Source organism: Triticum aestivum, chromosome 4A (assembly GCF_018294505.1).
Source record: "Triticum aestivum cultivar Chinese Spring chromosome 4A, IWGSC CS RefSeq v2.1, whole genome shotgun sequence".
Taxonomy (NCBI): Eukaryota; Viridiplantae; Streptophyta; class Magnoliopsida; order Poales; family Poaceae; genus Triticum; species Triticum aestivum.
Window position 1 is genome coordinate 697,523,033 of NC_057803.1, and position 72,089 is coordinate 697,595,121.

The 72,089-nt window shown below is 45.1% G+C and overlaps 2 pseudogenes; both read right to left on the reverse strand.

Annotated features, from left to right (window-relative positions):
- Nucleotides 1-22,074: 22,074 nt before the first annotated feature.
- LOC123083206 (probable RNA-dependent RNA polymerase SHL2) lies at nucleotides 22,075-26,020 on the reverse strand (annotated as a pseudogene).
- Nucleotides 26,021-47,709: 21,689 nt separating this feature from the next.
- LOC123084310 (probable RNA-dependent RNA polymerase SHL2) lies at nucleotides 47,710-51,632 on the reverse strand (annotated as a pseudogene).
- Between the last annotated feature and the right edge of the window lie 20,457 nt (nucleotides 51,633-72,089).

A 72,089-nucleotide genomic window follows, 5' to 3' on the forward strand; every position in this document is an offset into this window, starting at 1 on the left:
TGGAGGAGAATTGTGACGTCCGGATACTTAGGCTACAGTAATCTCACGATAATGATGCCATGTCATCATGGTTACTATTTTTAATCTTGCGGTGTATCACGTCCCTTTCGAATTCTAACTTAAAATAAAGTTAAACGATAAAAGTTTTCTAAAGTCAAATCTAAAATGTTCAAAGTGTAGCAAATAAATCATATATGATCAGGGTGGTGAACCCAAAATTTTATAAAATGCTTAGATGCACTAAATGATAGAAACAATAGCTAAATTATTTATTTAATCGTCACTTAAATGATTAAATTATTGAAAACTACTTTTAATAAATAAAAGGATAATTGTGGCAGTAATATAATTACTACCACTAATTTAGGTGCTAGAATTATATTTCATAAAACAAAAATAGTGTGAATTAAAACCGTAAAAGAAAAATGTTATAAACAGTTAAACAAAAAAAAGAAATAGAAGATCCCCCCCCCCCGCTGGACCATGGCCCAGCAGGCCATCGGGCCGCCAGGCCGGCCCAGCCGGCGCCCCACTCCCCTCCTCCATATCCCCCACCCCGATCGAACCCTAGGGCAACCACCCCCCCATTCCCCCCATCGATACAGATCTGGATCGGGATCATCCCCGTGGCCCCGCACGAACCCCCCACTCCTCCCGCACGAAACCCCCCCCCCACTCATCCCCTTCGCTCCTCCCACTCCTCCTCGATCTGGATCGGGGATCCGCCCCCGACGATTGCGCCTCGCGCCCCGACATCGGTGCCCGTCCCCGATGCCGCCTCACTCCGTCATCGGCCTCCTTCTCGCCGTGATGCCAACGCCGCGTTGCCGCCGACCCAGGCGACCCCGACGCCCGCCTCGCCGACCCATCACCGAACGCCATTGCCGCCGTCCTCTTCGTCGCCGGTGCCGCGTCGTCGAGCCCCCCCCGAGCCCACTTAGCACCTCTACAGGCTCATGGTGAGCCCCTCTGCCGATTCCCCGCCTCTCCCCTTCGAGTTCCTCGCCTTAGGAGCCCCGCCCGAGTTAGGCCACCATGGCCGGAGCTTCGCTTCGTGCGTGCCTTGGCCGCGCTCCCACGCGCCTCTGGCCCCTCCCCGCGCCCGCTCACCGCACTCCCTCACCGCGCCCCGCGGCCCCCCTGTCGCCGCCCTGCGCCCACGCCGGCGCCGTCCCTTGGCCGCTGCCGCTGCTCCAGTCGAAGCGGCGCCCCTGCCGAGCCCGCTCCTCCCTCCGTCCGCCCCTGTTCCGTGCGCCGTCGCAATCCCCGTCCTTCGCCCGGTTGGCGCCCGGCGAGCCCCGCCGTGGTCACCAACCCCCCTGCTCCGGCGATCTGCCGGCTCCGCCCGCCCCTGTGGTGCGCCCGAAAGAGCGGGTGCTGGGCACCGTTGCGCCCGCGCCCGTTCGGGCGACAACCGCGCGGCCATGCGCCCGAAAACCGCAAGGCCCCCTGGGGCCAATGACATGGGGGCCCAGGCCCTAGAACGAAAAAAAAGAAGAAGAAGAAAGATTTAATAAAATAAATAAATAAATAAATAAATAAAATAATTAAAATATTAATTAGTTAATTTAATTAAAGAATTAATTAACTTAATTGATCCTGATTAGATTAACCTAATCACCTAGTTAGTTAATTAATCTATTAGGTTAGTTAACAGTCAATGACAGCTGGGACCCACACGTCAGCGACCCAGTCAACACCTCTGTTGACTGCCGACGTCATGCTGACGTCATGATGACGTCAGCATGCACTGTTCTGGATAATGTTAAATTAAATTAATTAAATAAATTCTAAAAATGATTTAAAACTTTAGAAAATCATATAAAATAATCCGTAACTCGGATGAAAATACTTTGTACATGAAAGTTGCTCAGAACGACGAGACGAATCCGGATACGCGGCCCGTTCGTCCGCCACACACCCCTAACCTATCGAACTCGCAACTTTCCCCCTCCGGCTCCTCTGCCCGGAAACACGGAAACACCGGGAATACTTTCCCGGATGTTTTCCCCCCTTCACCGGTATCACCTACTACCGCGTTAGGGCACACCGAACACCGCGTATTGCCTTGATATATTTTGTGATGCTTTGTTTGCTCTGTATTCATTATTTCTTCCCCCTCTTCTCTCCGGTAGACTACGAGACCGACGCTGCTGCTGACCAGTTCGACTACGGAGTTGACGACCCCTCTCTCTTGCCAGAGCAACCAGGCAAGCCCCCCCCTTGATCACCAGATATCGCCTATTCTCCTCTATACTGCTTGCATTAGAGTAGTGTAGCATGTTACTGCTTTCGTTAATCCTATTCTGATGCATAGCCTGACATTGTCGCTACATCTGTTGATACCTTACCTGCAATCCTAAATGCTTAGTATAGGGTGCTAGTTTATCATCATTGGCCCTACATTCTTGTCAGTCTGCCTTGCTATACTATCGGGCCGTGATCACTTGGGAGGTGATCACGGGTATATACTATACATACATACATACTATACAGATGGTGACTAAAGTCGGGTCAGCTCATTGAGTACCCGCAAGTGATTCTGACGAGGGGGCTGAAAGGACAGGTGGCTCCATCCCGGTAGAGGTGGGCCTGGGTTCCCGACGGCCCTCGACTGTTACTTTGTGGCGGAGCGACAGGGCAGGTTGAGACCACCTAGGAGACAGGTGGGCCTGGCCCTGTTCGGCGTTCGCGGATACTTAACACGCTTAACGAGATCTTGGTATTTGATCTGAGTCGGCTACGAGCCTATACGCACTAACCATCTACGTGGGAGTAGTTATGGGTATCCCGACGTCGTGGTATCAGCCGAAGCACTTCAGACGTCAGCGACGGAGCGGCGCGCGCCGAATTGGACTGGAACGCCACTAGGCTAGGTCTGCTTTCGGCCGCCGTACGCAACGTGCAGGTGTGCTATGGGCGATGGGCCCAGACCCCTGTGCGCTTAGGTTTAGACCGGCGTGCTGGCCTCTCTGTTTTGCCTAGGTGGGGCTGCGACGTGTTGATCTTCCGCGGCCGGGCATGACCCAGGAAAGTGTGTCCGGCCAAATGGGATCGAGCGTGTTGGGTTATGTGGTGCACCCCTGCAGGGAAGTTAATCTATTCGAATAGCCGTGATCTTCGGTAACAGGACGACTTGGAGTTGTACCTTGACCTTATGACAACTAGAACCGGATACTTAATAAAACACACCCTTCCAAGTGCCAGATACAACCCGGTGGTCGCTCTCCTCAGGGATATGAGGAGGGGATCGCCGGGTAGGATTATGCTACTGGAGATGTTACTTGGAGATGCTACTTGGAGATGCTACTTGGAGGACTTCAATCTACTCTCTTCTACTTGATGCAAGACGGTGGCTGCGAGAAGCGTAGTCTTCGACAGGATTAGCTATCCCCCTCTTATTCTGGCATTCTGCAGTTCAGTCCACTGATATGGCCTCCTTACACATATACCCATGCATATGTAGTGTAGTTCCTTGCTTGCGAGTACTTTGGATGAGTACTCACGGTTGCTTTTCTCCCTCTTTTCCCCTTTTCCCTTCTACCTGGTTGTCGCAACCAGATGCTGGAGCCCTGGAGCCAGACGCCACCGTCGATGACGACCCCTACTACACCGGAGGTGCCTACTACTACGTGCAGCCCGCTGACGACGTCCAGGAGTAGTTAGGAGGATCCCAGGCAGGAGGCCTGCGCCTCTTTCGATCTATATCCCAGTTTGTGCTAGCCTTCTTAAGGCAAACGTGTTTAACTTATGTCTGTACTCAGATATTGTTGCTTCCGCTGACTCGTCTATGATCGAGCACTTGTATTCGAGCCCTCGAGGCCCATGGCTTGTATTATGATGCTTGTATGACTTATTTATGTTTTAGAGTTGTGTTGTGATATCTTCCCGTGAGTCCCTGATCTTGATCGTACACGTTTGCGTGCATGATTAGTGTACGATTGAATCGGGGGCGTCACATACGTGATGTGACGTACTACGGGAGGGTAATTGATATCGTCGAGCTAAACTACTCCGGACAGTTTTCAGTGGTGTTGTTTAAATGTGAATGGGTTAATGTGTTCTCAGAAACAGGAATGAAAAAAGACAAGTACGGTTACACACTTGTCAACTTCTCACATCTAATACACAAAGGAGAAAAGATTGAGCATGAGCCTTTTATTTTCCCTAACCAGGCGAATCAAGTGTTCTATGTGGAAGATGAATTGAATCCAGGTTGGTCTGTGGTAATGAAGTTGCCAAAGCCTAGAGATTTATATGACTTAGGCAACTTGGAATGGGAAGCGCAGACAGAAAATGAGCCATTCCATGTTTCACAGCTTGGAGAGAGTTTGAAAATAAAGAACAATGAAGAACATTGGGTTAGAACAGACGTTGAGGGGACAATAGTGGATGCTAATAATGCTTCGAGCAACGAAGAATAAGTGAGGTTAGTAGCAATATGTTCTTGTGTTTCCGTATTCAATTTGCAAGATGTGTTTTTACCTCTAATATAATTTGTTGTTCAATCTTTCTGTTCTTCAATTATGTTTTGTGCATTCTTTCTTTTATGTTGGGTTGACACTTTCATATCAAATATGAAATTTAGTGATAAAAGTAGCACAAAATGTCTCTTCTATTTTCTTGTTCGCGTTTTGAATTATTTTGTCTGCATGCTACAGGTTCAGACTGCAATGCTACATGGAGGCATGGAGGGGGTGGTGGGCTGTGTGCTTTGTGTTAGTACAAAACAGCCTACTCTTTTCTGCTTGCTGGCTTTCTGCTGACTACTTGACCAACTTGCTTGGTGATATACTGCTGTGTGAGACCATGTGTTGGTCAAAACATAGTATACTCTTATATTCATGCTTGGTAATTCGGTCAGCTGCGACACCACATGCTTGTTTGGAACATCATTTTGTACTTTGGTCAACAACAGTTCAGAATTGAGATACACGCAGCTTCTTTGAAACTTTATTTTTGTATACATTGGTTAACAGTTCAGAATTGGCATACTCTTGCAGTGTTCAAAAATCTTGTTTTGCGATCACATGTTGCCATTTTTTTTAAAGTCTGAATCTATCCTGAAGCAGTATATATGTTTTAGTTTCTCTACATATAATTCTCTTGCTCATGATTAGATTAGATGATTAAAAGACTAGACTCTCATGTGCAAGATGAAAGTTCAATGTTGATTGAAGTCTTTTTCTCCGAAGGCTGAAGGCAGATTCTGTACCAAGTAGAAAGTTCAGTGTTCTACCAACGACACTCAGCTTTCTCATGATTTTTGCTCTTTGAACCCAGCTATCAAAATGCATTCAAATTTAGGTTTTCATTATTCCAATTACACGAAATAGTATCTATTGAATATGTCTCCCTATCTGGACGAATTAGCACGAATTCTGGATCAGGGTGGTCCAACTAATAAAAAAGTCACAGATATAACATGTCAACATACAATATAACTTTGATCGAAAACCGCTTCCCAAATACAACACGTCAACATACTTTTATACTTTATAATAAAAATACGGATCAATAAATCTTCAAAGCATATTAAATTAATTAAGTCCAAAATTACTTAAAAGTAGCTAGCACACCTTTTAATTTTAACAAATTTTGGTAGCAGAAAACATTTTTTTCCAATACCCAAAAGAGCTGCACATCTTTTATATTAAGATAAGAGAAAAAATATTTAAAGATTACGAACACACACAGTACAAAGCACAAAACTTTGAGTTTGCACTCTCATCCAGTCTTAGAAAATAGGGTCATACGTACCCACGTAAAGGGAAATAATCTTTTTTAGAATTTTGTACATTGAAATATCTTTTTTAGAAGAACTTATAGGAAAAAGTCAGCTGCTATAGTTTGAGTCCTACCTTCTCTGGGCTTTGGTAGGTGGGCTACGCCAATTGTTTTATCCTAATATATCCCACCAGTAATCAAACACGCATCCTCTAAACTTCAATACGTAGCTAACATGTGAATGGCACAAGCCCATAACTATTACCTCAGAGGCCACGTGCTACGACGGGATCGACCTAATAATTGATCGCATGCATCTTGCAACAAGTCTTCTCATGACAAGAAAGAAAAATTTAATCCAATATTATTACGTGTGTAACATTTACCTACGTAGATCACCTATGTGTTACAAACTTGTAACACAACATTGCATATCATGTATGTGTTACAATCTTGTAACACTCTCTCAACCGGCTTAAATAATGTGTTACAACACTGTAACACATTCGACATATGTGGAATATGTGTTACAACGTCGTAACACTTCCCACAGAACGTGTTACAACTTAGGTGTGGACACAAATTTTGTCTAACCGGGATTTCACCCAGTAACACATGTTTTCTTGTGTTATCGGGATGTGTTACCAAAGCTAATTCCTGTAGTAGTGTAGGAAAGAACAGTTCAGTAGCACCATGATGACAATGTCGGTAATTCTGGTTATCAACAATAAAATCTCATTTGGTGGCTATGATCTATAACGTGGTGGGGGCTAAGTCATGGGATTGTCAAGTTGGCAAGGCAAGTGGGACTGCTAAGCAGCACATGGGACTCATGCTGAATTAAGTGTCACTAGTGAGACGAAATCAATTGTCTCTTGGAATTAGAAGGTAGAGGTGGGAAAAAAAATAGTGGTCGAAGGAATAAGTCATGACAAAAGCAAAGAGAATGTTTCTCTCATCTAACGCATCTTCTGGAGTCTTACTCTTGTGTACCAATATTTTTCTTTTGAAGAAATAACCAACACTCCATTTTGGTGCTCAACAGTGTTATGTGACCTATCAACTCTCGTCCTCCAAAAACATGAACCATTTCTACTCTTTCATGATGCCCTAATTCAACCAAGCCGTCTAATTTATAGGGCCTCTAAGATCATCAACATAACATTTTGCCTAACGAATGATTCACTATAAACATGGGTGGTGCTAATAATGCATGCAAATAATGGCTGCATATGACAAACTACTTTGTAATATGTGCATGGATTGGCAGAAACACGTGATCATGCTCGTTGCTGCTAATTCAAACAAAGGAATATACAAGGGGAAACCAGCTCATTGCCGACCCATCAAAATCTTGCCAGCCACTTCAAACAACTACTCCCTCTGTCCCATAATGTAAGACGTATTTTGACATTAGTGTAGAATCAAAAAACGTCTTACATTATGGGACAGAAGGAGTATAACACAAGGTCACACCAGCTCCAAAGTAAAACAAGGAACATACATACCAATCTTGTGAATAACTTCATGCCAGGCTACAGTTTGAAGTGTGGCAGACGAGTCAAACACCTTGTAGTCACAAAGGGCATTGTTGGCCTGGTGTTCCGCTTTCTTCGCCATTCATGGCTGGATGCTAGGCAAGTTGAGTTCCTGACATAGCTGCTTGAATGCTGGATTTCTGTCAAGGTTCTTTGAAGTCTGGAGTGGAGTGTACGCTCTGGTTGTGATCCCAAGCTGGCAGCTGGTCTGGGTGCGGGGGCGGTGCGAATTTCTACATCACCCTTGCAGCGACCGCGTTGTGAGTGGCTGGTGACGACCATACATGGTGCTTTAGGTCTCAGATCTTTTATATCCCATGCTGTTCAAACTAGGTCCATGTTAGTGGAATGGTTCGTTTCCTTTTTTTTTTTGCAGCGCTGTTGAATGTTGATGGTGGTTTGTAATATTTACCATTCGAGCATATTAGCATTTCCTTCTTAATGAAAATGTCATGCTTCAACAAAAATTTGTGCTACATTTGGATCGCAATAAGCTTCATCAAAGCTAACACCTTGACTTTCTGTACAAGAGCACCACATCAGTAATCAGACAAGCTAGTAATTAAAGCTTCATCTTCTGCAAGCTTCTATTCTGAATTCTGTCTTCAAAAATTACAAAAAAATATCTTCTTAATTCTTACGATCAGAGTACAAATATACGAGGCTAATATTCATTGGCAAGTTGTGTGAAACTCTGGTCTGCTGCTGAAAGAAAACAATGTTGCAATTCAGATTACCTTTTGTGGCTACATGAATGTAAGACTTGTCATTTTTTGAAGAGTGTCCCCCAAATAGAGTAAGAATGCAATCTTAGGAGCATCTTTCTGAACGTAACCATCCTATATACAACTGTGTATTCCACTAAAGCAAAAGAGTTCTTTTCTGAAAGATGAAGGATCCCAGCAAGAAAGCTGAAAAGTAAATGAGAGAAGATCCATAGCAAGAAACGTAAATACGTGATCAAACAGTATATATCAACAAGTTCCAGGTTGGAAGACAAGTCCAACAAATCTTTTCTTGTTCAGCATACAGGATTAACACCCAACCAAACTAACGGAGTACAATATAATTTGATATATTTTTGTATGTGATTACATGGACGCCATACTTACTGGCTAGCTAAATCATAAAAGCACCAGTTGAGAGGGCATGTGCAAGACTAGGCAAAACTCCATGACGAGCAAAGATGAAATGGTTCACTCACTGACAGCATACACCAAACTGGGGAGCACCCAGAAGCTCTCCAACTGCTTGCTTTTCCATCCGAGAATATATGTAATGGGGTGGGAACTCGTAGGCACGAACTGACCAAGCCCTACCTCAATCCAAGGTTCGTCGGAATTTTTGGACCCACTCGGAACGTAAATGCAGTTACTCTTCCCGCCCCATCGTTCAGGGTTCATGCAAGAAAATGTAGAACTCCTGGTATCCAGGCTAATAAAGAGAGCCCAATTTTCCAACTTATCCAACTTCATCCACTTAGCGGGTTCTGTTAAGTCGAGGCGGTAGGCTTGAAAGCAGAATTCGTGAACACGTATGCAGAGGTCAACCATGAGAAGCATGTCACCACAGACCACCAACCATGGTTTGACCATGTCCTGTCCGCACACTACAACTGGCACTTCCGACATGCCAAGCTGAGGTGCCAAAGAAATGATATTGAGCTTCTGAAGGGAGTCCATGGCAAACATCTTACCTTTGAAGGGCACAATTTGATGAATGCGGCGTTCAGCAATAAGAGGGTGTTCTGTCCAGGAGTTTGCTCCAAGTTGCCACTGGAACATAGAATTTCTCGAGAAAAGGAGGAGGTACGAGTTGGGCGAACTTAGCGGAGCTGTAAAGATGCCGTAGTAGATTTCAGAGTTGTCACTGTGTTGGAATTTGGGGGGCTTCATGATAGTACCAGTGTACACATCAACAAGGAAGCATTGCTCAAAACTGTAGAAGATAGCATACCCGTATGAGCAGCCCAAATAGCGCATATGGTATGGAGTCTGTCGGAGTGCTGAACAACGAAGGGATAAGTTTGTCTTCGCAGGATCATGAAGCTGCCATTTGGTGTTGGATAAGGGGTAGTACGACGTATCGGCGTCCCCTATATGCCGATGAGCATTATGAAGATCTGTGTTGACAAAGAGAGGTGGGAAGGAGAAGTGATATATGGGCAGGAAAGAAGAAACTGTGGCACGCCAAGAGCGGCAGGTGCTAGTAACAGCAAGGAAGTCATGGAATGAGCTAAGGAGGACAACGATTAGGTGAAGCAGGCTGTCCGTAACATCTGCCCAAACTTGTCGTTCAGATGAGTCTGAGACGTTTGAGCCGAAGGTGTGGCAAATTTTCTTAGACGGCTTCTCTATGACGGCCACTTCTCTGCCATACAGAAAAATCAAGAAAGATAGATCAGAATCAAGAAATCAAATATCACAGGGACATAACTAGTAAATGGTTAGAAATGCTAAAGGGAAAACCAAGAAGCTCATCTCACTGAGCATCAGTTTTTCTTTTCAGACAAGATGTATATCAAGTTATCAACATGCCACATTTCAATCACAATAAGGTACAGCAAAATAACCAACATGTTCATGTTCAGCACAACAGTATAATATAGGCATATTTCCAAATCATGCAGCAGGGGGTGATTCATACTTTGAGAGCACCAGTATCCTTAAATCAATTATAGCATACCAAGTGACGACAGTATCATATTCACAAATAAAATTTTCGGTTTTGCTAAAGCACATCTGCCCTAAGTATTGCAGCTCTAAGTCCTTTTTCTCATCCTTTTTATGCAATCTTTTCATATCATAAATTTATTTTGGGTCAATCCCTGCTTTTGCACTTATTTTTTGGGTAACTAGCTATCCTAATCCCCAGGTGTTATGCGACTGAGAACACAAACCATCATGCCAAAATTCTTTTGGGTTAGATAGATTAACACTAGGCCCATAGTTACACAATTTCATGGCCGCATCCGCATGTTGTTGCAACCTGATCAAACCAGCACGGCGCATGTTCTTGCAGGATTGATCCACCTCACCACAACCATTAGACAAACTTGCATCACGAAGAGAAGAAAACAGGGTTAAGGTTATACAGACCTAGGGGCGAGAGCGGCAGGTGCCGGCGGCGGCGACAGCTCGGTCTCCGGTGGCTCCGGGCTTCCGACCCAGAACCCGGCAACCAAGTCCGTATCGGATGCGTCGGCGACGAAGGGGCGGAAAAGGAATTGGCGGCGCGGAGATGATCGATGGATTATTTGGGTGGAACGAACGTGCTGCCCGGCTTTATATTTGGCTGGAACGGACGTGCTCGGCCCGGCCCATCCCAGCCCAGTTTACCCGGAGATGATCTTTTTAGAGATTTCAATGCGGACTACATACGGATGTATATATATGCATTTTAGATTGTATACTTACTTATTTTGCTCTGTATGTAGTCCATATTGAAATATTTAAATGACTTATATTTAGAAACAAACGGAGTACCAGAGTACTCCCTTCGTCCGAAAATACTTGTCATCAAAATAAATAAAAAAGAGATGTATCTGGAACTAAAATACGTCTAGATACATCTCCTTTTATCCATTTTGATGACAAGTATTTTCGGACGGACAGTGAAGCCCAAAAGATATTTTTCTCCTAGGAAATTTGTTCTGACCCCCCTATAAAAAGGAATTTGTTCTGAGGATTAGTGCAAATTTTGTGTAAAATTATCTGAAAAAAGATGGAGTGGCGATTTCCTTTTCTTGTTTATTATTACATAAAGATGTCTGTGGCAGCCACACCCTTTAATTAAGAACATGTAGTCTTGGAAAATTGATGCAAACCACATAGTTCCACGGATCTTGCTCGACATACAGCTTCTCCATCATAAGGAAATTTCAACAACAGCGGATCAGATTGATGTATAACAATTAGTGAACTTACTAAGCCAAAAAAAACACAATTTATTAAACAGTAGTCTTTACAAGAATATGTATGTCAGCAATGCTACATCACAATCACAATAGTAAGCTATATCAAACAACCAACAACCAGCATAAGAGAAGTTTAAAAAAAAAACAGCATAAGAGTACACTAGTAAAGCTTCCCTTCCGAGCTCTATCCTTGAACCAATGTTCACGGCAGCGATAACTTGGCCAAAGCCGCTCTCTCACTCGTGATGCACCCGTGGCGACGATGGATTATATATTCAGCACGTATGAAGTAGCATTTCATTTTTATAGAAACAGCTGCAGTTACACGTTTGCCCCGTAAGTTGCCGGGTCTCCAAGCGTGTCAACAGCATGCACAAGAAAGCCTGACGTTAGTCCAGAAAATGGACGGTGCACAGCATTTGCTCATTGATGAAAACAAAAACTACTCCATTCGTTCCATAATGTAAGATGTTTTTTTGACACTACGTCTTACATTTTGGGACTGAGGGAGTAATATGCAAATGTCAACAAAACGGAAAAAATAGTCCCTCTGTGCAACTGTAAATTCTCATGGAAAAAAAGAGAGACCATTTCATAGAGAGCGATATTATTTTTCCAGAGTGCCAGTAAAAAAAATACAAGGGTCCAATTGTTGCTGCTGGGAATGCGGAAAAGCGATGGCGACAACACTTGTGTGACTTGGATGGTAGTGCTGCGTGCACCCGGTCTCGAGCACTGGGGCGAAAGCCTAGGTCAGATCCGAGTGGTTATAACCGACAATGGTGATGTTTTCTTACGTCGTTGCCTTCTTGGAGGCATTGCTCGGATATGCTCGGACTGATACTTCAGGGTGAAAACTAAAGATTCTAGCCTTTGTGGTTGGATCCAGTGACGGCGACGCTTGAGTGTCGCTCCCTTCTTGAAGGCATTGCGGTTGAAGATCCTCGTCATCAATGTGGTGTCAATGGTTTGTGCGGATATGGTCTCAGTTGTAGTTTGTCGATCACTGACCTGATTGTTTTGGGGCTTTCTTTTATCTTTTTTCCTCGCCTACGCATAGTTTTTGGTCTTATGACTTTGCTAGCTGCTCGTTTGTTTCTACGTGTGTGTTGGGTTGGCTGTGTGTATCATAGTTACGCAAAGGCCGGGTGAGTGCTCATTGTGTTATGTATCCTCTTGAGGCTCCACTTTGAGCCAATAAAATTCCCCCTTTGTTGAAAAGTAAAACAAATACAGGTATAGTTTACTAGCAAAAGGTTTTCTTTTCAGGACCACTAAACTTGTCTTCTGGTGCGCCTGAAAAAAGTGGAGTCTTTACTGTACGTAGTGCGTACAAATTGGCTAGTGGCTAGTGATGAATGCTCGAATTTTAGAGAGGCTTCTACTAGTTCTCGACGTGATGGAACAAGAGAAGCATCGAACTTTATATGGCGTAGTGCAGCGCCACCAAAGGTTCAGGCATTTGCGTGGAGACTGGCTACTGATTCATTAGCAAATTGGACTAACAAAGTAAAAAGGAACTTGGAAGTTCTAGGAACATGCCCTGTATGTGGGATGGAGGACGAAGACTCGTTTCATGTTTTTTGCACTTGTAATCATGCCGTCATCTTATGGAAGGCTATGGCAAAGGAATGGGTACTGCCTGAGCGATTAAGCATGAAGAAGAACAAGTTAATATCATGATGCTCTTCTGGCGAATCTGGTATGTGCATAATGGAATAGTGCACACAAAACAACCACCACCCATTGAAGTTTCTGTGCGCGTCCTTGCCAGTTACCTGTCCTTCTTAATCTCCCTTCACGTGTGTTCAAATGTTGATCTAGTGAAAGGGAAGATAGCAACTAGAAATATTCAGAGACCGGTTCAGGTCACATGCAGTATTGAACAAGAGGTCTGCTCTTGGGCTGCACCAACTATTGGCAGAGCCAAACTCAACTCGGACGCTTCGGTCCTGAGTGCTACTGCAGGAGCCGGACTGATCCTAAGGGACCATGAGGGAGAAATAGTTTTCAGTGCTTGCAGATTCTTATATGCATGCGATGATGTTTTCGAAGCGGAGCTACTTGCAATAAGGGAAGGAATTTCTTTGGCCCTACAATGGAGTAGCTCACCAATAGACCTTGAGTCCGATCATTTAGAGGCTGTCAACATGATCAAGGGAGGTACCAACAACATATCTAAAAATGCGATCATTATTAGAGATATCATTAGTAGTATGGGGGAGAGGAATTTTCGCATTGCTCATACTAGTAATATGGTTAGTCATGCCTTGGCAAATTTTGGTAGGATGCTAACGCCGAACTATGGTTTGGCTAGGCTCTGGTCCAGAACAAGTTTTGGCACTTGTGGGACAAGATGTAATTTCTCATTTCGTAGTAATGAAAGAGTTTATTCTGCAAAAAAGAAATACTTGCCTTCTGATACAAGCTGCTAAAATACGGACGTGGAGTATATGAGCTCGAACCCAAATGAGCTTGGATGAACAGTAAAAAAATGAAAATAAATTCAAAAAATTCTGAAACTTTTTTTTGGTAAACTTTGAAAAATATTATAAGTGCTTGCAAATTTTCATCATGAGATCACATGCATGGAAGGCGTGACAAAAAAAACAAAATCGATGCTCTGAAAATGCTACTTTCGAAAGCATTTTGAAGCATCTGAGCTCATATGTTCTTTGTGCACCAGATACTAACTTTCAACATATGCAAAAACCAGCCTCTTCAATGCATCCGTCATCGGCCACTTCCTTCCTTTCACCAAACATCACGCACTCATAGGCCCACTCAGAAATGTTGTAATCGTTCAGGGCCCTCTTCAACTCCACGCTCCCCTTTACAGCTGAGCTAAAGGAGCATGATAGCGTAGTTGTACATGTCTGACCTTGACATTAATCATTGTGTTCTTGCTCCGTTCTGGCACGAGATAGCGTCTCATGGCTCGGACAGAGGTGAGTGTGTTGGTATGGTTCCTAATCAGTAGCTTTGCATGTCCAAAGTCAGCAATCTTGACTATCCCTGAACTGTCGATGAGTATTTTCCCCTGTTTGATGTCGCAGTGGATTATTGGGTTTTGTATCTCTTCATGCAGGTACTGCAGCCCCCTTGCGACATCTAATGCAATCGTAACGCTCTTTCCCTAGCTAGGCGGTACATCTGAGTTAAAGAGGAGGCTTGCAAGGGATCCTTTCGGTATATACTCGTACACAAGCAGACGGCACGTATTCTCAATACAGAAACCAAGCAAGCACAGCAGGTGTCGGTGGTGTGTTCTTGCTATTGCACGCACCTCCCGATGAAATTCTCTCACCCCTTCCTCAGCCATCTTCTCGGGCCTCTTCACAACAATCTCCTTTTTACGTTGGCAAGGATACCCTTGACTACCATACCAAAAGCACCCCTACCAAGCACTTCGGCAAATCCAATTGTAGCCACATCTAGATCTCGAAAAGAATAGGATTGCATGCCGAGGTTGTCCCCATCAACCTTGTAGTCATCCAGTTTGGGCGCCCTTGTGTAACTCAAAGATCATTTATGTTCATAGATAAGAAGCACAGATCATGAGATCACAACCAGTGAGAATACGACCATGATACACAAACTTATCATCCACAGTATAGTGGTGATATATTTTATTTAAACAAGGCAAAAGGCTTTCTGTTTTCAGAGAGTGAGAATTGACCGATTAACTAACGGAAAAACAGGGCTAAAAGCCTAAAATGGACGCAACCCTACCCCATGACATGGGCACCACCGGCTGACCTGACCACTGACATGGAGACCATGAAGCTACAAAGAAGAAAAGAACATCTGTTGAGGAGTTGCAAGTGTCACCGTCATCTCCGGTTGGCATGCCGAGCAAGCAACTCCGGCTTAACCATAAAGCAGCACCAATGAGGCCATCCGGCTGACAGCAGCACCAAGGCCATGTCAACCCATGCTAATAGATGACCACAGGCAGCAAACCCATGTGTAGGGTATCGATCTGCTCGGCATTAAATCACATGAGAGATTATTGTTGTTGAAGGGAAAACATTCTCCATTCCTAACATAAAGTGGTTTCATTACGTGCTGAAGGGTGCCGAGTCCTTCACGATCCTACTCTCAAATAACTCGAAGGTAGATGAAGGAAAATTAAAGTATGCAATAACAAACCAAGGGCTTCTTTGAATAACGTAGCACTAATTGTCTTGAGCAACTAAGTTGATTGGTGGTCTGTTGTTCAAAGATGCCTTGGTCTGCTGTTGCATACCTTGTTTTCTCTTCATCTATCTCAGGAAATTTGAGAGCAGGACAGTGAAGAACTTCATACCTTGTTTTCTCTTCATCTACCTTCTTTTCTCTTCATCTAACGTAGCACCAATATGACTTCAGGAATGAAAACAATAATTAACAATACGCGGTGCTCACATTAGTGCTTAGTGGTGCTATTCAGCGACATGCATGCGTTGTGAAAAGCGACCGTTGCTGCCAGCACCAGCTAGAGGCAGGATGGAAGAGAAGGGCGCCATGTCTGCAAGGACCACGGCATGCCTTCTCCTCATCACCAATCTCAGGACTCCCTGATCTCTCTCCATTGAGCAGCACGGGATAAGCTCGGTCAGATTACAAATCACTATGGCTGGTAGCCCGGTGTCACCAACTCACCATGGCTTCTCCAGATCGGATGCTTAGTTTGTATGGATTGGAAAGATCAGACTGTAGGTGTTACATGGCCTGGTGGAGAAGTTGGGCACATCGGTGGGTAAACGAAGTGAGGAAGACAACCGGATCCGATTGAAGTTGTAGCCAGCGAGGGCTGCGACCATGGGGTTGCCTTTCCAATGTCCATGTGGTCCCTTGGGTGACCATGAAGATCAACGCCCCGGGGTTGACTGGGTCGAAGTAGAAGGGACAGTCCAATGTTGAGGTGGCCGAGGGCATCGATCCCACCCACAGTTTTGTGGCGGCTGGGTTGGCCTGACTTCCACTGGAAGAATCGGCGGGGAATCTATGGATGGGCCACGGCGCTCGGGCGCATTTGATGGCACACACGTCCGCCGCTAGGACTCGTCGTCGTCCTTTCTGTAGGATGCGGAGAAGGGGCCGCGACCCGCGGAGCACGTATCCAGCATGACACTGTGTGGTCGAGGAACACGAAACCAGCATGGAGCCATCACCAGATCAACGACGGTGCCACACGGCGGGTGAGGAGAGAAGCCTCCGCCTGCTGCGGTGCAAGGAGGATTTGTTGGTGCTCATGACGGACTAGAACGCGACCACTGGAGAGATGCCACGGCCAGGCCTGCGAGGGAAAGAAGAGATATTGTCCCTGGTGATCCGGTAGATAGGAAGATAATATGGACAACAATTGATAAAAGAGAACCCCTACCACGCACTTCGGCAAATCCAATTGTAGCCACATCTAGATCTCGAAAAGAATAGGATTGCATGCCGAGGCTGTCCCCATCAACCTTGTAGTCATCCAGTTGGGGCGCCCTTGTGTAACTCAAAGAACATTTATGTTCATAGATAAGAAGCACAGATCATGAGATTACAACCAGTGAGAATACGACCATGATACACAAACTTACCATCCACAGTATAGTGGTGATCTATTTTATTTAAACAAGGCAAAATGCTTTCTATTTTCGGAGAATGGACCGATTAACTAACGGAAAAACAGGGCTAAAAGCCTAAAATGGACGCAACCCAACCCCATGACTTGGGCACCACCGGCTGACCTGACCACTGGCATGGATACCATGAAGCTACAAAGAAGAAAAGAACATCTGTTGAGGAGTTGCAAGTGTCATCGTCATCTCTGGTTGGCACGCCGAGCAAGCAACTCCAGCTTAACCGTAAAGCAGCACCAATGAGGCCATCCGGCTGACAGCAGCACCAAGGCCATGTCAATCCATGCTAATAGATGACCACATGCAGCAAACCCATGTGTAGGGTGTCAATCTACTCGGCATTGAATCACATGAGACATTATTGTTGTTGAAGGGAAAACATTCTCAATTCCTAACATAAAGTGGTTTCATTACGTGTTGAAGGGCGCCGATCCTACTCTCAAATAACTTGAAGGTAGATGAAGGAAACTGAAAGGATGCAACAACAAACCAAGGGCTTCTTTGAATAACGTACCACTAATTGTCTTGAGCAGCTAAGTTGATTGGTGGTTTGTTGTTCAAAGATGCCTTGGTCCGCTGTTGCATACCTTGTTTTCTCTTCATCTACCTCAGGAAATTTGAGAGCAGGATAGTGAAGAACTTGAAGCCTGGCAAGTCTCTTCTTTCATTGCAGCAAAATCCTCTTGTGGTAGAAATGTGGATTATTTTCTTATGTTCTGAAGAGAGTCCCGACAGACTGAAATTCAATTTTTCCATCTTAGCTGTTTGTTGCTCGATATTTATGTCATGTTATGTTTGTCACACATTTTTTTTAATGTACTAAAGGGCATTAGCACCAAACTCATGGTCATGGTGTCATCCTATGACGCCACTCCCATTAGCGCCGACTCCCTGGCTGTGTATGAGGCAGACCGCGTGGCGCTGTTTGCGGAGGAGTGTGCCCATGAGGCATACTTGCAGAACACATTCAGGCGAACCCGTAGCTCCTCGCCGAGAACCGCTCGATCTTTGAGTCCGTCGAGGATGAGCGGAAGGCCAAAGTAATCCTCCATGTGATGGTCCGCCTCTGTGCCTAGCGCAACAGAAGTTTTTTTAGGAGCTAGCCAAGAAAGAAGCACGTCCTGAGGAGAGCGATGAGCCGGTGTCATCGAGTTCGCCGACCGTGCGTGCTGACGCGCTAGCTCCTCCAATTGGGGGGGGGGGGAGATCTCCACCTTCCCTGACCCCACGATGACCAACTTCACCGACTACCGCTCGGAGTAGAGTTCCATCCCCGGAGTAGTCAAGATAGATAGTTTGGCATTGATGTAGGGATGTAATTATGTAGTTGGTGTCAACTCTGATGACAAATTCTGACGCTTTTGCTTATATGAATCATGAACCCTTATGTTGCTTATGTTCCGTGCATGTGTTTTTCTAACACCGTGTTGACTGTTAACATTTTGTTATTCTTCCTTCTGTAGATCAAGTGGTCTATGGTGTACTAAGGTAGATATCTAGGAGTCTACAATTCATGGCAAGCATGCATGAACAAGTGAATCATTACAAAGGCAATTGCTACAAATAGTTTAATACTAGGGTGGAGACATAGGATGATTACTCCCAGTATTTGATCAAAGAGAAGAGGAATCACGAAGTAGTCAAGGGTGCAGGTCAGATCAGATTTAGTTGGAAGAACTTGACAATCTTCGTACAGTTCCTCCTAATTGTGGCATTGCTTGTTATGATGCTTTGTGTGGACCATGTAACATAAATTTGTCACATTGGGATTTAGTGAGTACTTGCGACTTGTTATGATACTTGCATGGACATATATGATGCTTCTGTGAGCTTGATGGAGTGTTTGTGAATTGTCTATGACGTGGTACTGTGTGTGGTATAGTTTCTATATATACATATTTTGTCGCAGGACTAATAGAAAACAAATGTAAAAAACCAACTGATAGAAGCTTTCCCGGGTACTACATTCGGTAGAGATACTTTGTCGAGAACAAAGCTTGGCAAATGTGCCACACCATTATGATCTGGTTACTCACTGGAGGCTTTGCCGAATTGGTAATTGAGGATCCTGACAAAGCGAGTGCGTAGGGGTTTCGCTGTGGGTGAGTTTGCCGAGTATAAGCTCTACAAATTGCAAAACATGGCAATGTGTGTTTGCTGAGTCCCAGACAGTTGGTGCTCTGCATACCGGCATGGACACTTGTCGCCTCATGCTTTCTTGCTTCGCTGAGTTCGGCTCTCCGGCTCTCGGCAAATACATGTGCCATGTGGCAACGGCAACCGCAGTTCGGTCTGTCAAGTGCCTTTTTTTTCTGCCGAGTACCCACTTAGATTTCGGTAACGAGTTTGGCAAGTCCCCATGGGTTGGTTCTTGGCAAAATATCCTTTGATTGAAGGGTTTAGGCCGAGAACCCATAGCCGATATCTTTACTCAGAAAACTATATGCTGAGTGTTGCAGGCACTTAGGAAATATGGATATTGCGGTAGTGACTCTAGTTTGTCCTGTATTGGACAAGGTACTTTCTGGGATCAATGAGAACCTTGGCATGTTTTTGAATGCCCATTTTTTCTTCTACTAGTCTATAAAGCAGGGCCACGAGGCATTTTTCCTTTACGAAAAACCTCTCTCTCAATGTCCTTGGAGCAAGCAAGCAAGTCGGGGGTGTGGTGTTTTATCTTATCTAGGGTTTCGTTTTATTATTGTTGTGTTGGGTTGAACTATGAACTATCTATATAAGTTGTAGTGGTACTATGTATGTCGTGCTTGGGACCCGTTTATCTATCTTAGTTGTAATGTGGTACTATCTAGCTCATGCAATGCTACTACTTATGCTACTATATTGTGATGTGTTCTATCTGGGTTTTTCCTATCTAGTTGATATTGGTCAGTTTGATATATAGCGTGCTTGATGTTCTATCTAGTTGATCTATGTGTTTAATAAAAAGAGTAGATTCCAATATGGACATGCAAGTGTATGGGTACCCAATTTTTTTTGCAAAAAAAATATTCATATCTTGATGTGCTGCATGTGTGGGGTGCAATAGGGTCACAATAGCTAGTAGGTGTAGGGTGCAAATTTTTGTGCAACCATGGACATGCAACTAATTTAGTTCATGCAAATAATTATTGCATTAACTGAAATGCCCAAAAGAAATATTTCTATGCTCCTAAAAATATCGATTCGAATTTTACCTCTGGCCATTATTTTTAGAGCAAAACATGAACATTTTATTGGACCTATTTGAAGCGAATTTTAACTTGATCGTTTCCAAAAATGATTTCTGAGGCTTTCACATATCCCCATTTAATTTGGGTTCATGGAACCATAGACATGCATAAAAAGAATCACAAAATAATAGCGGCAAGCAACAAATATGTAAAGAAAAACAAAAAAGTAAAATACATACGGCCCAACATTTATTCGACAGAAAAATTTGGCTAAAGAAAAAACAAGTAAAGAAGTATATGTTTGTTAAAAGTTTATTTGCCGAAGCAACATTTTATTTTGAGGTTTCAGTCGAAGCATTTTTTTTAAACATGGGTGCCTCTATGCTATAAAACTGGGCTGGTGCCCCTACGCAGGTGGGGTTGTGTCCATTTGGGCCTGGTTATTTTCTCATGGCCTAACATCTATTTGGCAGCAAGATTTGTTTTTCTGAATTTGGGGGTTGTGCACTCTGTTAACTGAAGAACAAGAACAGAGCATGAACGCTGAATATTTCTGCTTCGATTCAGTTACAAGAACTTGGCATGGCGCACATATCGAATCATATGCCCTGACAAACCTAAATGCCCCCTCTAATGACGGGTGAATAGCAAGTAAAACATAAACAGAGCACTGACAGAACAATAAAACCCCCTGCCATGATATTTGCTTGCTTCTGCAAATTGATCATCTCCATTTGATTTTTCTTGATCTTCTTCAGTTCCTCGGTCAGTTCAGACTCCAAGTGCGGTTCAGCATTGCGCGCATACCTCGCCATCGGCACGACTCTGCCCGCCCCTCTGCCCGAGCTCCCGAAATTCTCCATCTGCGGCACCCCGCCCCAATTGAGCTCCCAGGTTGCGGCCCCTCTTGAATCAATGTAGCCCTCGAACTAAATCCTCTCAACATAATCATCCATCCACTCGAAATGTGTGCATTTCTTCAGGATCTGAAAACAACAACATGAACCCTAAATACAAAATTCGAGGGGAAAAACAAAATGTGGAGAAATCAGAGCAAATGGCAGTGAAAGAACGGGCTAAGAACTGAGATCTAACCTTGCCATCCCTTCCTGCCATTGTTTTGCTCAAGCACTTCACAAATTACGGCCCAAGATTTCCATTCTCATAAGTCCTACTGACCCACCGTTTCAGAGGCTCTGGGCGTGGGCAGTCAGGGCACCTTGTGAGCGGCACTGAACCATATTGACTCCATTTTGATTGCGTGGCGGAGGAGGTGGACATCTGCACTAGGTCACCGGAGAGGGTCCGTCGGAGAAGAGGAAGAGTGGGGAAAGGGGAAAAGCAATGGGCAGCGGCGGGCGGACGGGCACGGGCGGAATCTCTTCTAGCTGCGAAGAGGTGGGTCTCGCGCTTACTGGACAAGTGGTGGGTCCCGCGCTTATGTGGATAAGTTGTGGGTCCAGCCCATAACAGCTAATGAGGGCATCAGTTCAGTTTAAGGTCCATGTCGTGTGTGGGCTGTTTACTCGCTCAAAAGTGTCGCCCCCAAGCCATTCTGTCGAACAACGTCGCACTCCATTCAATTCCCACGAAAGATGTCGCACAGGGGATGGTACTTTCTGGGATCAATGATAACCTTGGCATGTTCTTGAATGCCCGTTTTTTCTTCTACTAGTCTATAAAGCAGGGCCACGAGGCATTTTTCCTTTACGAAAAACCTCTCTCTCAATGTGTCTCGGTAATCATCAATAAATGTGAAAAAAAGGACAATCAAGAAATACAGATTTGTTATAATACTAGCAAACACAAATGATAAGAAAAGAAACGCAAAATGAAGGGAAATAATCATCACTGAGAAGTTCGATGCTTCCCTAGCGACACTGACATGCAGTGACCACGACCCTTTCCTGTTTTCTCAAGAATACATGGCGCTGATTCAAAGTCGTACATATATGGATACAGTCATTAATTGTCACATGCTGCACTAGTATCACACAGAAACAACCGGCCATCACAACCCAAACATAGATATATAGGGCAGAAAGAAGAGAATGCTGGTAGGTACAAACATTTTCGGACTAATAAGTTCAGTACAAAAAACGACAATTGACCCAGAATGGTGACAAACTGAGCAATACTAGGCATACTAAGATAAAATGGCAGAGTAGTCTTGCTGCAATCTTGCATCAAGGTCGGTCCTCATATTCTCTCAGAAATGTAGGCCGCCAGCCTTCCAGCTGGCCTTCGTCCTCCAACTTCCATTTCTCCATGGCACCTTAGCATTATCCGCACCAAGTAATCGACCGTGATCCATGCAAAGCTAAGCCTCACCGGCATTCCTTCTTCATCATCTGGATCCAATAAGGCCCTTGACTTCTCAGTCCATTTGGGGTGATACGTTACCTGGTACCACGCAGAGGCCTTCATTTCGTAGAACAGATTCTTCACATCGTCATCGGAGATCTCAACCTCATCTGATGTAAGGCTTTCAAAGACAGACCGATACTCCTTCTGGAACGCATTGTACGCATTCTTGACCCTGTCCTTTACATCCACTAGCTTTCTGCTGTTGTTCCTGGGAAGGGACCAGATGTGCCCTGTCACAAGTTCAGCTTCGGTGCGAACGCCGTATTGATTAAGCAGTGAGTTCAGCTGCCTATCATATGAGCACTTGCACTGCCATGCACTCGCAAGGAAATCTGATGCACCGGCAACTTCTAGATCATTGTCATAAGGCAGATCATGTAGGGTCCAAGCTTCGTCAGAATCCCAATTACCACTGGAATCTTCTTGGATTGAGCGATAAAGTCTTCCAAGAATCTTCTCGGATTTATATGATTTTGAATCTTCCTTTAACAGAAAGTCAGGGTAGATTTTTGGTCGAAGATACGATGGCATCGCCACAAATTTGCCTGTTTTGGGGAAGTCTACAGCAGTTGCTGCTAGTTCAGCTAAGTGAATGCACTTCTCATCCATAGCTCCAAAATCACTAAGATCAGCATGAACAACATGAGCATTGGAGATCATACCAAGATTGTCACTCACCATGTTCTCCAAGAAGAAACCAACTGTGTCCTGTTAGAAATATGATATGTTAATTTACTAATGCAACGAATAACTACAAAAAGTATTCCACAAAACAAGGAAGCCATATGCAGAAACTAGACGAAATTCAGATGCAAGTCATGTGAGAACGATTGCCAAGATGCTGATAAACTTTTGCTGAGCTTATACTTTGATCAGACTCCTAAAACTATATTTGAACAGGCATGTGGTTAAGGTTGACATTAATCAAACCATGAATTGAACATGCATGGTACGAGTTTGGGACATGCAGCATGGATAACGGCACAGCAAATAACAAATATTAAGAGCAATGAAGATATCATATAACACACATATCTAAGGGGAAAATGTCATGGGTTTCACTACTTACATGTTGAGATACTTCACGTGGTAGTAATTTCACTTCCGGTGGGGAGTAATCCATCGGTTTCCAGCTCTTTTTTCTCGGAGGTATAAGTTTGTCATCCCATGTGACGAAGTATATATCACCATCAAGATCACTCCCTGATGCTTCATCTGGATGTGGCCTCTCGCCATTTTGTGGAAAGACCAAACAATCAACCATGTGGCGCAGCTCAGGCACATCGACTGCTTCGAGTATCCGGACGTCCCCTGGATGATAGCATGGGTTCTTTGCAACTACTACAGTGCCAACAATGATCTTTGTACCATGCTTGACCAAACATGGATCGAGCAACGGAGCCGAGGCACGGATGAAGCACTGTCCATATTTGAGGATCCCAAGCTCGTCGAGGCAGCCAATCAACCACCTGCCTTTTGGCACGAAGATCCTTGTTTTCTCCAGAAGATCATGAAGTTGTGCAGATCTGATGGCCAAGAGCATGGCCCGCAAGTGTGGCTCAGTTCCGGGGCCAAAGCCGGCACTCAGCATTAGTGCCGCCGTGTTTGCATTCTCAGGACTACATGATCTCCTTGTTATCTCAAAGGCTGCGTCACTGTCAGTCAAAATCTTTTCAAGATTACCCACCATGCTCTTCTGCATCCGCCAAAAGACGGCATCGGAGACGCCCAGCGACGAGAGAAGCACTATTATTTGGCGGTTCAAGAACCCTGGCTGGAACCTTGTCCAGGCAAGCACCTCTATCACCTTATGATCAGAGTCGAATTTCTTCATGCTCGGCCTTCACTATCTCGCTGCCACACTGCTATCACGCCCTTGTAGCCACCAAACCTGATCTGGTAAGCAGATGGTGGAGTGTCGGCCGTGAGCTGCAGCCTCTTGGTGACCTCCATTGCAAGTTCCGGCGCAATCTTGCCGATTCCGTCCGAGAAAGTGTAGCCATTTCGCTCAATGTCCTCGAGATTCTCGTTCACCTCATGCGGCTGAACCGTGACAGTGGCATATGATGATGAGAAGCACTGCCCCATCCGAGCGGCGTGCTTGGCTACGTTTCTGCACGTGAACCGTCCCATCCACTGCCTGATGCTCTCCACCGTCGTGTTGCCGTCCTCGGCGAAGAACCACGCAGATCTATCCCTGAGCTGGTTCGGCGAGAAGGCGAGCAGGGAGTACTTTCTTCCACACATGTGGAACCCTGATGTCATGAACGTCCTGACCCTCATGTGCACAGTGGTCTTCTGCTTAAATGAGTGTGACATCAACTCCTGGAGGATCGGCGCCGCGTAAAAGTTTAGTGTGTTGTTGTTGAGTGACTGCATCGCCTCGTCCATGAATGTTACTCTCAGGAACCGATCGGCCACATGATGGTAATGCCGTAGCAGTCGGTTGGAAAGCTCTTCTTCTGGTGGCAAGCAGTAGGCCCTGCTGGGTGTGATCACCAGACGCCGCACCTCAACAGTGTGATTGTGACTCATGTCCTTCCCACACCGGAGAAGTTTAGGGCTAACTCTGTCTAGGGCTTTCGTTAGCCTCTGGCATGCATCGAACACTGGCAGCTTATCCCCCCAGAAGTCCTTCAACGCGGCCACAGTGTCATGGTCGTCTCTTTCCCTCAGCAAGCCGAGGAAATCCGGCGTGAGCTGGTGCTGGTTAATGATCCCCTTGTGCACCAATGCATTCACGAGGAACAAAACCGGGAACGTGAGCCCCTCGGCCTTCTGTACGCAGAAGAAGAGTTGCTGCTGCTGCATTGGCTCCTGCATGACTGGAAGCTCGACACGTACATTGAGCCTCGGCACTGAGTACCATGAACGGAAGTCCATGATCGCCATCCCTTGCTGCTCCAGGTACGCTAGTGCGCGGTCCATTTTCATCAATCTACGTGGCGAGATCTTGATCATGTACACCCAGCACCGCCCGATAGCGCCGCTCAGCGTGAAATCACTGGTCCGTATCCACGGGTCATCGTCGTCCGGCATGTCAAACGGCACCGCCGCATGGATGTCATCGCCGTCTGCCGTGCGGTAGTTCACCAGGGGCGAGGCCAACAGCCGGATGAGCAGCGCGCAGTCGCTCCGGTACACCCGTACCTGTACCTCGGCGACGTCACGCACGGGGAACTCGAGCTTTACGTCGCAGCGCATGACGACGGAGGCCTTGCCGTGGTTGTACTGTGACGGGGGATGTATGAACGCCGTGTCACGGGCGAAGACCAGCCGGCAGCATGCGTCGAACGGGTCGACCGAGAACTCGAGCCCCTGAGAAGGTCCTTCCCAGGCGGCGAGGAAGGTGTCCGGCGCCGGGAGTGCGCCAACCTCCAGGCGTGCGTCGGGGAAGCGGAACGGGTTGATGCTGCCGCGACAGGACGCGGCGGCGGCGACGATGCGTAGCGGCCTCCCGTGCAGCAGAAGCTCGGATCTCGCCGCCGCGTCGGTCGCGCGGCGCACAGCCTGCGAGTGCGCAAAGTGGACGAACGCGTGCGGGGGCGCTCGGAGGTAGGGCGGCAACGGCGCATAACGGAGCACCGACGTTGCAGGAAGGAGGAAGTCGGGGTAGGAGACCGGCGGGGTCCAGGAGCTCTTGACGCGGCATCGCCAGACCTGGCCGATACCCATGTACTCCAGGAAGCCGGCGATGCTACGCGCCGAGACGCTGCGGTCAAAGCCTCCGACGCTCACTTGGGTCGTCACCGGCGGGTCGCGCGATCCCATGGCCATGGCGCGGTGGTGTGTGTCTTGTGTGTTTGGCGTTGGGCGATGTAACCCCCTCCTCCCTCCCTTGGGATGTCTTTTTCTACTCCTCGGTAACGACGCGTTGCATGCAGCCTATGAACAGAAGACCGGAGATCGAGAGCTTTCTCAGTTTTGAGTTTTGACTAATCACTAGTTGTGACGTGTACACACCAGTAATTACTAGTGTGAACTTGTGATTGTTTGACGATATTTTGTACGTGTACACAATACACGCTTTGGTGAAGAAAGAAGATAAAAAAAATAAAAACAGAAGTGGAAATAAGATCAAAGAAAACCGGCTGCATGCATTCACTACGGGTTAAAAGGTCGAGGGTTCTATGCTAAAAAAAGAAAAGTGCTAGACTAGACTTTGTTGCTCGGATTTTTTTTGTAATTCTTACAGACCTTTCGGTGATGGGCGTTTAATGGGAGGAGATATTCCCATTGACTACGAAGACGTATGTGACTATTTCGTCAATCTCAAGATAATGTGCCGGCCGGCTCAGTCTCTCAGAGGTGCTCATAGGGGTAGGGTGTACAATCGTATGTTGTAGAGTGAGTGTATGCTTGTGTATGTGAGCGATTTTGATTGTACTGTGTTCAAAACAAAAGTCGAGGATTTCGACCTTTGTCGATGTCCTTTTTGTGGGCACTCGACAAATAGTCGTTGCACAAGTACCGTCGATAAAACATTCAGCAAGCAATGAAAACTCGATAACCTAGGGCTTTTTTTCTGGAGAAACTTACTATCCATTTGCAATATGTCTTGCAATGTTACCGATAGCGATGCACCGATTACAAGTATGACTAACTTAGAGAGATGCCTCGGAAGAAAAATTAGAAAGAGATGGTCGCGGTGAAGATGGCTATGGAGATGAGATGAGATTGGCCGCGACTAGGGTTTGTGGCTGGCTTCTGGTTCTTTCTTTCGACGAATTCTCTCCTGTGTTGCAAATTAGTCGTGGCTCCTTTTATGAAGTGCCAATGGTTGGACGCCCTAGTGCCGACATCGAGCGGTACGACTGCTGGTACAAGAGGGCGTGCTCGTACACGTGCGCCGTCTTCTACTCTATTTACCTTCATGCACATCCTTTTGCCTTGCATTTACTCCCACATTTTGGTTCTTTTATGTGATGATATTCTTTCATGTTTGGGCTCATTTCCTCTGGGAACACATTAAGGAAATAGAATTCATAATTTCTTGCATTCATTAGTCATTAGTAGGCATATCAGAGTGTTTCTCTTGGGAAATCCATGATTATTCGGTTTAAACAATAGTTCGATGAGTGCAAAAAAATCACTCATCAGACACACCTCCTCAGACAACACTAGACGCACCATCAGGACATGTATCAAACGTGGGATATGTTATTCCAACTGAGGAACAATGCCGCTGCCACACAGTCCCAACCAGGAGGCTGAACCTAACACGAACGAGAGCGGGATCCCACTCACTATCACGGAACAGAGGTCCTCTGGATCTTCACGACCCAAAGTCCATCGGATCCGACATGGACTGACCTTGACACCGACGAGAGGAGGAGGTAACCTAATTGCATGCGAGGATTTTCTTGAGGAGGAGGAGGATAGTCTTTGCGCTAACGTCCGGCCTTTATCAGGTACCTCGTGAAAAACCCATGGCAAAGCAAAGGCACTGGCAAAGACATCATATTATGCTCGGCAAATAGAACGTACTCGGAAACACCACCAGAGTAAAAGCCTATGCCGACGGCCCTTTCTATGCCAATAGCTTTTGTCAGGGTCGTCGGCATACCTCGATCTATGCCGACGGCAAGTGCAAAGCCGTAGGCATAGAAAGACCGTCGGCATATCTCGGACTATGTCGTCGGTAGCCATCGTATAGATAAGTCGACGGCATATACCTCGCACTATGTCGACGCCCGCCATCAGGACATAGGTGGCCCCCGCGACCCGAACACAAACGGCAGGCTGACGCCGGCAACTCTATGCCGACAACCCTGACATATCTTGCGCTGGGCCCTCTTACATATCTGGAACTGTGGTGGCAGGTGCAAACTGTTAGACATAAGCCACACGTGTCATGCCACTAAATGATGCTTATGCTAACCCGTAGCCATGCGGAAATCCAATTAGGCTCCCGGGAGAACGTGCTCCTGCACGCGAAAAATAGTTTTTGAAATGTAAAAAAAAAATCCCAACAATTTTTTATCTATACCTCTATCTATATCTATATCTATACCTGCTAATAAAGCAACGTGCGTTTCTCCAATTTTTTTATCTGTTCACCTTTGAAAGTTTTTTTTCTCTCTATCCGAGGTGGTACTAAACTTTTATGCGTCTATCTGCTAGAAAAGAAAAAAGATTTGTCCAGAATTCTGTAATTGGGCCGCGCACGCTCCGGCCCAATGAAGCCAGTGCACTTATTATTGCCCACGTAGTTGGGAAGCCAGTGCACTTATTATTGCCCACGTAGTTGGGAATAGACCTGGCCATACCTCGGGCCGGGCCTAGCCGGGCCCGACGCAAAAAACCCAGGCCCGAGCCCGGCCCGGCCCGACCAACGGGCCTGTTTTTTGGGCCCGAGCCCGGCCCAAACACCTAAAAGCCCGTCGGGCTTCGGGCCGGCCCGGCCCAACCTTCAGGAAAGCACAAAAACGATGGGCCCGGGCCCGGCCCGGCCCGGCCTTCGGGCTCAAAATCTAGGCCCGAGCCCGGCCCAAGGGCAGCGTCGGGCCGGGCCGGGTCGGGCCGCGCCGGCCGGGCCGGGCTTCCCATGGCCAGGTATAGTTGGGAAGACCTCATTTGTTTTATTAAGCGATAAATAGTTGAAGCTGCCCACAGAACGCCTAAAACTGGGTCGGCTCGTTCCCCCTTTTTAGATGTTCTATTTGTTTTTCCTCTGTTCCTTTCTCTTTTTCTTTTATATTTCCTCTTGCTTTTTTCCATCTTTATTTTAATTTTTTCTGTCAAGTAAATTTTTTCAAAAATATTCAGAATTTCAATTTTTTTTCATTTTTGTTTCAGATTTGAAAAATGATCGAAAGTTTAAAAAAATCATGTTTTGAAATTTTCCCATTTTTCATTTTGTTTTTGTTTTTCAAAAATTCTTAGATATATTTTAATAAACTACATTTTATAAAGTATTCCATATATAAAACTATTCCTGTTTTAGTGACATGTTCACAAATCCAAAATAACATTTTTGTTTATGAAAAGTTTTTCTAATTTTTTGAATGTTCCCCTTTTAAAAAGATAAAAAAATTCAAAAATATTTGTGTTTTTATAAAATTATCATGTTTTTAAAATAGTTTTTGTGAATTTCAAAAACTATTAATGTTTATATTTTTTTTGTGTTTTCCCAAAAATATTGGATTTTTCAAAAAACAATTGTCGCATCTTTTGCAAATTGTTTTGCATTTAAAAAATTGTTCACGTTTCCAAGATATTCGCCAATTAATATTTATATTGAATGTTCAAAAATATTAAAAAATATTTCTAATATTACGCTATAGTATTTTCTTAAATATTCACTCTCGCCATTTGTTGGCGGTGCATGGTCGTTCTATCCTGGTTGACTATAAATGAAAGAAATTGTGGGTACATGCCAATAAAAGAGAATATGTTGTTTGGCTTAATTAGAGCAAAATGATGGGCACTTGAGCACTGAAATAATCAAAGAGAATAAACCCTCAAAAAGAAGGGACATTCATGCCTGGGATTGATGCGTTGCAACTAATGATCCACCTGGTTATGCCGTCATAGGATAGATTGGTCGCCGCGTAGCCACCAAATGAGGAGGCAGGCACAATCCAAAGATAGAGGCAGACCCGGAGGAAAAAAAGCATGAGTTGGGTGCTCGCCACCAATTCGACCAACCCCACCACTATCACGATTTCCCATGTCATACATGTCCAGCAAGAAGACCATAACTCCTCTGTCGCGTACTATTGTGGAGACCCTTTTTTTGACGACACATCAATTATCTTTCCCGTTGCTTCTCACAAAAAAAAATCTCTCTCCCGCTGCAACGCACGGGCATATGTGCTAGTATGTATCTATTTATAGTCACATCCAAATGTTACCAGCAAATTTTAGGCCAAAAGGTTAAACATTTTGGACTATGAAAAAAACAAATTTGAACACTAAATGTTACCCTAAAATGTCACCACAAATTTTTTCCCTGATGAAACACTACTGTTCCGTTTCCCATAAAAATTGTCAAGCATGCTTGCAACTCTAACACGAACATTTTAACACTTCTTTCTGGTACTGTTCATCCGGGAGCGAATGCTCCTGGGAGCCAAAACGCCCCTCCCGTGCTGCCAACTAATCTTCAATGTTTCTCCTCAAGATTGTGAACACGAGTTGAGCTCGGTTTATTCTCCGCCACTATTAAGTTCAGTACCTGTTTAACTATCATGGTGATATCTGAAAAGAAATGATAGCATGACGCATGGAAATATCATGACCGCCAAAGCCTAGCACTATGAGTTCAAAGTTCATCAGCCATTATTTTTAGCCAGATGTATTAAATTAAATTTTGAAATGGTGAAACCACATTCAAAAATGAAAAAAATGAACAATACTGCAAGTTGTCCATGGATTAGCAAAACGTAATTGCCTTGTCGTACTTCAAACAAATGCAGTCTATCTCAGAATTAGGGAACCAATATGACTTCAGAAACGAAAACAATAATTAACAATTCGCGGTGCTCACATTAGTGCTTATTAGTGGCGCTATTCAGCGACGTGCATGCGTTGTGAAAAGCGACCATTGCTGCCAGCACCAGCTAGAGGCAGGACGGTAGAGAAGGGCGCCATGTCTGCAAGGACCACGGCATGCCTTCTCCTCATCACCAATCTCAGGACTCCCTCATCTCTCTCCATTGAGCAGCCAGTGATATGCTCGGTCAGATTACAAATCACTATGGCTGGCAGCCCGGTCTCACCAACTCACCATGGCTTGTCCAGATCGGATGCTTAGAGCATCTCCAGCCGCGCCCCCAACAGGTCCTCCCAGGCGATTTTTTCACGGCGGCGCCCAAAAATTGGCCCAGTCGCATTTCTAGGAGCCCGTTTTCGCCGGTTTGGACCGAATCGGACGCGCCGGGGGGCGCCTGGGGGCACCGGGATGAGCGGTTTTGGCGCGGAAGAGCCGCGGGCCTGCCGAGTCAGCGACACACGCCTCGTCTTCCCCCAGGACGCCTTGGTTTTCAGCGGGAATCAATGGCAAGGCTGCCGCCGGTTAGCCTTGCCATTGATTACTCACGGGCGGTGTGTCACAGGCGGCGCGGCAACGTCTCCCCTCCCGCCACACATACACACGGCGCGGGGCTATAATCCAGCGGCTCCTGAATATACTCATACGTGCTCATGGAAAAAAACTTGCATGACATCTTTTATGCTACCATCCCGTGGCAGCGGGGTCCTAATGGAAACTAAGGGATATTAAGGCGTCCTTTTAATAGAGAACCGGACCAAAGCATTAGCACTTAGTGAATACATGAACTCCTCCAACTACGGTCATCACCGAGAAGTATCCCGATTATTGTCACTTCAGGGTTGTCGGATCATAACACATAATAAGTGACTATAGACTTGCAAGATAGGATCAAGAACTCACATATATTCATGAAAACATAATAGGTTCAGATCTGAAATCATGGCACTCGGGCCCTAGTGACAAGCATTAAGCATAGCAAAGTCGTAGCAACATCAATCTCAGAACATAGTGGATACTAGGGATCAAACCCTAACAAAACTAACTTGATTAGATGGTAAATCTCATCCAACCCATCACGGTCCAGCAAGCCTATGATGGAATTACTCACGCACGGCGGTGAGCATCATGAAATTGGTGATGGAGGATGGTTGATAATGACGACGGCGACGAACCCCCCCTCTCCGGAGCCCCGAACGGACTCCAGATCAGCCCTCCCGAGAGAGATTAGGGCTTGGCGGCGGCTCCGTATTGTAAAATGCGATAAAACTTCCTCTCTGATGTTTTTCTCCGTGAAACGGAATATATGGAGTTGGAGTTGAGGTCGGTGGAGCAGCAGGGGGCCCACGAAGCAAGGGGGCACGTCCAGGGGGAGGGGGCGCGCCCCCACCCTCGTGGACAGGGTGTGGGCCCCCTGACGCTATTTCTTTCGCCAATAATTTTTATTAAATCTGAAAAGTTGTTGCGTGGATTTTCAGGTCATTCCGAGAACTTTTATTTCTGCACAAAAATAACACCATGGCAGTTCTGCTGAAAATAGCGTCAGTCCGGGTTAGTTTCATTCAAATCATGCAAGTTAGAGTCCAAAACAAGGGCAAAAGTGTTTGGAAAAGTAGATACGTTGGAGACGTATCAATTCCCCCAAGCTTAAACCTTTGCTTGCCCTCAAGCAATTCAGTTGATAACTGAAAGTGATAAAGAAAAACTTTTACAAACTCTATTTGCTCTTGCTGTTGTAAATATGTAAAGCCAGCATTCAAGTTTTCATCAAAGATTATGAACTAACCATATTCACAATAACACTTAGGTCTCATATTTACTCATATCAATGGCATAATCAACTAGCGGGCAATAATAATAAAACTCGGATGACAACACTTTCTCAAAATAATAATAATATGATATAACAAGATGTTATCTCGCTAGCCCTTTCTGAGACCGTAAAACATAAATGCAGAGCACCTTTAAAGATCAAGGACTGACTAAACATTGTAATTCATGGTAAAAGAGATCTAGTCAACTCATACACAATATAAACTGATAGTAATGCATGCAAATGACAGTGTGCTCTCCAGCGGGTGCTCTTTAATAAGAAGGTGATGACTCAACATAAAAGTAAATAGATAGGCCCTTCGTAGAGGGAAGCAGGGATTGGTAGAGGTGCCAGAGCTCGATTTTGAAATAGAGGTGAATAACATTTTGAGCGGTATACTTTCACTGTCAATGCAACAACTATGAGATCTCGATATCTTCCATGCTACACACATTATAGGCAGTTCCCAAACAGAATGATAAAAGTTTATACTCCCCCTCCACCAACAAGCACAATCTACGGCCATCCGAAACAACGGGGTACCGTCCATACCAACAACAGTCCTGGGGGAGTTTTGTTTTAATTATTTTGATTTGCTTTGATCTTTTTGATCATGGGACTGGGCATCTCGGTTACCAACCATTTTCTCGTGAATGAGGAGCAGAGTCCATTCCTCTTGAGAATAACCAGCCTAGCATGGAAGATACAGACATCCCTAGTTGATACATGAGCTGCTCGACCATACAAAATAGAATTTCATTTGAACGTTTGGAGTTTGGCACATACAAATCTACTTGGAACGGCAGGTAGATACCACATATAGGAAGGTATGGTGGACTCATAAGGAATAACTTTACGGTTTATGGAGTTTGGATGCACAAGCAGTATTCCCGCTTAGTACAGGTGAAGGCTAGTAAAAGACTGGGAAGCGACCACCTGAGAGAGCGACAACAGTCATGAACATGTGTTAAAATTAATGAACACCGAGTGCAAGAATGAGGAGGATATAATCCACCATGAACATAAATATCGTGAAGGCTATGTTGATTTTGTTTCAACTACATGCGTGAACATGTGCCAAGTCGAGTCACTCAATTCATTTAAAGGAGGATACCACCCTATCATACCACATCACAACCATTTTAATAGCATGTTGGCACACAAGGTAAACCATTATAAGCTCCTAGCTAATTAAGCATGGCATAAGTAACTATAATCTCTAGTTGTCATTGAAAACATGTTTATTCATAATAGGCTGAATCAGGAACGATGAACTCATCATATTTACAAAAACAAGAGAGGTCGAGTTCATACCAGCTTCTCTCATCTCAACCAGTCCATCATATATCGTCATTATTGCCTTTCACTTGCACGACCGAACGGTGTGTATAATAATAATAGTGCACGTGCATTGGACTAAGCTGGAATTAGTAAGCATTCAATTCAAGGGAGAAGACAAGGTAATATAGCTCTTGGTTAAATCAACAATCATGCATATGAGAGCCACTAAACATTTTCATTATGGTCTTCTTCTCTCGACCCCCAAAGGAAAGAAAAGAAATAAAACTATTTACACGGGAAAGCTCCCAACAAGCAAAAGAAGAACGAGAAATCTTTTTGGGTTTTCTTTTAATTACTAAAACATACATCAAGAGGCACATGATATCCCATTGTCACCACAGATAAGCAAGGCAAGACATACATCAAGTGTTCTCATAAAAGACTCAATCCGATAAGATAACTTCAAAGGGGAAACTCAATTCATCACAAGAGAGTAGAGGGGGAGAAACATCATAAGATCCAACTACAATAGCAAAGCTCGGGATACATCAAGATCGTGCCATAGAGGGAACACGAGAGAGAACACGAGAGAGAGAGAGAGATCAAACACATAGCTATTGGTACATACCCTTAGCCTCGAGGGTGAACTACTCCCTCCTCGTCATGGAGAGCACCTGGATGATGAAGATGGCCACTGGTGATGGATCCCCCCTCCGGCAGGGTGCCGGGAAGGGCTCCCGAGAGGTTTTTGGTGGCTACAGAGGATTGCGGCGGTGGAACTCCCGATCTATCTTGATATTCGATTGTTTTAGGGTACGTAGGCATATATAGGCAAAAGAAGTCGGTCGGGGGGTCCTCGAGGGGTCCACGAGACAGGGGGCCGCACCCTGTAGGGGGGGGGGGGTGACCCCCTATCTCCTGGGCTCCTCGAGGATCTTCTAACTTGATATCCAAGCCTCCGGGATGATAATCTTCCAAAAAATCACGTTGCCGAAGGTTTCATTCCGTTTGGACTCCGTTTGATATTCCTTTTCTTCGAAATACTGAAACAGGCAATAAAACAGCAATATGGGCTGGGCCTCCGGTTAATAGGTTAGTCCCAAAAGTAATATAAAAGTGTATAATAAAGCCCGTAATCATTCAAAACAGATAATAAAATAGCATGAATGCTTCATAAATTAGAGATACGTTGGAGACGTATCAAGCATCCCCAAGCTTAATTCCTACTCGTCCACGAGTAGGTAAATGATAAAAGAAAGAATTATGAAGTGTGAATGCTAGAGGTGCACAAGTTTGATCAATGATAATTTCAATCACCTTTTCTAGCATGATAATACGTCATAACAGTAGTTCATCTCATAAAACTTTTCACGATAACGTAACAAGCAATTCACATGTTGAAGCATAGACCATAAACTTCTTGAAAACTAGCAAACTTCATTCTTAGTCATCAAAACAATTGCAATTCATCTTACTTTCAGGAAGAGTCTATGTCAGAGCTTTGATTTAGCAAACTTCACATACTCAACTATCATATAGTCTTCTACAATTGCTAACACTCACGCAATACTTGTGGTTATGAAGTTTTAATCAGACACAGTGAAATATTGGGGCTTATAATGTTGCCTCCAAAGGTATTCACCTTTGGGTGATGTCAACAATAATAGTTCATGCTAACGTACATCCAATTGGATATATATATATCAGGATCACCCTAACACAAAGTGCTTGCCAAAGGATAAAATGAAAAAGGGAAAGGTGAAGATCACCTTGACTCTTGCATAAAGTAAAAGACATAAAATAAAAGATAGGCCCTTTGCAGAGGGAAGCAGAGGTTGCCATGCGCTTTTAGGGTTGCATACACAAAATCTTAATGCGAAAGAACGTCACTTTATATTGCCCCTTGTATATGGACCTTTATTATGCAGTCCGTCGCTTTTATTGCTTCCATAACAAGTTCGTACAAAGCTTATTTTCTCCGCACTAATAAGTCATGCATATTTAGAGAGCAATTTTTATTGCTTGCACCGATGACGACTTACTTGAAGGATCTTACTCAATCCATAGGTAGGTATGGTGGACTCTCATGGCAAAACTGGGTTTAAGGATATTTGGAAGCACAAGTAGTATCTCTACTTGGTGCTAGGAATTTTTGGCTAGCATGAGGGGGAAAGGCAAGCTCAACATGTTTGAATGATCCATGACAATATATTTTAACTGAGATGCGAGAAAACATAACCGATTACATTGTCTTCCTTGTCCAACATCAACTCTTTAGCATGTCATACATAATGAGTGCTCACAATTATAAAGGATGTCTATGATAATATATTTATATGTGAAATCTTTCTTCCTTCAATATTCTTTCATGAATTGTTCAAATGACCAATACAATGCTTGCTAACCGTCAATAAATTTACAACCTCTACTTCTTAGATGTGAAGTCATTACTCCCCATGGGCTAAGAAAATGAGGCATATATAATTTCAGATTTATGAAAGTCAACTCATTCAACAACTTACTCATAGGATATAAGTGAAGCACACGAGTAAATGACAAACTACTCCAAAAGATATAAGTGAAGATCAATGAGTAACTAAATAATTATGCAACTATGTGAAGACTCTCTCTCATTTAAGAATTTCAGATCTTGGTATTGTATTCAAGCAGCAAGAAAAACAAAAAAAATAATTTTGCAAGGATAGCACAACTCATGTAAAGAAGCAAAAACTTAGGCTCAACCGATACTAACCGATGATTGTTGAAGAAGAAAGGTGGGATGCCTACCGGGGCATCCCCAAGCTTAGATGCTTGAGACTTTTTGAAATAATATCTTGGGGTGCCTTGGGCATCCCCAAGCTTGAGCTTTTGTGTCTCCTTAATTCCTCTCATAACATGGTTTCTTTTTATCAAAAGCTTCATTCACAACAAACTCAACAAAAACTCGTGAGATAGGTTAGTATAAACCAATGCAAAACCATATCATCCTCTACTGTAACAAATCACTAAAATTATTATTCAACATTGCATACTAAATTCCTCTGCATATTTAATACTCCTATCCCCAAATAGAATCATTGAACAAGCAAGCATATGCAAACAATGCAAACATAACAGCAATCTGCCAAAACAGTACAGTCTGTAAAGAATGCAAGATTCATCATACTTCCCTAACTCCAACAATTATGACCTAAACTTCCGAATGTAATGAATTTATCAGAGCTTAATATGCAAAAAGATTCAACGTTATACCATTCTCTGACTTTTCTAGGGAATTTTTGCAACAGCGGTAAACTTTCTGTTTTCAAACAGCAACATGTATACTAGCAAAATAAGCATGGCAAAGGCTATCCTTGACTTTTTTTATTGAAACTAAAGATGCAAAATATTATTATAACTAACAGCAAGCAAAATCTAACAAAAGAAGATGATGCTCCAAGAAAAACAAATATCATGTGGCGAATAAAAATATAGCTCCAAGTAAAGTTACCGATGAACGAAGACGAAAGAGGGGATGCCTTCCGGGGCATCCCCAAGCTTAGGCTCTTGGTTGTCCTTGAACATTACCTTGGGGTGCCTTGGGCATCCCCAATCTTAGGGTCTTTCCACTCCTTATTCCATAGTCCATCAAATCTTTACCCAAAACTTGAAAACTTCAACCACACAAAACTCAAAACAAAACTCGTAAGCTCCGTTAGTATAAGAAAATAAAACCACCACTTAGGTACTGTGATTAACTCATTATTTATTCATGTTGGTGTAATATCTACTGTATTCTAACTTCTCTATGGTTCATACCACTTAATACTAGCCATAGATTGATCAAAATAAGCAAACAACACATAGAAAACAGAATCTGTCAAAAACAGAACAACCTGTAGTAATCTGTATCAAACGTATACTTCTAGAACCCAACAAATTATGAAATAAATTTCTGGACCTGAGTAATTTGTCTATTAACCATGTGAAAAAGAATCAACCTAAAATCACTCTCCAGTAAAAAATGGCAGCTATTCTCGTGAGCGCTAAAGTTTCTGTTTTTCACAGCAAGATCATATAAACTTCACCCAAGTCTTCCCAAAGGTTCTACTTGGCACTTTATTGAAAAAAAGCTATAAAACATGATTACTACAGTAGCATAGTCATGCGTACACACAAAAACAGTAAGGATAAAAATTGGGTTGTCTCCCAACAAGCGCTTTTCTTTAATGCCTTTCTAGCTAGGCATGATGATGGCAATGATGCTCACATAAAAGATAAGAATTGAAACATAACGGGAGCATCATGTAGCATATGAATAGCACATTTAAGTCTAACCCACTTCCTATCCATAGGAATTTTGTGAGCAAACAACTTATGGGAACAATAATCAACTAGCATAGGATGGCAAAACAAGCATAGCTTCAAAATTTTCAACACATAGAGAGGAAACTTGACATTATTGCAATTCCTACAAGCATATATTCCTCCCTCATAATAATTTTCAGTAGCATCATGAATGAATTCAACAATATAACCAGCACCTAAAGCATTCTTTTCATGATCTACAAGCATAGAAAATTTATTACTCTCCACATAAGCAAAATTCTTCTCATGAATAGTAGTACGAGCAAACTCACCAAAATAATTATCATGTGAGGCATAATCCAATTGAAAACTAAAATCATGATGACAAGTTTCATGGTTATCATTATTCCTAATAGCATACAAGTCATCACAATAATCATCGTAGATAGCAACTTTGTTCTCATAATCAATTGGGACCTCTTCCGAAATAGTGGAATCATCACGAAATAAAGTTGACACTCTTCCAAATCCACTTTCATATTCATCACAATAAGATTCAATATCCTCCAAAATAGTGGGATCAATACTACCTAAAGTTGACACTCTTCCAAACCCACTTTCATAAATATAATCGTCATAAGTAGGAGGCATGCTATCATCAAAATAAATATCATCCTCATCAAACATAGCTTCCCCAAGCTTGTGGCTTTGCATATCATTAGCATCATGGATATTCAAGGAATTCATACTAACAACATTGCAATCATGCTCATCATTCACATATTTCATGTCAAGCATTCTATGTAATTCTTCATCTAGCACTTGAGCACAATTTTCCTTTCCATCATTCTCACGAAAGATATTAAAAGACGAAGCGTATGAGACAAGCTTAACTCCATTTTTTTGGTTTTCTTTTATAAACTAAACTAGTGATAAAACAAGAAACAAGGAGATTAGATTGCAACATCTAAAGATATACCTTCAAGCGCTAACCTCCCCGGCAACGGCGCCAGAAAAGAGCTTGATGTATACTACACAACCTTCTTCTTGTAGACGTTGTTGGGCCTGCAAGTGCACAAGTTTGTAGGACAGTAACAAATTTCCCTCAAGTGGATGACCTAAGGTTTAGCAATCCGTAGGAGGCGTCGGATGAAGATGGTCTCTCTCAAACAACCCTGCAACCAAATAACAAAGAGTCTCTTGTGTCCCCAACACACCCAATACAATGGTAAATTGTATAGGTGCACTAGTTCGGCGAAGAGATGGTGATACAAGTGCAATATGGATGGTAGATAAAGGTTTTTGTAATCTGAAATAATAAAAACAGCAAGGTAACTAAAGATAAACGTGAGCGTAAACGGTATTGCAATGATAGGAAACGAGGCATAGGGTTCATACTTTCACTAGTGCAAGTTCTCTCAACAATAATAACATCGATAGATCATATGACAAGCCCTCAACATGCAACAAAGAGTCACTCCAAATCCACTAATAGCGGAAAACAAACATAGAGATTATGGTAGGGTACGAAACCACCTCAAAGTTATTCTTTCGGATCGATCTATTAAAGAGTTCGTACTAGAATAACACCTTAAGACAGAAATCAACCAAAACCCTAATGTCACCTAGATACTCCATTGTCACCTCAAGTATCCGTGGGCATGATTATACGATATGCATCACACAATCTCAGATTCATCCAACCAACATAGAGTACTTCAAAGAGTGCCCCAAAGTTTCTACCGGAGAGTTAAGAACGTGTGCCAACCCCTATGCATAGGTTCATGGGCGGAACCCGCAAGTTGGTCACCAAAACATACATCAAGAGGCACATGATATCCCATTATCACCACAGATAAGCAAGGCAAGACATACATCAAGTGTTCTCATAAAAGACTCAATCCGATAAGATAACTTCAAAGGGGAAAACTCAATTCATCACAAGAGAGTAGAGGGGGAGAAACATCATAAGATCCAACTACAATAGCAAAGCTCGGGATATATCAAGATCGTGCCATAGAGGGAACACGAGAGAGAGAGAGAGAGAGAGAGAGAGAGAGAGAGAGATCAAACACATAGCTACTGGTACATACCCTCAGCCTCGAGGGTGAAATACTCCCTCCTCGTCATGGAGAACGCCGGGATGATGAAGATGGCCACCGGTGATGGATCCCCCTTCCGGCAGGGTGCCGGGAAGGGCTCCCGAGAGGTTTTTGGTGGCTACAGAGGCTTGCGGCGGCGGAACTCCCGATCTATCTTGATATTCGATGGTTTTAGGGTATGTAGGCATATATAGGCGAAAGAAGTCGGTCGGGGGGGTCCTCGAGGGGTCCACGAGACAGGGGGGCGCGCCTTGTAGGGGGGGGGGCGCCCCCTATCTCCTGGGCTCCTCGAGGATCTTCTGACTTGATCTCCAAGCCTCCAGGATGATAATCTTCCCAAAAATCACGTTGCCGAAGGTTTCATTCAGTTTGGACTCCGTTTGATGTTTCTTTTCTTCGAAATACTGAAACAGACAATAAAACAAAAATATGGGCTGTGCCTCCGGTTAATAGGTTAGTCCCAAAAGTAATATAAATGTGTATAATAAGCCCGTAATCATTCAAAACAGATAATAAAATAGCATGAATGCTTCATAAATTATAGATACGTTGAAGACGTATCACACCTCCCGAGGGGCTCTCCGGTAATGTTCTGAGTCGAAGAGGTCAGTAACGATGGCTATCGTATCGGGCTCATCGTGAGGTTCACCAACCCGTTCGATGCCTACTACCTCCCCGGCCGTGTTTTTTTGGTGTGGATGTGACACTACTAGGGAAAACCTTATACAAAGAATCTTACCAGTAGCGCGTGTTAAAATGGGGCGCTACTGCTAATTAGCAGTAGCGCGTCTGCCAAAACCGCGCTACTGTTACCCCCTTAGCAGTAGCGCGGCAGGAACTGAACGCGCTACTACTATAATTGTCACACCGTTCCCGACGTGCTAGGTATAGTAGTAGCGCCCTTCTAGAAACGGCGCTACTACTACCGATTTTAGCAACAGCGCGTTTTCCCCTCCAACGCTACTGTTAAATCTATTCTCACCTAACCCCCCGTGTGGCATGATTCCCTCCTGATCTTCCTCCCCCAATTCACCACTCTCTTCTCCCCCTCGTCGCCTCCGCCTCGCCGCCGTCATGTCGCCGTCTCCCCCGACCCCGCCTCGCGACCGTCTCCCCCGGCCCCGCCTCGTCGCCGTCTTCCTCGACCCGCCTCGCCATCGTCTCCCCCGACCCCGCTTCGCCGCCGTCTCCCCCGACCCCGCCTCGCCGCCATCTCCCCCGACCCCGCCCCGCCGCCGTCTCCCCCGACCCCATCTCTCTCCCCGCCCTCTGTAAGCACTCTCCCCTTCCGATCCCTCTTGTTAATTTGCTTAGTATGAACCCTAGCTATTTAGTGCTAGTTAGTATGAACCGTAGGCTATTTTTAGTGTTAGTTAGTTAATTTAGTGTTAGTTAGTTAGTTAGTATGAACCCTTAGCAGTAGTTCCTAGGTACTAATTAGTTAGTAAGAACTAGGTACTAATTAGCTAGGTACTAGTTTATTTTTATTTATAGTAAGTTTATTTTCAGTAAGAACTAATTGAATTAATAGAACATGTTAGTAAGAACTTGTTGCTATTTTTTTAGTTAATGCATTTTTTCCCGTATTGACGTGGACGATGCCTATCCCGCATCCTCGTCGTCGAGTCGGTGGAGGACGACACCTGCTTGACCAGATGGGCCATGTCCGGGACTGGGCTCCGCCGGGGTGACACTGGGAGGCGCTACCTACCGGGGGGTGCAGGTTGGTGAGGAGCCAGCCTGTCGTTGACCCGAACCTTCTTTGGTGGCGGTCGCGTGGGCCAGTGATGATCCAGAGGCTCGAGGACTCCGCGGAGGTGGTGCGTCACCGTGTTAGTGAGGAGGACGCGCACGTCCGTCGCTACTTGTTTGCGTTGGAGCACAGGCCGTTCTCCAATACCTGGCAGGTTCTCCGGGGATCTCACTGGAGCTATGATCCCGTGATGGTTCCTTCTCTGTGGGTGTCCACCGCCCGCGCAGATACCCGGCGTGTGCTAGGGTTTTAGTTGTATTAGTGATGTTATATGTATGACACTATTCGTGATGTATTAGTGATAATATTCGACGATGTACGGACGTATGAGATGATTTACTTTTGCTTATTGAATGCATGCTAATTTGAGTCCTATAAGATATTTTGAAATGTATATCTTGTGTTGCTCAATATCCAAGTGGCCGGTCATGTTTGCAGGTTACACCTCCGAGTGGCCTATGTTTTGCCGGAGTGTTGATTCATTTCCGTTCTGGCAAATTTCAGGCGCTCGATATGTCCTATTTTAGCAAAGGTCATGCCGGATTTTTCCGTGAATTTTGGCATGACTTGTGCCAGAATATGTAGGAAATATCGAGTGCCCCAGATTTGTGTGTTGAGTATCTTGGTAGTTGTCTTCGATCGATTTTCAATTAATGTTTTAACTATGAACATAGAAAATGTCTAACGACGAAAAGGATTTCGGTATTTGCAAATACTGTGAAGACGAGCGCGGCCTGTGCGACGGAATCTTCCTAGATGATGATAGGCGCTTCAGCATCAAGCTGGACGAGAACTTCGAAGTGGATACAGTAAGTCACAACGACAAGTCTTTTTTCGTAATTAAGCATGACATCTGCTTCATTTGCTTCGACTTATATTTTTTTACTATTCTACTAGCGTATCCCCTGCCATGCAAGAGTTTTTGTATTGGATAAGATAGGTTCCAGTCATAGTATGGAGGAAAAGAAAGTTTACTTGAAGACCGAGCATGGTTATATTTTCCATGCAAAATTGTACAATTCAGACGACTACACCTATTTTGGATGCAAAACATGGCGAGCACTATGCAAGACTTATGCATTTGAGCCTGATATGGTTATCACCTTTGATATTCGTCCGGAAGATGATATTGAAGGTAATACCGACATCTGGGTCGATGTGCAGACGCCTCCAGTTATACCATTATGTAAGTTTCTCAACCATAATTATGTCTTTGATATTGTTTATTCAAAAATAGTTGACAAGTAATTTGTATTGTCAGCTTATTTCGGTGCAAGCAAACATGTCCAGCGCTTGGTAGACAGGACCGTATACTGTCCTGGGGCTGAACTCAACTGCGAGGAGCTCAGTCATTATGTTTCATGGCTTGAGGATCTTGATACTGTCAAGACAAAATTTCTTCCTGCATTTAGAAATGTTAGTACTGAAAATGTGCGACCAATAGTGTTCGTAATGAACTACGATCACATCTATTTAGGAAGGATGGTAAGATTTTTACTATTTGTCATCAGTGCATCTTTTCCATACATAATTTTTGAAACTAAACTTCATTGCTAAGTATGTTACCATACGATGTTCTTCAACAGGGACTCCCGATGAATGTTGTGCCTTATGGGATCGAGACTAAAGGTACCATGAGTATTATCAGCTTACGGCCAAGATATCCTACAGATTACTTTAGTGCATTCAAGATTAGCGACGGATGCTTAATAGTGCAAGACTGGACCAAATATATGATGGGGGAGCGCAGAGAAGTACTAGGGGGCAGCAAACAGATGTGCTACCCACAATTAGGAGACAGGTTCATCTGCATGCTCCAGCTTGATCAAGGAGGAGAGCTATACATGTTTTATGTTATTTTACCTAAGAGAGAGCAGCAAGAGTGATTAGCTAGCTAGAAATGAGTTTGAGGATGATGATGTGCTACACTATATTACTATGATGATAAAATAGCTAGTGTTGGTGGTAATGACTATGATGATTATTATTAGCCAGTGTTAGTGATGATTAAATAAATACTGTTGGTGGTAATGACTATGATGATGATTAAATAGCTTGTGCTGGCGGATTAGATTCAAGTGGAGGTAACATGTGGTGCACATCGAAAGTACTACTAGTCCAAACTAGATCAAGTTTGGATTAGTAGTATACTTTGGACATGCACCACATATTGCCTCCACTTGAACCTAATCCACCTTCATTTGACACATTGTTATGGACATAATGAGTAAACCTCATAACTGATATTGTACCAATATTTGTACGATGGCGCATAAATACACTAAAAAAAGTACTAGTAGCGATGGACAAAAAACACGCTGCAAGTAGTTACCTTAGCAGTAGCGTGGTACTGAACAAACGCTGCAGCTATTAGTCCTAGCAGTAGCGCGGGCGGGCACGCGCTACTGCTAAGAAATAGCTGTAGCGCCTTATTAGTAGCGAGCCTACCCGCGCTACTAGTGAGCAAAAAACCAGCGCTACTGCTAGGATTTTCCCTAGTAGTGTGAGTTCATCGCATTCACCATGTCCAACATCTTCACCGACATCGGCGGCGCCTTTCCCGCCGATGAGCGCATGCATACCCTCCCCTACACCATCGATGACGACGAGTGAAGGAGTTGGCCATGGAGGAGAGGAGTTGGCCATGGAGGAGTTGGCCTTGGAGCAAGCAAGCAAGTCGGGGGTGTGGTGTTTTATCTTATCTAGGGTTTCATTTTATTATTGTCGTGTTGGGTTGAACTATGAACTATCTATATAAGTTGTAGTCGTACTATGTATGTCGTGCTTGGGACCCATTTATCTATCTTAGTTGTAATGTGGTACTATCTAGATCATGCAATGCTACTACTTACTCCCTCCGTCCACGAATAAGTGTACTTCTAGTTTTTATCCTAAGTCAAAGTTTTAAAACTTTGACCAACTATATACAAATAAGTAGTAACATATATAATATCAAATTGATATATTATGAAAATACATTTCAAAACGAATCTAGTGATACTAATTTAGTGTCATAAATGCTACTACTTTTCCCTATAAAGTTGGTCAAAATTTTAAAACTTTGACTTAAGACAAAAGCTAGAAGTACACTTATTCGCGGACGGAGGGAGTATGCTACTATATTGTGATGTGTTCTATCTAGTTGATATTGGTCAATTGATATATATCGTGCTTGATGTTCTATCTAGTTGATCTATGTGTTACTAATAAAAGGGGTAGATTCCACTACGGACATGCAAGTGTATTGGTACCAAATTTTTTTTGCAAAAAAATTCATATCTTGATGTGCTGCATGTGTGCATGCATGTATCTAGACCCTGACTAATAGGGTCACCCTAGCTAGTAGGTGTAGGGTGCAAATTTTTGTGCAACCATGGACATGCAACTAATTTAGTTCATGCAAATAATTATTGGATTAACTGAAATGCCCAAAAGAAATATTTCTGTGCTCCTAAAAATATCGATTCAAATTTTACCTCTGGCCATTATTTTTAGAGCAAAACATGAACATTTTCTTGGACCTATTTGAAGCGAATTTTAACTTGATCGTTTCCAAAAATGATTTCTGAGGCTTTGACATATCCCCATTTAATTTGGGTTTCATGGAACCATAGACATGCATAAAAAGAATCACAAAACAATAGCGGCAGGCAACAAATATGTAAAGAAAAACAAGAAAGTACAATACATACGGTCCAACATTTATTCCATAGAAAATTTTGGCTAAAGAAAAAAATAAGTAAAGAAGTATATGTTTGTTAAAAGTTTATTTGCCGAAGCAACATTTTATTTTGAGGTTTTAGCCGAAGCATTTTTCTAAACATGGGTGCCTCTATGCTATAAATGGGCTGGTCCCCCTACGCGGGTGGGCTTGCGTCAATTGGGCCTGGTTATTTTCTCATGGCCTAACATCTATTTGGCAGCATGATTTGTTTTTCTGAATTTGGAGGTTTTGCACTCTGTTAACTGAAGAACAAGAACAGAGCAAGAACGCTGAATATTTCTGCTTCGATTCAGTTACAAGAACTTGGCATGGCGCACATATCGCATCCTATGCCCTGACAGACCTAAATGCCCCCTCTAATGACGGGTGAATAGCAAGTAAAACATAAACAGAGCACTGACACAACAATAAAAACCCCTGCCATGATATTTGCTTGCTTCTGCAAATTGATCATCTCCATTTGATTTTTCTTGATCTTCTTCAGTTCCTCGGTCAGTTCAGACTCCAAGTGGGATTCAGCATTGCACGCATACCTCGCCATCGGCACGACTCTGCCCGCCCCTCTGCCCGAGCTCCCGAAATTCTCCATCTGCGGCACCCCGCCCCAATTGAGCTCCCAGGTTGCGGCCCCGCTCGAATCAATGTAGCCCTCGAACTGAATCCTCTCAACATAATCATCCATCCACTCGAAATGTGTGCATTTCTTCAGGATCTGAAAATAACAACATGAAACCTAAATTCAAAATTCGAGGGGAAAAACAAAATATGGAGAAATCAGAGCAAATGGCAGTGAAAGAACGGGCTAAGAACTGACATCTAACATTGCCATCCCTTTCTGCCATTGTTTTGCTCAAGCACTTCACAAACTCCCGCCCAAGATTTCCATTCTCATAAGTCCTACTGACCCACCGTTTCAGAGGCTCTGGGCGTGGGCAGTCAGGGCACCTTGTGAGCGACACTGGACCATACTGACGCCATTTTGATTGCGTGGTGGAGGAGGTGGACATCTGCACTAGGTCGCCGGAGAGGGTCCGCCGGAGAAGAGGAAGAATGAGGAAAGGGGAAAAGCAATGGGCGGCGGCGGGCGGACGGGCACGGGCGGAATCTCTTCTAGCTGCGAAGAGGTGGGTCTCGCGCTTACTGGACATGTGGTGGGTCCCGCGCTTACGTGGATACGTTGTGGGTCCATCCCATAACAGCTAATGAGGGCATCAGTTCAGTTTAAGGGCCATGTCGTGTGTGGGGTATTTACTCGCTCAAAAGTGTCGCCCCGAAGCCATTCTGTAGAACAACGTCGCACTCCATCCAATTCCCACGAAAGATGTCGCACAGGGGATGGTACTTTCGGGGATCAATGATAAACTTGGCATGTTCTTGAATGCCCGTTTTTTCTTCTACTAGTCTATAAAGCAGGGCCACGAGGCATTTTTCCTTTACGAAAAACCTCTCTCTCAATGTGTCTCAGTAATCATCAATAAATGTGAAAAAAAGGACAATCAAGAAATGCAGATTTGTTATAATACTAGCAAACACAAATGATAAGAAAAGAAACGCAAAATGAAGGGAAATAATCGTCACTGGGAAGTTCGATGCTTCCCTACAGACACTGACATGCAGTGACCACGACCCTTTCCTGTTTTCTCAAGAATACATGGCGCAGATTCAAAGTCTTACATATATGGATACAGTCATTAATTGTCACATGCTGCACTAGTATCACACAGAAACAACCGGCCATCACAACCCAAACATAGATATATAGGGCAGAAATAAGAGAATGCTGGTAGGTACAAACATTTTCAGACTAATAAGTTCAGTACAAAAAACAACAATTGACCCAGAATGGTGACAAACTGAGCAATACTAGGAATACTAAGATAAAATGGCAGACTGGTCTTGCTGCAATCTTGCATCAAGGTCGGTCCTCATATTCTCTCAGAAATGTAGGCCGCCAGCCTTCCAGCTGGCCTTCGTCCTCCAACTTCCATTTCGCCATGGCACCTTAGCTTTATCCGCACCAAGTAATCCACCGCGATCCATGCAAAGCTAAGCCTCACCGGCATTCCTTCTTCATCATCTGGATCCAATAAGGCCCTCGACTTCTCAGTCCATTTGGGGTGATACGTTACCTGGTACCACGCAGAGGCCTTCATTTCGTAGAACAGATTCTTCACATCGTCATCGGAGATCTCAACCTCATCTGATGTAAGGCTTTCAAAGACAGACCGATACTCCTTCTGGAACGCATTGTACGCATTCTTGACCCTGTCCTTTACATCCACTAGCTAGCTTTCTGCTGTTGTTCCTGGGAAGGGACCAGATGTGCCCTGTCACAAGTTCAGCTTCGGTCCGGACGCCGTATTGATTAAGCAGTGAGTTCAGCTGCCTATCATATGAGCACTTGCACTGCCATGCACTCGCAAGGAAATCTGATGCACCAGCAACTTCTAGATCATTGTCATAAGGCAGATCATGTAGGGTCCAAGCTTCGTCAGAATCCCAATTGCCACCAGAATCTTCTTGGATTGACCGATAAAGTATTCCAAGAATCTTCTCGGATTTATATGATTTTGAATCTTCCTTTAACAGAAAGTCAGGGTAGATTTTTGGTCGAAGATACGATGGCATCGCCACAAATTTGCCTGTTTTGGGGAAGTCTACAGCAGTTGCTGCTAGTTCAGCTAAGTGAATGCGCTTCTCATCCATAGCTCCAAAATCACTAAGATCAGCATGAACAACATGAGCATTGGAGATCATACCAAGATTGTCACTCACCATGTTCTCCAAGAAGAAACCAACTGTGTCCTGTTAGAAATATGATATGTTAATTTACTAATGCAACGAATAACTACAAAAAGTATTTATCCACAAAACAAGGAAGCCATATGCAGAAACTAGAAGAAATTCAGATGCAAGTCATGTGAGTAATGATTTTGGCACCCAGGAACCTCCCAAGTTTGACTACTCCTGAACAAAAATTAGTAAACTGGGCATTGCAAAAACAAAAACAGAAAAATTAACATCATACACCTAATCAGAAAAATTAACATCGGACACGTAAACATTGCAACAATCTGCACACTTGCAATTTTTGGATGGAAACACTATGAACCACGTCTATGCGGACATTTATATCCAAATAAGGTAATCTACTTGAGAAATGATGGGAGAAGTTCGATGTTTAATTATCTGGTATGCAAGAGCTCTAGCCTTAATACTAAATGGTAGGACTTGTCAACTCATGTTCCATTTCAGCCAATGAAAATATTCTGGTAGGTGCCAACATTCAGCACCCAATCAAAAAGAACGATTGCCAAGATGCTGATAAACTTTTGCTGAGCTTATACTTTGATCAGACTCCTAAAACTATATTTGAACAGGCATGTGGTTAAGGTTGACATTAATTAAACCATGAATTGAACATGCATGGTACGAGTTTGGTACATGCATGGATAACGGCACAGCAAATAACAAATATTAAGAGCAATGAAGATATCATATAACACACATATCTAAGGGGAAAATGTCATGGGTTTCACTACTTACATGTTGAGATACTTCACGTGGTAGTAATTTCACTTCCGGTGGGGAGTAATCCATCGGTTTCCAGCTCTTTTTTCTCGGAGGTATAAGTTTGTCATCCCATGTGACGAAGTATATATCACCATCAAGATCACTCCCTGATGCTTCATCTGGATGTGGCCTCTCGCCATTTTGTGGAAAGACCAAACAATCAACCATGTGGCGCAGCTCAGGCACATCGACTTCTTCGAGTATCCGGACGTCCCCTGGATGATAGCATGGGTTCTTTGCAACTACTACAGTGCCAACAATGATCTTTGTACCATGCTTGACCAAACATGGATCGAGCAACGGAGCCGAGGCACGGATGATGCACTGTCCATATTTGAGGATCCCAAGCTCGTCGAGGCAGCCAATCAACCACCTGCCTTTTGGCACGAAGATCCTTGTTTTCTCCAGAAGATCATGAAGTTGTGCAGATCTGATGGCCAAGAGCATTGCCCTCAAGTGTGGCTCAGTTCCGGGGCCAAAGCCGGCACTCAGCATTAGTGCCGCCGTGTTTGCATTCTCAGGACTACATGATCTCCTTGTTATCTCAAAGGCTGCGTCGCTGTCAGTCAAGATCTTTTCAAGATTACCCACCATGCTCTTCTGCATCCGCCAAAAGACGGCATCGGAGACGCCCAGCGACGAGAGAAGCACTATTATTTGGCGGTTCAAGAACCCTGGCTGGAACCTTGTCCAGGCAAGCACCTCTATCACCTTATGATCAGAGTCGAATTTCTTCATGCTCGGCCTCAAGGACAACCGTATCCCGTCTTCACTATCTCGCTGCCACACTGCTATCACGCCCTTGTAGCCACCAAACCTGATCTGGTAAGCAGATGGTGGACTGTCGGCCATGAGCTGCAGCCTCTTGGTGACCTCCATTGCAAGTTCCGGCGCAATCTTGCCGATTCCGTCCGAGAAAGTGTAGCCATTTCGCTCAATGTCCTCGAGATTCTCGTTCACCTCATGCGGCTGAACCGTGACAGTGGCATATGATGATGAGAAACACTGCCCCATCCGAGCGGCGTGCTTGGCAACGTTTCTGCATGTGAACTGTCCCATCCACTGCCTGATGATCTCCACCGTCGTGTTGCCATCCTCGGCGAAGAACCACGCAGATCTATCCCTCAGCTGGTTCGGCGAGAAGGCGAGCAGGGAGTACTTTCTTCCATACATGTGGAACCCTGATGTCATGACCGTCCTGACCCGCATGTTCACAGTGGTCTTCTGCTTAAATGATTGTGACATCAACTCCTGGAGGATCGGCGCCGCGTAAAAGTTTAGTGTGTTGTTGTTGAGTGACTGCATTGCCTCGTCCATGAATGTTACTCTCAGGAACCGATCGGCCACATGATGGTAATGCCGTAGCAGTCGGTTGGAAAGCTCTTCTTCTGGTGGCAAGCAGTAGGCCCTGCTGGGCGTGATCACCAGACATAATATCAATGTTTCATTCCTCTTCACTCCCCACTCCAAAATGATCCATGTGAAGTTCAAACAAAATTCAGTACGTGCGCATAGTACAAATATGTCTTCTTCGAAAATAAGCTTTTCAAGTTACTGCTACTGTTTTCTTGTACTTTGAATTCAACTACAGAAGTAAAAACTAACTATTGAGCATGTTGCTCCACTTTCGCCATCGCAGCTTGAAACTGAATGCAAGACTGCATTGTATGGCCTTCCTCGGAGCAAAACTGACATTTTGTTGTGAGGTTAGCAGCCATCATAGCCTTGTACTCAAGGAATGATTTGCAGGTTTTGATAGTGTGTTCTTCTTCACTGCAAAATGAACAAGTAACTTTCCTCCTAGGTTTTGGCTTGCTTGACGACTCCACATTGTCTTCTTTCGTGCTTTCTTTCTTGGCTTTTTTCTTGCTTTCTTTCTTGGCTTCTTTCTGAAGCTTCTTCTTATGCTCATCTTCTCGCTGCTCCAACAATGTCTTTTTTCTTTTTGCTCGCTCTGTTGGCTGACCTTGCTTCGGCACACGAGCAGGATTTTGAAGTGGTGCTGATGATTGTTGGTTTGCTCCAGTTGCAGCATTAAATGCACTTGCTTGAGGGGGTTGCTGCTGCTGCACCACCTCTTCCCTGGACATTTGATCGTTTTCATCGAAGCAATTATGGGCCAGAGCTGCTTTATTACATCTGTCAGGAAGTTGTAAGCTGGATCAACTGAGCATGCTTCTGCTGCCAATGCATTCATATCTCTGCACAGTGAGTTGTACTTGAGAGTGTTTGTTTCTGGTAGTCCAAACTCAAGGAACCTCCCAGAGGTGTCCATGTTTGTCGTAGCTGCTTCGGACCACCTTTCCAGCATGTATCTACTTGGAATTTCTTGCACATTAATTTGTATCATCACCCTTATGATGTGTGAGCAAAGCACACAATTCATCTCAAAGTAATGGCAGCTACATGAGTACAGCCCCTCCTCTAAACAGCATGCACAGGGTACAACTTTGGATTATCATACAAGTTTGAGTAAAGCTCAAACATGATACCTTCCTTCTCAAGATTCGGCACTTGGTTGATTATATAAGCTGTAGATGCTGCCACTTGCTCTTGGAACTTGCCAAAGACGCTGCGTGTGTAGAAGTTAACAACTTGACTCTCTATCTTGTATTTTCCCCATAGTGGTGCTGTTGTCGTTTCTCCAGTGAAAGCAGCATTATCTTCACGGTCTAGCATTGTTTCTTGTAGTAGTTCATACTGCCTTACAAATGTAAAAACCGAGTTTTGTGGATGCACTAACGTCTTGAAATAAGAATTCAGCCCTTCTGATCGCCCGGTTGTGCTTGTGAAAGGGAAGAAATCATTCTTGAAGTACACAGGAGCCCATGTCTGACGGCATTCCCACATGTTCTGTAAGTTCCTATTCTCTGTGTACTCGAAGCAATGCAGCATGTGCTGCCATGTTTTTTCAAATTCATCCACTGTCTCGGATTCATTGATGCATTCGTAGAAAGCTTTCTCAAAAATTGAATCCCTTGTAAGCAACCTCCCAAGTTTCTCACGCGCCTTCCGTTGTACATGCCACTTGCAACACCTATGGACTGTGTGAGGGAACACATCAGAAATTGCAGTTTCCATTGCTTTGCACTGGTCGGTCATAAGGTTTGTTGGGTACTCGTTGTTCATCGCAAGCAACCATTGCCGAAAGACCCACTTGAAGGTTTCAATTTGCTCATTTGGAAGCAATGCACAACCTAGGACAATAGTCTGAAGATGGTTGTTGATGCCAACGATCGGAGCAAAAGGCATGTTGTATTTGTTCGTGCAAAAGGTTGTATCAAAAAAGACACGGTCCTTGTACTTCGGGTATAGTGCTCTTGTCCTTCCATCCACCCAAAACAATGCTTCTACAACATTTGTCTCCTTATTCACTTGTGTTGCATAGAAGAATTGTGGGCTTTCAGCTTGCCGCCTCTCAAAGTATTTGACTGTCATGGCCATGTCCTGAAATGCCATGGTTTGCCGCATCTCGGACCGTGCATTTGAAACATCTCTTTTGACATATCCAAGGCGCCTCTGATCACCTCCGTGACAATCTCCAAGGATTCCCATGCAATCTGAGGTTGACAAGTTGCGTTCATGCAACGTCCTTATCATTTGGAGGTCTTCTCGTGGGATCTTTCAATGAGACCGGTAAAACCTAACCTTCTCTTCCTGTTTCAGCAGAGTATGTGTATGATCTTCTGTAAAGCATGTGACGGTCCATCGGTTATCTCGGAGTCCAACGATCATGTGAGCCTTGCAATCGTGACGTTGCAACCTATTCCTTTTTCTTGTGTCAGCCATGTTCATCCAAAGTCCAGGGCGTTTGCTAGTGTTGCTTGACTCTGTTGCAATACTATCTGCAGTGCTATCAGATTCACTTTTGCTTCCATCAGGTCGTGCATGAACACATGTGAAAGTCCTGCTAATTAGCTTTGTGGGTCCTCTGGCCTGACTGTTTTTTGAAGCAGATGTTCTGCTTCCAAACCTGTGCCTGAAAGCATATGTGTTGTATAATTTCCTTGCATCGTCAACTGATTCAAAGGTCGTGCCCACATATGGAACAAGTGGTTGCGATGATATCGCATCATCATCTGCATCATCCATATCTTGTTGCCATCAGCAGCATTAATCATCCCTTCCATACTGACCCCATTAGCAGCAGACATTTGCGCCATAATGTAGCTCTCATCATCACCAACTCCAGCACCAACAACCTATTTTTTGTTGTTACAGAAAAAAGTTATCACATTGTCAGTAAGAAAAGGTAGAATGTGCAAGAAACTAGTGCTTCTAGCATAAAACATGTATTTACATCAGAATTGTTTCATCTTCTAATAAAATCCATTTGTCAGTGAAAGCAGCATCATATTTGTTTCACACCCATGATACTAAATAAAATGCTTCAACATCTTCTAATACAATGATCACAGTGCTACAAGCAAAGTAATAAAGTTGATTTTGGGGTTTTGTAATACAAATTGGCTTTTCCTACTAGATGCAACATCTTCTATCTAACATTTTTCTAGTGAAGGAACTTTGTCCAACAGGATCAACTGCTTAAAGCATGCAACATAGTCAAATAGAACTAGTGCTTCATTTTTTTCACAAGAAATGCAGCATTAGCCTTACAAATAAGCTCATATTGGGGATTTTTTTCAACTTTGATTTTGTACTTTGTTAGGAGCATTCACCACACATGTTGCACATTTTCTGTTTTTGCAAATCTTAAACTGAAACTGCAAGGAGCAAATTATACATGGGTTTCAGTTGACTCCCTCCTGAACATTTTTTTGCTGCATTTAAAAAAAAACTGAAAGTGTAAGGGCAAGTATACACAGTTTTCAGTTGTTCCCCTGCACATTGCTGGAGCAGTTATTAAACTGAAATTGGAAAGTTAACATAAGGAGACATGCTGCAATTGATACTGTATTTTTTTTTGAGGACAGTGATCAGAGAGATACAAAATTATGAACATGGCAGAATCAAAACAACATCATGCTTCATGCCAGCAAGTATCTTGGAACTTACCCAAGCTTCTGAGGAGCTTGCCCGGGATGCTTCATCAGAGAACACAGGAGGATTGCGGAGCTCCCTTGCAGCTGCAGACCGGCGAATCGGCTCGCCGGCGAGAATCGGGGCCGATCTGGCCTGCATGCTGCTCGATGGAGCACTGGAGCTTCGATCCATGGCGGCCGACAACATAGATCGAACTATGTGGTGAGCTGCCATGGCGTTGGAAGGTGTACGGGGGCGTTGATGCGTCGACGGCGGCGAGGCTGAGGCGATGCTGCGTCGTCTGCGGCGATGGTAGAGCCGGTGCGGCGTTGGCGGCGGCTGTGGTAGAGGCAACGCTGCGTTGGCGGCGTGGATCTCCTCCTCGCCCTGGCCTCGGGCGGGTGCAGAGGAGCTGCAGAGGAGGTGGGGATTTTGCTTCCACGAAAACCGTTGCAGCAACGCGGGGAAGGACAACGGGATCTTCGTAGGGAGGGTGAACACGTGGCTTGAATCCGACGGCCGCGCATAATTAAATCCGAGGGCTGTCTTGCAGGATGCTAATTACGAGATTTGCATGCGGATGACGCCTAGCAGCCGCCAAAAAGATGCTACAAAGTCCTAGACTTCGATATTGGTGCTTACATTTTTTTGGATTTACTTCAGATTTTTCGGTCTTGTGGGTTCAATGGGAGGAGATATTCCCATCAACTACAAAGGCATCTGTGACTATTTTGTCGATCCCAAGATAATGTGCCGGCCAGCTCAGTCTATAGGAGGTGCTCATAGGGGTAGGTTTTGCAATCATGCGTTCATAGAGGTGAGTGTATGTCAGTGTTAAAAAAAGTCGAAGGTTTCGATCTTTGTCGATGACCTTATTGTGGGCACTCGACAAATAGTCGTCACCCAAATACCATAGAAAAAACATTCGGCAAACAATGAAAACTCGGAACCTAGGGTTTTTTTTTTTGAGAGAGAAACTTATGATCTATCTGTAATATGTCTTACAATGTTAACGATAGTGATGTACCGTACAAAGCAATGATCACCATACAAACCGACACAAACAACTCACCCCCACAACACACACACTCAAGGCAAAGATAGAAGGGTTTATAAGAACAACTAGATCACTCCATCCACTCCAAGCAACTACATGTAGGCATAGAGAGCACCACTTGGAGTCTCCGAAGACCTCAACCGATTCACCGTGAAGAGAAAGCTGTGCACGACAACTAGAACACTCCAAGGCGGTGCCTTCAAGAAGGGCACGACACAGGAGCATCGACACCGCCCGATCCCACGATCAAGGTTTCCCTCGGAGCAATCGGGGCATGTAGAGGAGCCGCAACGACGCCTTCAAGAAGGAGGCGACACCCATAGGCGACGTCGCCGTCGGCTTGGCAGAGCCAAAGTAGGTTCTCACCCCGAGAAGTCCTCAAAGCCACCGAGCTGAGGCACAACAATCCAGGCCCACCGCACCCACCCCTCCGGATGTCGCACCCTGACCACCACACCGCCCGCACGGTCATGGCAGCGAGCTCACACTCGAGCCATGAGCTCCACCCATGAGCCCACACCTCCCACCTCCAGGGCCGCCGCCCCGACACCCATGGCCCCAACATCATCCCCAACCGAAGCTTGCCGCGATGACCCGCAAAGAGACATACGGGAAAGGCACCTCCTTCCCAGCCCCTAGACGGCCCCCAGGTCCGAGGCCCACCCCTGGGCCGGCCGCACTCGGCCGCCACCGCCCCGTCCTACGAGGTCGTGCAAGGACGAGCTCTCCGGTGCGCCACATGACGGGAGGCAACGATGCTTCCATGGCCCTCCCGACCTAGGATCCATCCCTCAACAGTGGCCATCATTGGGAAAGGTCCAGCCCTATGCCGAGACATGTGCAAGCTCAGCAGGGGCTGGATTGGAGCCTCACTCGGACCGGCGCCGTGGCTGGACAAGACCTCACCAGCGGCCACCACCCACCACCAGCATCCATACAACCGAACGACAAGGTGCAACGGCGACCCGAGCCACCGCCCGCCGAGCTCCCCCGCGCGCCGAGCCACCCAGGCCGCCGCTAAGCCCGCGCCACCCACGGTGCAGCCGCCGCCAGATGTGGGCGCACCCAAACGCAGCCGCAAGCAACACCGCAGCCACCTCCGCCGCCGCAGAGCCGCCCGCGCGAGGACCTGACCAGGTCGTCGCCGCCCCGTGCCCCGATGCCACGCCGCCGTGCCCCCTACTCGCGCCGCACCTCTGCTGGCCACGCTGTACCGCGCCAAATGCGACCCATGGAGTGGGAAAGACGCCCCCCCCCCCCCCCCCCCGGCCGGAGCTGACCGGGCTTCGCCGGGCCGAGCTCGCAGGCGGCAGCGGGGAAGGGGAGAAGGGGAGGAGGAGGGGGGTCCCGGCGGCGGCGGCACTAGGGTTTCTCCCGAGACGCGCGTCGCGGGAGGAGGGTGGAGGGAACCGTGAATCACCGATTACAAATATGACTAACTTGGAGAGAGATGCCGTTGGAAGAAAAAATGAGAGAGATGGCTGTGGTGAACTGGTGATGATGACTATGAAGATGAGATGAGATTGGCGGCGTATAGGGACTGTGGTTGGCTTTTGGTTCTCTCTTTAGACGAATTCTCTCCTCTGATGCGAATTAGCTGTGGCTTCTTTTATGAAGTGTCAATGGTTGGTCGCCCCTAGTGCCGACGGCGAGCAGTACGACCACTGGTATGAGAGGGTGCGCTTGTACCCATGTGCCGTCTTCTGCTCTATTTCCCTTCATGTGCCTCCTTTTGCCTTGTATTTGCTCCCACATTTGGTTCCTTCTATGTGATGATATTCTTTCATGTTTGGGCTCATTTCCTACAGAAACACATTGACCAGGCATGTGGCGTGGCAAATGGAGGAAAGACAGCGAGGGCGGATCAACGAAGAGTCCAAGGGGTGAGGCACTGGAAAGCCAAGGTTGCATGAACGTACAGGGAAGTGGCGAGGCGTGCTCGAGATTATTGATGAAGAAACAGAATTTGTTTCCCCATAACGCAAGGAAAGAGGAGACATGTGCGTGGGAAGTGGGATGGCGTGGGAGGACTCGCTGTGGTATCTCATCCAACGGTTGTACAAAGCTAACACCCAAATCCCATGGACAATTGCAAAGAGAGCCTTGGCTCAGTGGTTGGGCATGCGGTTGTGCGGCCTAGCGACCCGAGTTCAATTCCTAGAATTGACTGGTGATGCACAGGGGTTTTCCTCTATTTATTGAGGATCAAGCTTGGTGTGTGGTGGAACCTCTCATCAGGAAATATGTTGATACTCATTTAAAAAAATTCTGAGGACCATGTTTATCTTAGTACTCATACTAAAATGGTCGTATGCATCCCTAGTTAGTGCAGAGGCCGGGAAGTGAAAATCTCTCCCATTTTTGGAAATCCCCCAACCTCCCCCGTGCGGCGGCGCCGCCCCGCACCGGGGAGCGCCTGCCCTCCTCCTACAGCCACGCCTCACCTCCTCTCCCCTCCGCCGCCGTCGCCCGGGGCTTCACAGGGCAAAGCCCTTGTGGCGTGGCTGCGGCGGCGGGTTTCTCCTCGGATCTCGATCTGGTTGGGCGGCGGCGCTCCTTTCCGGCCAGATCGGCGGCGGTGGCGCAGATCGGCGGCAACATGGATGTGGTGCGGCGGCGGCGGTGGAGGACGGCACCAGTAACGGCAGATCCGGCCTTGACTCGGTCGGGCTGATTCGTTTTGCTACCGATCTCAATCGCCATCTGGGGCGCTGCTCCTGGACTTGATCTGCAACACGAGGATGTCTGGGGCGCCGGCCATAGGCTTGCTGGTGGTGGCCTTCTTCTCGTCGGAGTGGGTCGGCCGGCTGGCTGCGCATGGGCCGGCGGCTCGGCGGGTCAGCGGCGGCGGAATAAGGCCGGTGGGAGCGTCGATGTTCTGTCTAGATCTCGGGGTGGCGGCCGTGGATGGTGGCGGCGGGTGAAGCTCGGGCTTCCCGCGACGACATGTTGTGGTGCAATCCCTGTCCAATGCGGATTTGTGACGGAGATCTGGTTGCGGATTGGTTCGGATCAGAGACGGTGACGAGCGCACGGGATCCATCTCGGCGGCTCTCACGGTTTGGCGAGGTGGGGGTGAGAGCCCTCCTCCCAGGCTCGAGTGGTGGCACACCCTGGCAGTGGCCGGTGCGCCAGGGCTCCTACGGTGGCACTGCTGTTGTGGTTGGTCGTCGGATCTAGGTGGCTAGATCTGGTGCTTTGAAGGCGGTCGAGATAGTGCACAGGTTGTCGGGCGGATTCCTTGGGACGGATCCGGGTGAAAACCTGGTATTCGGTCGTTGGCCGGAGCTGGTGATGACGATGCCCTTATCATCGTTTCCTTCACGAAGGCATCATCGAGATGAAACTCCCAAACCCACCCAATACCTCCGGGGAAACCCTAGATCAGTTGATCGGATGACAGCGGCATTCATGTCATTACCTCCTTGGGGGCGGCATTCATGTCGTTACCTCCTTGGGGGCGGCATTCTTGGAGATGCAGTCGGGCTCGATGGACTAGCGGTTGACTTCTTTGGTGGAGCAGTGTTTCTTTCTACATATTCATGGTGGAGGTTCTTGATGGCATGGAGCAGCGGAGGTTTGGCGTCAGATGTGTGGCAATGGACACGCACTGGAGTTCGGCGCTGTCTGGAGTCGTGGTGGCGTCGGGAGTAGCTAGACCGGGCAAGGTAGATGCAGCAGTACAACTCTGAAGATGGATTGGAGGCAGGTGGCTGCGACGGCCTCATACCCGGCAGGCGTCCTAATTAAGGAGCATGCCGGACTGGTGGGTGCCCATACCCGGCAGACGTACTGGTTGGGACCTCAGGTCTTAGATGTCTAGGTTTGGGCGCGAGGTCTATTTGGTATTAGGCCCAGACTATCAGCATCTCTTTATCAATTGGATAGGAGTAGCGACAATTTGTTGCCTAGACGGTGGCTTCAGTCTTACTGTTGTATGACTTCGTAAGGTCTTGTGTGAATAATTAATAAAATGGCTGCATGCATCATCCAGATGCAGAAGCCGGGGGGTCCTCCTCCATTTCTAAAAAAAATCGCATGGAAAATTTGTTTCTTCTTTTAGGATTAACGTGGAGTTGGCCTTCAATAAAAAATAAATATAAAATAGATAGATCTGTTAATCTAAACCATAATAACTTGGTCACACAAGATTAATGGCTCATGTTATCTTATTAGCATTGGAATTTCTTCAGAGTCTAGGATTAGTATAGGTATAGATGTCTTTGGCAGACAAGTTAATGATTTCTTGTTCGGCAAGTATATGACTTAGCAAACAAGTTGGTTTTTGATTGTGATCGCGACACAATACTGCCGCTGGTCCTAATATATATACTACTATCGGCTGCTGCCAAAGATGTACCGAAAACACCTTGCGCCGCCATGGTTGAACGTCGACGTGCATGCAGGAGAGCAGGTCTCCGGAACCGTTCGTCTTTGCGATCCTGCATCGGGAAAGGACGAATTAGGTTTTTGGGAAGTGCTCTACGCGACTGCTCAAGTTCGTCATCCTTCCGTCGAAGACGGGGAGTGCTACTTATTGTCGTCTTCCTCGTCGTCAACAACATATCATCGCCAACATCGTCATCAACACCGTCTCTCCTGCTGCAACTATCGAACAGTACGTCAATCAGTGGCAGTGCCAGGATTTTAATCATGCGTAGTCAACTCAATCTTGTGTAGTCAAGATATATGTATTTCTACAAATTTTGTATTATTTTTTGCATGATTCGTGCTTATATATGATACCTTTTCCATAAAGCTATGTAGTCATTTGACTACACAGTCTATACACTGGCTTCGCCACTGACGTCAATTGTGATATGTTCATGTCTCTCTTTGAAGTTGCTATTTTGTGGACGATGCTGCTGTACATAATTTGTTGCTCTTCTAGTTTGCTAGATTGTTGCATCCTAATTTCTATCCAGTCATGAATTATTTACTGGAATTAATCATGAACTTGCCTAATTTTCCAACATGAGATAGGAGAGGAGTCGGTGACGGACTAGTCTGTTGGTCTCCTCTCATTGCCAGTACCAAAAAGGTCAGTCCACCTGTAATCCTATTCCCTGTGTGCACTTTGTTTTGCAAGTGATAATAGAGGATTCATGATTCTGTGTTGGGAGTATGAGCATGCGATGCAATCTGTGGATGCAATATTCATCTCAGGGAGACAAGAATGAATACTCCACCAACTGTGACACGTGAGTAATGTCAAGTGACCATCTCCCCCTTTACACAGACCATTACATCCTCACCAGTCACCGGACTATATATTGTTCATTCATCCTCACCAGTCACCAGACTATATATGTTAGCAAGTAAGGTAGTTGGCAACCACATACACGTACGTGACCAGTAAGAACTTGAGAGATATGTGGGCGATGCTAGGCGCCGGCGGACCGGCGCTAGGTTCGGCCGGTCGCCCCGCATCCGTTAGATCACCTGCCCTCCGACCCACATGATTGCACGTGGACTCGGTCATCTCTTTCTTGCAGTTCGTGGCCACGAGCGAGGGGAAAAAACAAATACGCCACCGCGCTCACGTACCTCCACGCCCCCGCGGCCTCGAACCACCACTGCGCCTCCGCTCATCGCCGTTCGCCGCCGCTCGCCGCGCTGGGACGTAGGCTAGATGCAGCTCCCCTCGTCCAGGTCGAAGCAAAAATTGCCCCCTAGACGCCACAGTAGGCAGCTCCGCTGCCCACGGTTGCAGCTTTGATGGACCAAGGTTTCAGACTTCGCTTGTTGTAGTCATCCCCATCTCCGGCCTGCTCGCAGTTGCCGTCGCGGCCACTCACCATCGTTGGTTCGTCGTCTCCCAGTTGAAGCTTTTTCAGATGTCGGATGTAGCATTCTCTGCTGCCGGTCCCAGCAAAACTATCCGCCGGTTGTAGCTTTTGCGCTCTGCGGTTGGAGCAAAAACAAGTTCACGTCATGCTTGTGGTCGTCGACGAGGAAAATGCCGGTTCCAGCAAATTTTGACACCGGTTCCAGCATTCATCGTAGCGGGTTGCAGCATTCCGGTCACACTTGAGCGTCGGTTCCAGCAAATGTGGTGGCCGGTTCCAGCAATTTTGGTGGCCGTTTCCAGCAAAAGGCAGTCGCGTGAAGCCCTCTTCGTTCCAGCTTCCTCACATGCCGGTTCTAGCACATGGCGCACACGGATGCAGCATCTCCCGTAGCTGTTTCCAGCAGACAAAAAGGCAGCCGATGCAGCTTCACTTCCACGGTCGATTCTGATATCTTGCAGCACCTGCCGACGGCATCTCGCAGTGCCGGCTTCGCGACCGCCGCACCGTCGCTTTGTAGCCGATTCCGGAAGCTCCTGCTCTGTAGCAGCACTTGGAGGAGATGGAGGAGGAGAGAGACGGTGAGAGGAGGATGGACATGGAGAGCACCGATGGAGGGAGAGGGATCAGAGAAACAGAGAAGAGCGCAGGCGGGGAAAAGTGTGGCTGGCGGCTCTCGCGAAGGGATAAGGTCGAGAGGAGGAGAGGACAGCGCGGCTACAGCTCAGCTTGCAGGACACGTGAGGACGTTCAATTTGATCTGATCGAACGCTCCGTGCGCGACCGGCCGAATCTTTGGCCGGTCTGCCGGCTACAAGCATTTACCTATGTAGATACATTGGAATTAGAGGGATCAGGATGTTAGCAAATCGTATATACGTGAACAGCAGTCGGTCACGGGGAGGCTGAGGCTAATGCTGGGATAGCTGCAGTTGGCTTGATGAGTCAAATCTTCACGGGGCCTATCATTGTTGAGTCTAACTGTGCCGCAGTGGTCACAACTATCAACTACCATGACATCAATAGATCTAAATGGCGGGTGATTTAGCAAGATGCTATTCAAGCAACTACCGAGTTTGAGTCATGTTCTATAAGAAAGATTGCTAGAGAGAGCAATCCTGTAGCCCATTGGCAGCATGCAGTAGAACCAATTGTAAGCTCTCTTTCTTCCGGCGAGTGTGCCATCTCATATTCCACTCTGTGAAAGCGATTGTAACACTGGTCAATCCCCATTTAATATAAGCTCTCTTCTACCCGTCAAAAAAATAAATACGTACATGCTCGATGATATGTGCCTCCAAATCCTACTGCTAATGTTTCACAAAGTAAAATTCCAAATGCTAATGGGTCAGCACTACAAAAAATGCCTCACCTGGACCAATTACGTGTGCTGCTTATTTTTGTGAAGGACCCCAAATTAAAACTTTCACATTGGTCGAAGCTCAAATAACACTAGTAGAGCGCGGCCTGAGCAACTCTACCAGCTGTAACCGTAAAGGGCCCCCAATTTTTTCGGGCTCCAGCCCACGGGATTATTGTACAAGGCCTATTCACTCAGTAAGATAAACAGAGAAGTCCCTAAAAAACAGAACAAATCAGCCCAGTAGCGACCTGGAGTCCTGGGCCGAGTGTACGAGATAATCATTTTACAGCCTGTACGCACATTTCAGGTGGAGTTGGTGACGCTGGCCTTCTCCTTGCTGCAAATAATTCTTTTACCTCCATCTCAAAAAAAGAAGTGAAATGAAGTGAATCAGTCTCTGTCAATTATATTAATGATTCAGGTATATAACTAAATATGGATGCTCAAGTGACGCTACCAAATGGCACCAGTGACAAATATGAAGGGCCAAAAGAATAACCCCTCCGCACATTTCAACGGTAGTAAAGACATCCCTTCCATATATCTCTAGGTTTATTTACTTCTCTTGATTCGATTTGGTTTGATCTAGTCCTCCTGTAATCCTATTCACCAGCTGCGTTGTTTTTTTTATTGCTAGTTAACGAATATGATTGATGATTCTGCATTGGGAGTATGGCCATGCCCTTTAATTCATAACACATCATCCTGGAAAATCAACGGACTACAGAGATAGTTCCATGGATCTCACTGACACGCAACTTCTTGAAAATTCAAGAACAGTGGATAAGATTGAGATGTGCTCCCTCCGTCCCAGAATATAAGATCATTTTTGAAGCTAACATAGTTTGAATAACGATCTTATATTGTGGGACGGAGGGAATAATAAATAGTGAATTTGCTAAGCCAAAAAAATAGACATACAATTCGCTGAACAATACTCTTTACAAGAATATGTATTTCAGACGTGCTACATTTCAATGAGAATAAGCTACATCAAACAACCAACAACATGTTTTTCTGTACAAACAGCATAACAGTATATACTTATCAGTTACAATTTCTCTTCCGAGTTTCTGTCCTCAAAGTAAAGTTCACGAATATGCGTGTTCCTTTGCATTCCTCTCTCTCTCTCTCTCTCTCTCTCTCTCTCTCTGTCTCTTCTTACCACGTTGCATTTCTCATCTAGAGTATTTGTGAATGACAAGAACCCTTTTGGACTTGTAATTAGGCCTGCCCACTTGCATGTCCACCGGCCATTAACTTGTCGGAGGTTACAGGTTCACATTAACTAGCCACTGTGGTGAATGACAAATTTTTATCCTAGTTACGATTCCATTTTCACTATGCAAAATGTAAGCTCCCACCGTTACAGTTACTAGCCCATTTTTTTTTACCTTTTTAGGTGCTCAACATTGTTTTGTAGTGTATTATTTGGGCCCAACCTTATAGTTTGTTTTCATCCCAGTTGCAAGCCCGCCTCTGACCCACAATTGGGCCTAGTTTGTTTTCATCCCTGTTGCCGTAACTGGGACTATATTTTGTTTTTCATCACAGTTGCAATTCTACACTCGACTGGCAACTAGGGCTCAGATGGAATAATCTATCTTCTATGCAACCACCAGCGAGCAGTATGCCTTGTGGCTTCTACTTCTGCAGTCACATGTTAGAATTCATGCGGTCCGCAAAAACGTTAAAGCAGCGTGGTAAAATCATCAAATGGGGTCAAGAAGTAGATAAAAATTCTGACTAAGTTGGCTTAGTGCTAGAAGAACTAAAAGTCAAGTTCATGACAATCATAAACAAGGAGGTCCACTCGTCGTCCAGCCTATTCTATAATAACACCGAAGAAGATGATTCCAACAAACAAAAGAGCCTAACCGAGCTTATTGAAGCGGGCACAACTCCAACCGTGACTAAACATATTTGGCCTATTAACTATGTTTTTTTAACTTTATCGGCAGACTATATTTGATGATGATGTATTTTGCGTCACTATACTTGATGATGATGTATTTTCCACTCTATCTTAACGTACTTCTCGTTCTTTATTCTGAGTAATTACCACTAGTTTTATCCCTGATTTGCTCCTATTTATTGATAAATGTTCTCTATTTGCATCAGGTAACACTGCCGTGGCAGCATAATATATGCTGCCATGCAGCGTTTTTTATTCTAGCCTAGTGCAATAATCAGTGACGGGCGCTAATATGTGCCCGCCGCACATACATCACATAGCAGTGGTGGGCGTTAATATGTGCCCGCCGCACATACATCACATAGCAGTGGTGCTCATTTTAAGCCGCCCCCGTTGAAAAGCTCGCCCGCCATTGCTATGTGATTGATGAAACTGGCGTGCAATTTCCACCACCCGCCACTTTTACAGTGCTACTGGCGGGCGGCCGGCCGGCCAGCACTTATGTAAGGTTAGCAGTGGAGGGAGGTCAGTAGCAGGCAACCCTCAAAGCACTAGTAGAAAAGGGGGCAATGGTCCAGGCCGGGTCAGCTCATTAGTCCCGGTTCAATCCAGAACCGGGACCAATGGGGGCATTGGACCCGGTTCGTGAGCCCCGGGGGCCGGCCGGGCCACGTGGGCCATTGGTCCCGGTTCGGCTGGGCCTATTGGTTCCGGTTGGTGGGACGAACCGGGACCAATGCGCCTCGCTTCTGGCCCACAATCATTGGTCCCGGTTGGTGGAGTGAACCGGGACCAAAGGCTGCCCTTTAGTCCCGGTTCGTGGAGCGAACCGGGACCAATTAGTTGCCTATATCTACCCCTCGCCCGCGAGCAGAGCACTCCCAGTGCTCTGTTTTTCGTGGCCTGCGAGGGGAGAGCTTTGTGGTGCTCTAGCTCACCTCCTATGCACACGAGGTGTTCGATGGAATGCCTAAGCCACACTACTTAAGCTTTCTCCTCTCCAAGCTCGATCTCCAAGCTCCATTTTCCTCAATATTTGTCTAGGTTTAGCGGTCCGTCACGTCCCGTCCCCGTCTTCACCGCCGTCGATCGCCCGCGCCGATCTCGTCGCCGGCACCACCGTGGTGAGCCTCTTGTTCTTATCTTCTTTCTGAAAGGAAAAAAAAATCTTACTTGTATATTTATATAGATACTTGTATAATTTTCTTACTTTTATTATTGCATCTTATATAGTGCGATGGTTTTGGTATCCGCCCCCGTCGGCCCTCGTCCTGTCTATGATTCAGATGTGGTATATATTATCTTTTCATAACTATTGGTTCATTTATTGTTTATGACAATTATGCCGACCAACGTGACATAGATTTTATTTATCTAGGAGGTTGTTGAACCGGAAATTCCAACCGACCCTATTGTCGAGAGGTTAAATTTAGTTGAAGAAGAAAACAATTTGTTGAAGGAAAAAATTAGAAAAATTGAGGAGGAGAAGATGATATTGGAGTTGCATGTTGCGGATGTCGTCGATGATCACAAGATCAAGATGGATGCAATGCGCTTGAAGATTAGAAAGATTAGAAAATATGCCATTCATACCGAGGCTTGGTATCATTATGTCGTTGGATCAGTTGTTACATTGGTTGCGATTATGATCGCATTTGTTTTCGCATTGAAATGTTTTACATAGTTTCAGTGTATGGTTTAATTAATTTAGATGCTCTGCAGAGCTTTATGTTGTTAGATGAGAACTATGTATGTACTTTGGTTTTAATGTGATGATGAACTTCTATTAATTTGGTCACTTAATTATCTATTCATGATGTTCTGTAATGATTTTTGACACACTTAATTATATATAATGCACGCAGATGAACCGGCAATGGATGTACGGTTCAAGACACACCTCCGAGTACATTAAGGGCGTGCATGATTTTCTCGAAGTGGCTGAGGCAAACAAGCAGAATGGTTTTATGTGTTGTCCATGCCCTATATGTGGGAATACGAAGTCTTACTCTGACCGGAAAATCCTCCACACCCACCTGCTTTACAAGGGTTTCATGCCACACTATAATGTTTGGACGAGGCACGGAGAAATAGGGGTTATGATGGAAGACGGCGAAGAAGAAGAGTACGATGACAACTATGTGCCCCCTGAATACGGTGATGCTACTGAACATCAAGAGGAACCAGACGATGTGCACGATGATGCTGCAATGGGCGAAGCTGCTGAAGATCAAGAGGAACCAGACGATGTGCCGATGATGATGATCTCCGTCGGGTCATTGTCGATGCAAGGACGCAATGCGAAAGTCAAAAGGAGAAGCTGAAGTTCGATCGCATGTTAGAGGACCACAAAAAAGGGTTGTACCCCAATTGCGAAGATGGCAACACAAAGCTCGGTACCGTACTGGAATTGCTGCAGTGGAAGGCAGAGAATGCTGTGCCTGACAAAGGATTTGAGAAGCTACTGAAAATATTGAAGAAGAAGCTTCCAAAGGATAACGAATTGCCCGACAGTACATACGCAGCAAAGAAGGTCGTATGCCCTCTAGGATTGGAGGTGCAGAAGATACATGCATGCCCTAATGACTGCATCCTCTTCCGCGGTGCGTACAAGGATCTGAACGCATGCCCGGTATGCGGTGCATTACGGTATAAGATCAGACGAGATGACCCTGGTGATGTTGACGGCGAGCCCCCCAGGAAGAGGGTTCCTGCGAAGGTGATGTGGTATGCTCCTATAATACCACGGTTGAAACGTCTGTTCAGAAATGGAGAGCATGCCAAGTTGATGCGATGGCACAGTGAGGACCGTAAGAAAGACGGGAAGTTGAGAGCACCCGCTGACGGGTCGCAGTGGAGAAAAATCGAGAGAAAGTACTGGGATGAGTTTGCAAGTGAGCCAAGGAACGTATGGTTTGCTTTAAGCGCGGATGGCATTAATCCTTTCGGGGAGCAGAGCAGCAATCACAGCACCTGGCCCGTGACTCTATGTATGTATAACCTTCCTCCTTGGATGTGCATGAAGCGGAAGTTCATTATGATGCCAGTTCTCATCCAAGGCCCTAAGCAACCCGGCAACGACATTGATGTGTACCTAAGGCCATTAGTTGAAGAACTTTTACAGCTGTGGAATGGAAACGGTGTACGTACGTGGGATGAGCACAAACAGGAGGAATTTAACCTAAAGGCGTTGTTGTTCGTGACCATCAACGATTGGCCCGCTCTCAGTAACCTTTCAGGACAGACAAACAAGGGATACCACGCATGCACGCACTGTTTACTTGACACCGATAGTATATACCTGGCAAGCTGCAGGAAGAATGTGTACCTGGGCCATCGTCGATTTCTTCCGACCAACCATCAATGTCGAAAGAAAGGCAAGCATTTCAAAGGCGAGGCAGATCACCGGAAGAAGCCCGCCATGCGTACCGGTGATCACGTACTTGCTATGGTCAATGATTTACACGTAATCTTTGGAAAGGGTCCCGCGCACTAGCTGTTCCGAGTGACGCTGGGGGACACGCACCCATGTGGAAGAAGAAATCTATATTTTGGGACCTACCCTACTGGAAAGACCTAGAGGTCCGCTCTTCGATCGACGTGATGCACGTGACGAAGAACCTTTGCGTGAATCTGCTAGGCTTCTTGGGCGTGTATGGGAAGACAAAAGATACAACTGAGGCACGGGAGGACCTACAACGTTTGCACGAAAAAGACGGCATGCCTCCAAAGCAGTATGAAGGTCCTGCCAGCTATGCTCTTACCAAAGAAGAGAAGGAAATCTTCTTTGAATGCCTGCTTAGTATGAAGGTCCCGACTGGCTTCTCGTCTAATATAAAAGGAATAATAAATATGGCAGACAAAAAGTTTCAGAACCTAAAGTCTCATGACTGCCACGTGATTATGACGCAACTGCTTCCGGTTGCATTGAGGGGGCTTCTACCGGAAAACGTCCGATTAGCCATTGTGAAGCTATGTGCATTCCTCAATGCAATCTCTCAGAAGGTGATCGATCCAGAAATCATACCAAGGCTAAGGAGTGATGTGGTGCAATGTCTTGTCAGTTTCGAGCTGGTGTTCCCACCATCCTTCTTCAATATCATGACGCACGTCCTAGTTCATCTAGTTGACGAGATTGTCATTCTGGGCCCCGTATTTCTACACAATATGTACCCCTTTGAGAGGTTCATGGGAGTCCTAAAGAAATATGTCCGTAACCGCGCTAGGCCAGAAGGAAGCATCTCGATGGGCCATCAAACAGAGGATGTCATCGGGTTTTGTGTTGACTTCATTCCTGGCCTTAAGAAGATAGGTCTCCCTAAATCGCGGTATGAGGGGAGACTGACTGGAAAAGGCACGCTTGGAAGGGATTCAATAATATGCAGGGACGGATATTCTTGGTCTCAAGCACACTACACAGTTCTACAGAACTCTACCTTGGTGACCCCGTATGTCGATGAACACAAGAACAGTCTGTGCTCCAAACACCCGGAGCAGTGCGACGACTGGATTACATGTGAACACATCAGGACTTTTAGCAGTTGGTTGGAAGCACGTATCAAAGGTGACAACACTGTTTGTGATGAGCTGTAGTTGTTGTCCAGGGGACCATCTTTGACTGTATTGATTTGGAAAGGATACGAGATAAATGGGAATACATTTTACACGATTGACCAAGATCAAAAGAGCACCAACCAAAACAGCGGTGCCCGTTTGATGCAACAACCGAGAGGGGAAAGGACACATATTATGGTTACATAGTGGACATATGGGAACTTGACTACGGAGTAGATTTTAAGGTCCCTTTGTTTAAGTGCAAATGGGTCAATCTGTTAGGAGGCGGGGTACAGGTAGACCCACAGTACGGAATGACAACAGTGGATCTGAAAAATCTTGGGTACACTGACGAACCGTTCGTCCTAGCCAATGATGTGGCACGGGTTATCTATGTGAAGGACATGTCTACCAGACCGAGAAAGAGAAAAGATAAGGAAACAAATACATCATACGATGAGCCAAAGCGCCACATAGTTCTTTCAGAAAAAAGGGACATCGTGGGAGTGGAGGACAAGACAGACATGTCTGAAGATTATGAAAAGTTTCATGAAATTTCTCCCTTCAAAGTCAAGGCTGACCCCAGCATCCTGATAAACGATGAAGATTATCCATGGTTACCGCGCAATAAGCAAATGACACAACCGAAGAAAAAGTGAAGACTTTCTCCCGCAACTATTATGATGATACCATGCCAACTTTGTAACTGACAAGTATGATACCATTGTCCATTTTGTACATGCACATGCTATGTGGGTCAATTTATGATACCATGCCAACTTTCAAATTTTTCATAGTTCATTTGAAATGCTTTAATGTCTTATGGTTCGGCCCTCGTAATAATTAAAAATAGCAAAAATAAGTATTTTGTTGTAAGTAGAAACAAAATAAAATAAATAAAGCAAGAAAGAAAACAAAAAAAAGTGTTTTCAAATTTGGAAACTAATGACACTAACAGAAAGTTTATAATTTTCCTAAAACTAAAAGCAAAAACAATTAAGAAATAAAGCAAAAAACAAAAAAAAATAATGCAGAAAACAAAAGAAAAAAACAACAATATATATTTTGTTGTAAGTAGAAACAAAATAAAATAAATAAAGCAAGAAAGAAAACAAAAAAAACCAAAAAAGTGTTTTCAAATTTTAAAACTAATGGCACTAACAGAAAGTTTATAATTTTCCTAAAACTAAAAGAAAAACAATTAAAAAATAAAGCAAAAAACAAAAGAAAATAAATAATGCAGAAAACAAAAGAAAAAAACTTGAAAAAAAATAAATATAGCAACAATAAGTAAAGAAAAGAGAAATACAAAAAAATGCCTCCTACTGGGCCGCCACGGCCTGAATACGACTAGAAACCCTACTATGGGCCAGGATTCAGGCCCGCAGTAGGCCCAGAAGGCCCATCAGGCAAAGCAATAGCAAGTAGGCCGGAAAGCCTGCGGTGGAGAGGAGCTCGAGAGGGGTGCCGCAGTGGGGCTTATAAACCACTGCGCGTCCCTCTCGACTAGCAAGGTGGGACTAAACTTTGGCCCCGAGGTGGGCAGCACAGAGGCCTTTGGTCCCGGTTGGTGGCACCAACCGGGACTAAAGGGTGCATTAGTCCCGGTTGGTGCCACCAACCGGGACCAATGCTCTTGCTATATATACAGGACTTAGCAGTTTTCGCCAAAACCCATCTCTTTCTTCTCGCCCGGTACCGTCGCCGTCGCCGAGCCACTGCCCCGACACCGTCGTCGCGCCCGCCGCCCCTGCCGGCCCCGACCCCGTCGCCGTCGCCGCGCGCGCCGCCCCTGCCCCGACCCCATCGCCGTCGCCGCGCGCGCCGCCCCTTCCCTGACCCCGTCGCCGTCACCGCGCGCGCCGCCCCTTCCCCAACCCCGTCGCCGCCGCCCCGACCACACGCCGCCGCCTTTAGTCCGGCCGCCGGCGCCCTTTCCTCTTATTTTTTTGTGCATTTTATGTATATGTTCTCTGTGTATATATGTATATGTTCTCTGTGTATATATGTTCATATATGCAAAAGTTAGATTTTAGAAAAACTTTTTATATGCAAAAATTTATACATATATGTAAGTATATATGTATGTATAGATGTATGTATGTGGATACACGAGGGGGGTCGATATACCCCCTCTCCGATAGCATTTTTGTGCATTTTAGGTTAGTGTATATATATGTTGATGTATATATGCAAAAGATAGATTTTTAGAAAAAATACTATTTTTTCTGTTGATGATATGATGATGTTTTTTTTCATATATGCATTTTTTCGTATATGTATTATTTTTTAAGTTGTTAGTAGATATCGATTTTAGGTTAGTGCATTTTAGGTTAGTGTAGAGGAGAAATTTAAAGTAAAATAAGGAAAAGGAAGAAAAGAGGAAGAAGGAAGAAGGAAGAAAGAAGAAGAAAAAGAATGAGAGGAAAAAGGAAAATAAGAAGAGGAAGAAGAGGAGAGGAAGAGAGGAGAAATTAATAAGAAGAGGAGAAAAGAAGAAAAAGAAGAGGAGAAGAAGAAAGGAATAGAGGAGAAGAAGAAAAAATAGAATTAAATTTCTATTTTTTCTTCTTCTCCTCTATTCCTTTCTTCTTCTCCTCTTTTTTTTCTTCTTCTTCCTTCTTCCTTCTTCCTCTTTTCTTCCTTTTCCTTAATTATTTTCCTTTCTCATCATTGTCGCGTCGTTGTCGATATAACCCCCTCGAGATAACTTCGACATGAGGGGCGGTCGATATAAATACCCCCCCCTCGGCCCTCTCGCTCAACCAAAACTCTCGAGGACACCCAAACCCTAGAGAGAAAACGATGTTGGTCTCCTACCCCCTCCCGCCGCGCCCCTACCCGACAAATTAACTCTCTCAAAGCGTTGTTGTATCGAGGCGACCCCAAACCCTAGAGAAGCAGCGTCGAGGCCACTAACATGATTCCTTATTGTGATTAGCTGGCTAGTTCTACGTTTGCCACTAGTTCCATCTGTACCATATATAAACATGTTGTAAATATTTGCAGAAACTATGGAGCACTGCCAAGACGAAGAAGCAGAAGCGATATTGACAGACATAATCTCAAAT